Source organism: Pinus tabuliformis, chromosome 7, assembly GCF_031772625.1.
Source record: "Pinus tabuliformis cultivar Carrire ecotype Pingquan chromosome 7, CPIR1, whole genome shotgun sequence".
NCBI classification, from domain to species: domain Eukaryota; kingdom Viridiplantae; phylum Streptophyta; class Pinopsida; order Pinales; family Pinaceae; genus Pinus; species Pinus tabuliformis.
In genome coordinates this window covers 882,498,663-882,570,751 of record NC_142293.1, presented here as the reverse complement: position 1 = coordinate 882,570,751, position 72,089 = coordinate 882,498,663, and the positions used below count along the sequence as shown (strand labels likewise).

Genomic DNA, 72,089 nt, shown 5'->3' with positions numbered 1-72,089 from the left:
CATTGTTAAATTGAATGGAAAGAATGCTTATCATAGTAGTTGCATTCTAGGAATTGAAAATACATTAGGTGGTGAACCTTGGAAGGAAAATTCCTAATCAAGATCAACTTAAAATTAACCTCAATTTACCTAATGGAGCATTGTCATCTAACGCAAAACATTTAGAGGTTCTAGGCTAGAGACGTGTTCCAACATCATAAAACATAGCAGCTATCGTTAACTTGTCTGCAATACATCCCTAGTGTGATATCTCATTCCACATACGTGAGTATATCGTAGCTCGTCCACGTACCTTCGGGTATATAGGGCGGTGTTACAATACGTAAATTATATGGGAATGCTCTCACTGTGTGGTTTTGAATTAGACAACGCTAATACGGATTGGGCCTCCACGTGATTTCGGGTATATATGGGAGGACAACACTAGGTTGATATCCATCCTTAGGTAATCGAGTCGATTGCCTTGTACACTATGATACACCGAAAACAACATTCAGGGAGATTTCCTGTCGTAATTCTTGGTTCGCCAGGAGGTATTCTGCAGTTCAGAGTTTCTTGGTAAACCTTTTGCCTAGCTTACCCCTTTTTGTTTATCTCTTTTTGTAATAAAATCAATCAACAATCGTGGATGAAAATCAACCCTTACCCCGTAATTCGTGGAGAGTAGCGAGTAAACCACCTTTACCATCCAAAGCTACACCTATTCGATTAAAGCGGTCTTGTTTAACTGGATCTAGTACTTCACAAGCATCTGGTTCTTCATCTGAATTACCAGAAACACCTATATCGGTAAGTATTGTGACCCCAATTACTCCTACGGTTACTGGTACATCTGTTACTGAAGAGGAATCTCCACAATTACCTGAGGAAAATAGAACTGAATCTAGTGAAACAATAACCCAATTTGTTCAACAACAAGTTGATTCTCAATCCGAAGTTGTTCAATAAGAAATTACTTATGAACCTTAATTTGTACAACCAGAACTGGATCCTGAACCCATCATTATTCAATCAGAAGTTACTTCTGAACCAGAAGTTGTTCACAAAGCCCAATTTGAACTTGTTCTTTTACCAGAACATATGAATCTTGAGGTGGAACAATCAGAAGTTGTTACCTTAACAGAAGAATATCAACTGGTATATCCTCAGACATCCGTAACTTTCAAGACCTCCTCTTTACCTCAAAAACAACCAAAAATCTATTATGAACTAGATGATGAAATTCTTCCACCTGGTTTGATTTCAATAGAAGAGGAACCTGAGGTAGAATCACCTAGAACTCCATTCCATTTTGGAATTGGACTGCATCAGTATCCTTATACTCCTCATTTCACTTCTCCTTTTGATCTTGATTACTTTTAGACACCTGTGGATTTGTTAGAAAACTTATTTGGACATTTGACTATGGCAGAGTCAACATCCTAGACCATACCAACTGTTACGGCTATGAAAAAATATTCTGTCGCAACCTCTTCAATGTTTACTACCACACCTGAGTCACACTTGTATGGTGTTCCGTCCATCCAATCGGGTTACCAATATTTATGGAGAACCCACTCAGGTGTTGCTTCTAGCCCTTGGTCTTTACCAATGTCCTCTACTAGAATTTTATCTGGTTCCTCATTTACGGGTATCAAACAGTAGGACCCATCAAGTTCACATCAAGCTGGTTCATCTGTTTACCGTCCTATGTATCCGCTTAACACTAGACTACCCCCATACAGAGAATAATATGCATATTCTCCTTATCCTTCATATTTTGGGGGGCAACCATATGTCGGTATGACATCATCTTTAGGTCAGCCTGGAGTGACTGTATCTATGGATAAATACCTCGTTAAAAAATGAAACCAAGGATATAAGGATAGTTCCTAGTCTTGTGTCAACCTCGTTAAAAAATGAAACAAAGGGTATGAGGATAGTTCCTTGTCTTGTGTCAACCTCGTTAAAAAATGAAACAAGGAATATGAGGATAGTTCTTTTACTATGTCAACCTCATTAAAAAATGAAACAACTCCCATGAGGATAGTTCCTTGTCTTGTGTCAACCTCGTTAAAAAATGAAACAAGGAGTATGAGCATAGTTCCTTGTCTTGTGTCAAGCTCATTAAAAAATGAAACAAGGAATCTGAGTAGAGTTCCTTGTCTTGTGTCAAGCTCATTAAAAATTGAAACAAGGTCCCCTGGAGAAAAGTTTCAAGTCGAGACCTTGAGTAGATCTCATAAAATCCTAGTCGAGTCTTTCACTTGATCTCGTAAATGAACCTTCATTCCATCCATCTGATAGCCATGAGTAGTCTACTTAGGTTAATGTAATGAAGCTTGGGAGGCATTCACCTAGAATCAAGTCATCATGTTAGGGGCATGTAAATCAATCTCAAGCATAGTTTTTCATTTCAAGCTAGTTTCAAAATGAAACTGAATTCATAGTTCTTTGTTTCAAGCTTGTCTAAAAATTAAACTCAATCCAAGCATAGTTTTTTGTTTCAAGCTTGTGTAAAAAAGAACCCATTTCCATTTTAACCCTCATTATTTCAATTCTATCAGCCTCTTCCATCAGATGAGCCTTGGTTTTTCTCCTTCCATCATCACTATCAGCTTGGCCGATCATATGCTTTCACTTGGTTGTTTTACCCTTTTTGAGGAACAGTTGCAATGAGTAGCCTTATTTGCCAGCCTTTTCACATAAAACAACATGTTTTTAGAAGTTCCAACATCACCGGAACCAGTTGCTATCCTAGACACCACTTGTTCCTCTCAGTGGATTCCTCTTTAAGCTCTTTTTAGGCTCTCGAAATATGAAAATATTGTCGAGTGGTTGTCCTTTTTAGCTCATTAACGGATTGGAAATGGCATCTACTCAGTATAGTTTAACCATTTTCTGGATTGAGATAGATTATTTAAGAAAAAGGAATACGTTGATCGAACATGGTCAATAGGTTCTCTCTTATATTATTTTACACTTTTTTGGGCTTGAGAGACAAATCTACGAAAAAGAAATTGTGGAGTTTTCTTTTTGTCCCTTTTCAAACTCTCTAAACATGAAAAGGACCGAGTTATATTTGTCGTTAAACTAAATAAAACATCAAATAGCGACAAACTTGTCGATAATGACAAGACCGAGTTTCAATTTCACTAGATTCATTAAAACATCACAGAGAGATGGATTCACCCAAAGGGTGAAATTATACAACAATCATATGTTATCCTCCTCAAGCTTGATAAAAATAAAGAGGTACTGGTCAACAATGACTGTGGAAAATGGGAAAAGGGGTAAACCACTTTTGGTAGCAGGTCGCTCTTGAACATGACACTTTCACTTGATCACCGTGACTATTTGGGTTGGGTTATGAGCTTGATGGTTATCACACCATTGGTCTATCATACCATCTATCACTTTGTTTTGGGTCAATGCTACCAATTCATTTCAATATCACCAACATGTTCAAGAGAAGTCATTCAATTAAAATTTATCCTTTGCAATACTCATAAACCTTCATTTCCATGACCACCTTTCCTGAACCTTATGTGTCAGTCAAATTCCATCTCTAAAATCATTACAGTCGTTTCGTGTCGTTGATGTGGGATACATCAAGGCCCTCCTGCGACGAGTCGCTTCTTGTCGACATTAACTCGTTATCCAAGAAGTTGACTTAGAAACACCCTTTCAGTTCTTGAGGCTTTCATGCATCAATGGAAAGTTTCTCGCTTCCGGAGATAGGTTGACATTACTAGCCTTTGACCGAAAGAATTTTTATGGTGTTTGACATCAAAACATCCATTCACACCATGCATAATGTACTGCAGTACCTTTAGCATCATTATCATAATCAGTGATTTCTCTCGTGTCTGTTAACGACTTACATCATTGGTTGGTAATCAGATGATGTCTTCCCATGTTCGACTTTAGATCACATATTCACATGGTTAGACTCATACTTGAGCAAACGATTGAATGAGATAGAAGACCCCAAATCTAGTTTCATCCATCTGGCCTACGATTTCAGGAAATGTACCAAATCATCCATACAATGGATTTATATTGATGGTCATTCCGATCATGGGTCTATATCTGTAGACGACTGTCTATGTAATTGTAATGAAAGTTTATATGCTGAGCATGGGTATGCCTTCCCTTAGTAATTCATGAGAAAAAATCAAAATATCATGATATTATGTATTGTAATTAATGCAGGTCACCAACCACTTCGAAAGCTCCTCATCACATCGTAAAGCATATCACTCGACATTAAAGTTTTTTGACTTCATGCTTTAGGGGGAAACTATTACAGATCCATTTGGGCACATCACTCCCATCATCTAGATCAGTGTTTTAGGGCTCCTCAAACCCTAATTTCAGTTGCTACATTCCCTAAATAGGTAAACCTTTTGAATGCCTCCTTCCCAGACAATTTCATGGCCCAAAGACATCCCAAAATGTCCTCTAGAGGGACCAACGTAGGTAGGCCCATGCAAGGGTGCGCTGCAGAGAAGTTAAGTCCATGCCAGGCTACTATGCATAGCACTTAGGCCCTCTTTAACTTGCGTTGGAAGAGTTTGGGGGAAATTCACATAGGGTTTGGAGAATATTCTGATCTTCTAGAGCCTTCTATAAGATCCCACACTTATCATCTCCTATGAGGTCAAAAATGGATGAGGAATGAGTTAAGATACATCTTATCCTCTTATACCTTCCTCCATGGAACTATTTCTAAGTATGGAAGGCCATTCAATGCCCTTATTGATAAAAAAACCTCCTCCATCTTCCTATAAATTGACCACTCATCTAAGTGATGAAGGGGCTGGACTTTGATGAATTGTAAGGAGATAATGTTAGTTTGAGAATCGAGATTATTGTAAGTGTCATTATGCTGCTGGATTGTCATGCTTATGATGTGATGTGGATGGAACCAAAGCTGGAGGAGTGACTTCGAATCAGGCTTCATGGTTGTAATCCTTCCTTCTATTCAATAAAGTATTTACACCCTTTTCCATATGCTTATCTTGATATGTAAGGCTCATATGTGTGAATGTGTCTTATTCCATTCACTTGTAATCAATAAATCTTTTTCTTTGATTGGTTCTTTTTCTTCTATTGATGTTTACAGGTACTTCTCAAGTGTGTTAAGTATGGAAGGAGAGATAGGACCGATACAAAGGAGGTAAGAAGAAAGAAAAAGTACAAGTAGGTCCTCTCATTCTCTTTGTCTTATCTATTGTTTATTGAAAAAGGTTAAAGTGCTTAAAATTTTTGTTCTAGATATGGCTACTTATCTAGGGAATTAGTATTTATCTATAGATAACAAATTATTCATAACAAATTAGCGACCATACTGGGGAAGGATGTGTACCTGGCTGACAAAACTGTCAAATGTAATCCCTCACCGATTCACCTCGATGGGCAAATCCTAAAAGTGAGATGGGGGCACCTCACCTCGAAAGCTCAGTAAGAAATTAAACATAATTGATCATAATAGGGACCACTTTGTCCCCTATGTGAAAAGCATGATTTGTCGGATCCCATGCATGAATTAGAAACTGCAATAGTTCTATTTGTTGCCTCCTTCGAGACAACCTGAAGTATTTGAGCAACCCACAGTTTTTGAGGACCTCAACTATACCCATATTATTTAGGGAAATCATGTCTTATTCTTCATGCTCTCTTTCTCACCAAGTGATAGTCATTCTGATTCGATGAAAGCCTGAAATCAAACCATAAGCTTAATTAGGATCGTTTCCATGCCAAAAACAGGACAAATTTTGGAGCAAACAGGTGAAACAAGTTTGGGAAACTCATCCAACGTAGCCTAGGCAAGGAGACAGTGTGCTATAGAGTATGAAACCTTCTATCTGGGTGCTATTTAGTGCAATTTTCAACATGCAAACCAACGCTGATCTTAGGGCGAAAAAATCTAACCTAGAGGCCCCAAGAAACCCTAAAACATGCATGAAATAGTAAAAGAATGACATGAAAAGAAAGAGGAGGGGTAGATCTCCTACCTGGTCTAGACGACATGAGAAATGGTCTACAGAATCTCTCGCAATAAGCTCCTAAAGTTCGAGGTAAAAAACTAGCCCAGAGCACAAAACTAAATGGTAAATATCAAATGGTAAAAATGACATGGTAAATACTTGTTTTGTGTTTATTTCATGTTAATTAATCGAATAAACCTTAGTATTTACCTATTTTTACTCATGAAACAGGTATATTTAATCCATTTGGTGGTGTTTTGAGTAGGTTTTACAACTGAATTATAGAATTTGATGTGCTCGATTGTAAATTTCATCTTTGACCATAGAGCATACTTTTATCTCTTTTTCGAGCTCAGTTAAACATCAAAAAATGAACCCCCTTGGAGTCCTCTTTAAGCTCTTTTAAAACTCTCTAAATATGAAAATATTGTGGAGCACTTGTCCTTTTCAGCTCGTTAACGAATTGGAAATGACATCTACTCAGTATAAGTTTAACCCTTTTTTGGGCTGAGATATGTTGACCAAACATGGTCAATAGGTTCTATCTCATATTGTTTTACGCTTTTTCAGGTTTGAGAGACAAATCTATGAAAAATAACTTGTGAAATTTTCTTTTTGTCCCTTTTCAAACTCTCTAAACATGAAAAGGATCGAGTTTTTTATATTTGTTGTTAAACGTGTTAAAACACCAAATAGCAAAAATCTTGTCAATCACGACAAGACCGAGTTTCACCTTCACTAGTTTCATTAAAAAATCACATAGTGATGGATTCACTCGAAGGGTGGAATTATACAACAAGCATATGTTATCCTCCTCAAGCTTGATAAAAATAAATAGGTACTGGTCAGCAATGACTAGGGAAAATGGAAAAAGGGGTAAACCACTTTTGGTAGCAGGTCGCTTTTGAACATGACAAATTCTCTTCTTCACCGTGACTATTTGGGTTGGGTTATCAACTTGATGGTTATCATACTGTTGGTCTACCATACCATCGATCACCTTGTTTTGGGTCAATGCTAACAATTCATTTCAGTGTCACCAACATGTTCAAGAGAAGTCTTTCAGCTAAAATTCATCCCTTGCAATACCATAAACCTTCATTTTCATGACCGCCATTCCTGAACCTTGTGTCATCAGTTAAATTTCGTGTCCAAAATAATTACACTCATTTCGTGTTGTTGATGTGGGATACATCAAGGCCCTCTTGTCATAAGTCTCTTCTTGTCGACATCAACTCATTATCCAAGAAGGTGACTTTGAAACACATTTCCAGTACCTTGAGGCTTGCATACATCAATGGCACGTTTCTCGCCTTTGGTGATAGTTTGACATCACTGGCCTTCGACCAAAGGACTTTGTATGGTGTTCCACATCAAAACATCTATTCACACCATGCAGAATGTATTGCAGTACCTTGAGGATCATTATCATTATTAGTGATTTCTCTTGCATCTATTAACAACTTACATCATTGGCTGGTAATCAGATGGTGTCTTCCCATGTTCAACTTTAGATCACAAATTCACATGGTTAGACTTTTACTTGAGCGAACGATTGAATGAGATAGAAGATCCCGGATCTAGTTTCATCCAGGGAAAATTTTAAGAACCCCTCCTAAATTTATATGTATAATAAATGGGCGAATCTCCATGGTATATAGGAAAAATGGAAGGCGATTTTATCAATAATATAATATGTATATATAATTTTTTGGCGAATCTCTCACCAGGCATGGCGAATATTTTACTCAATTATAAAATCTTGTAAGATCTTGGTGAGTCTTTCACTAAATAATAAAACTTTGTAAGGTCCTAGTGAATCTTAGCATTGTGAACTCTTAGAGAATTTTTTGAAAAAGTATAAAACCATATATGACAAGAGCCACATGGTGGCAATATCACTATTTTTTTTCACATTTCCATGAAATGGAACTTGTTTATAAAATTATAAAAATTCCAACCAAGTCCCTTATAATATGCAGGTAAGCTTATGACAGAGTCTGATACATCTACTATGCTTGTCTTCATTCAAGTGTCATAGCTGCTATACTTAACACTGTGAATCACAACTCTCTCAGAACTCAACTCTATAGTGTAATTAAAACCTTTGGAAATTGAATCTGACAATTCTATAAAAAGGATTAGTGAAATAGAAGCTTTTGTGAATGAGCCCACTAATTATCACTACTAAACAATCAATCTAGACTATGAAGTCTTCCATCTTGATCACAATCGTGCTCACGATCAAGGGAGTGTGACCACCTAGCCTGACATAATGGCCATCATAGCTTCCAATAATCAACAACCACCTTGCAAGGACATCCTAGCTCATGTCTCATGAATTTTATTCATCAATCTTAACTAATATAAATCTTATAAAGATACTATTAGAATCCTCTCCGAATTCACTGTTAATACAAGGGTAAAGAAAATTTTCTAGCTCGAGGCACTAGCCAATACAAACTTTGGTATTTGTGACCCCTTTGTGGGGATGCACCTACCCTGCCCCGTTGGGTTTCTGACTTGTAACATAATTCAAGGATCACAAGAATTTCCAATCTTCCTTCTCCATTAGACACACTTTATATGCTATACATAGTGAATGGAAAAGAAGCATTATAGAACACACAATTTCACAGAAGGAAGAAAAATCCTAGTTAGTTCAATATCAAAATCTTAACCATTGATTAATAAAGAATAACAAGTAGTGTAATGAATTGTTCTGAGTTATTTATTTACAAGCTGTAAAGAATGTGGTGGAATGGAAAATATTACTTAGGCAACCCTTCAATATTTTCTACTAATATGTCTGTGCATGTACATATGAAATTAAGAGCACTGTTGAATACAAAGTTTCCTTTTCTCTTGCCTCCATTTTGACAAATCAGTGTGAAATCAATGTCACTTTGAATCTCCTTTCCTGTGTGGATGTTTTGAAAAATAAATGTGAAATCAAAGTCACTTTGAATTTCCTTTCCTGCGAGGGATCACATCCACAGTTGATTAGTAAAATATAATCTACTATATATTATGTTCAAGAAACTGATTGCAATCTACAGTGGAAACGAGACCTCAATCCTTATTCTGAATTTGAATATCTCAGGACAACATAAGAGATAAAAATGCATATGGCCTTAGTAGCTAGAAAACAATCACTCCATCATTACAAGACCACCTAGATTTTGGCACTTAATCTAAATAATGGCACTAGTTGTAGTGCTTATTTGCATTAACACCATGGAAAAGCAACAAAAATGTTTCAAAGCACACTTACTAGAAAAGTTGTAACATTCTGAGAATATTTAATGATAGCATCTGAACCTCATAGCTATGGTGGGGAAACTAGGGAACCCAAATATTGGAAGATATCTCATACCAAATCTGAGAAAAAAATAAAAAAGGGAAAAAATCAAAATCTATAAATCAAGCAATGAATTGTTTACAAATCAAATACAATTCCTTTAACTAACAGTTAAATTGTGGTGATATATTTAAATATTTAGTAAGAGGGTAACTTCAAACCATGGAATATTACCTTTGTCATTATTGTCATCCCTCAGTGACTGAGATTACAAATCAATACTTACGGAAAGATTGTAAGAAATTCTATGAAATAGTAAAGCGTAACCTCTATTTTCAAGCAACAAAATCAAGACATTGTTACATCAAGAGCCATAATTGATACATAATCAATGAATGAAGTCCTTGTATGGAACAATCTTGTTTCACAACCTCTATTTTCTCAATAACAAAATCAAGACATTGTATGTGGTTAATGCCAAAAGGAAACTACGTTCTAATTTGGAAGAGGATCTTATCGAAAGAAATGGATTTATTCAAAGCTACAAAGCCTAATGGGTTACTGAAAAATAAGTTGGAATATGGGATCATGATACTTAAATTGAAAAAATATGCTTTCCTTATAGAAACATTACAGTTATACAATGTTTTTTGAAAGCATTAGACTTTGAAATTGGGCCTTTCTATCAAGACAAATTTTTATTAACAGAATGTACTTTCCTACCTGAAACATTGTAGATATCCAAGAAAAACCTGAAAAGCATAAGAGAACTTAGCATAATGTACTTTCTTTCCTTCCTTAACATTCTTAAAGAGTTGAGGTTCCCCAAGTCATCAGGTAACTTTCAAAGGAAATGACAGTTAGTAATAGTCCAATTCACAACTGAAGATGTGTCACAAATACGAGGGGGCATCTCCTCCAAATCACAAAAGTGCTCCAGGTTAAAATCTAGCATTATTGGAGGCTTAATGCTCGACTGGTTGTTATTGAACCTAGACATTTTTCCATTCTTCACTAAAAGCTTAAAGATAGTTTCTCTAAGTTCTACATGACTTTACTATGCTCTTGAAGTGGGGGCACATGCAGGCTCTCCAAGTGAATAGTCTTAAACTAAGTGAAGATAAGGCCGATAGATCATTCAGTGTGGATCTCTTTAACCCATAATTGAATACTATTAGGACTTCCAAATTTTTCATGGAACTCAAAAATGTTGGAAGAAAGTATTTTCTTCCAAAAAGAGTACAACTAAAGCCTCTGCTTGAGGACAATTGATGTCACACCACTAACACTTCTCCATGGAATCTATATAGGTAAACCACAAATGCAAAATTCCATTAGAATATTGTGTTTATTGAATACACAAATGAAATCATTGAATTTCTTTAAAATATCTTTTGAAATCAAAATTACTGAAATTACATATCGATAACCTAGTGGGTGTAGGATAAAATTCACCCGTGTCATTCACAGAAAGCATGAGAAAAAACCTAATACTATATATAAAACCAAGAAAAATTCAAATTCATCACTTCTAGGGACCTCGTAACCACCTTGCCAATACACAAGTATGTTCCTGTTTGTAGTTAGAAAAATTACCCAAATTACAATCTATTTACTCCAGCATATGTTGGAAATTTTTAGAAGGATGACTAGTGCAATCAATCAATTCCTTTTAGCCCTGGATTTGTTTCAGTTTAAAACAGAAGTATACAAATATACTTGTCCAATGTCTATGCTTTAACCATTCACCTTAAGATGCTTTTACAATATAATTTCCTAAGTCTATTTAATATCTTCATTATCATAAAAACCAACCTATATCCATCTTAACTCCACATCTACCACTCTTAGGGGGATGAAATCTATTTATCCCTCTGAGCACTTGGTAGACCCAGAATTAAGATGGATCTAAGATGATAGAATTTCCAGTTTAAATAGTCTATGCTCACATGAATGCCATGGTATTACCATGGGTCAATACCATGGGTTATCATAAACCTGGAGCTTAAAAATTACTATTAGTAATTTATAAAAATTAATAAAATTAATAGTTGAATTTTATTTTATTTTTTATTTTAACCAAGCTAAAATGTTTAACATACATTAAATTACAACATCCAATTTTCCCCTTGATCCACCAAGCCCTGAGAGGGATCAAATATTTTTTCACTCTATGCTAGTTTGCATATCACGATATTTGATACCTCTCGGGTTAGTAGATCCAGAGTAAAGATGGATCTATGCTAGTTTAATTCCCCCATTTAAATAGGCTACATTCCAGGTGAATACCATGGGTCAATACCATGTGCCATTTTGAATACCATGGGTCAATTGTGCCATTTTTATTTTTATTAATAAATATTAGGGTTAATATTTTTTTTTGCATGGTATTAATAACAATCTAGTCCATGGTATTTGTCCCATAGTATTTTGCCCATAGGTTTCACTTAAATATGACGCATTTTTTGAGTGTTCGTAAATATAAGGTGACTTATGTAGTAAATATAAAAAAATGTTTTATTTGTTTACAATACCTCTCGTTTATTTATATTTTTACTAATTTACCATACCTCTTTTACAAATATGGTATTTGGCCCATAGGATTCACTTAAATAAAACCTCTTTCTTAAGCCTTCATAAATAGAATGAGGGTTATGGACTAAATATAAAAAGAGATTTTATTTATTTACCATACATCTAGTTTATTTATATTTTTATTTATTTACCATACCTTTTGAGTAAGTATAAAAAGACGTTTTATTTATTTACCATACCTCCACTTTACTTATATTTTTATTTGTTTACACCCTTGCATGTATATAAGGTGACTTATGGAGTAAATATAAAAAATGTTTTATTTATTTACCATACCTCTCATTTATTTATATTTTTATTAATTTACCATACCTCTTTTATAAATATGGTATTTGACCCATAGGATTCACTTAAATAAAACCTATTCTTGAAAATGGGAGAATGGATTCACTTAAATAAAACCTATTCTTGAAAATGGGCGAATGGAAGGTTGTAACTCCTAGTTTCAAGGGCTAAATTTACCTTTTTTACCCTCTCCCTTAAAATAAGGTGGGCTATTTGAGGTGATTTGTAAAAATGTGCTATGATACAAAATATTCACCCACTAAAAATTTAAAACCCCTTAATTTCGCCAAAGGGCGAACATTCGCCCCTAAAAGTTTCTATGGTTTCATCCATCCAGGCCGTGATTTCAAGAAATGTACCAAATCATCCATACAATGGCTTTACATTGATTGTCATTCCGATCATGGGTCTATATCTGTAGACGACTATCTATGTACTTGTAATGAAATTTTATATGATGAGCATGGGTATGCCTTCCATCAACAATTCATGAGAGAATATCAAAATATCATAATATTATGTATTGTAATCAATGGGAGTCACCAACCACTTCAGAACCTCCTGATCACATCGTAAAGCATTTCACTCGACATTACATTTTCAACTTCATGCTTTAGGGGCCAGCTATTACAGATCCATTTGGGCACATCACTCCCTTCATCCAGATCAGTGTTTTAGGGCTCATCAAACCATAATTTCAGTTGCTACATGCCCTAAACAAGTCAACCTTTTGAATGCCTCCTTCCTAGACAGTTTCATGGCCTGAAGACATCCTGAAATGACCTCTAGAGGGACCAACTGTTAGGTCCGTATACTACTAGTGTAACCCCTTATTGTTATTAGTACAAACCCCTTATTATATTTTTGTGCCCATGTAGTCCCCATATTGTTATTATTGTGCCCCATAGAAGCCCATTATTATTATTATTGTGCCCTTACATTATTATTGTTATGTCGGCTCTAATTATATTATGACCCCTTAGACTCCTATATATAGAAAGGAGGTCTTGTCATTTGTATCATCCAAGAATTATTCATTTGTGTAATGTAAAATAGTGTCCCCTCGAAGAGGCTTATTTTTAAGTTGTTGATCTCTCTTTTTTATCTTTTTGTGAGTTGGTTTCATAACATTTGGTATCAGAGCTTTGGATTCTAGGGTTTCACTGCTCCAAACAGGTCATCATGGAATTTTCACTATAACTATTTTTCTAGGATGTTTCAGAAGCTAAAAAAACCATTTGAGAAGAAATCTTGTTGAACCTCGGGTTCAAATTTAAGATCTTATATCATTATATTTTTGGATATATGATCTGAGGAATTTACGGTTTTTGCAGACTCCCAAATTACATCCTACACAGGTGACCTTGGGAAAATCATCATACCGTTCTCTATGAGCATCAAATTGAAATTGCATAAGAAGTAACAAAAAGAGGATAGACTGTATTTGTTTGGGTATAAGTTTCAGAACCTAAGGTTGAAACAGTGACACGTGGCCTATCGTACAAGTTCACTCTACTGAACTAGTCTATAATTAGGTCATCGTGGGAGATTGGGAATAGATATTTCTTTAGGAATCCAATTGCGATAAGAATTGTGGAGTTAGAAATAGGACTCAAACGTCTATTACAGACTGAAATTTTAGAACTTAAAGATCTGAAAGTATAGATTTACAGTTGTTTCAAGATTGAGCTCCTAAAATCAAGAAAAAGCGAGATGAGAAAGTTTGATGGCAAGGATATGGTAAATTGGATACTATAGATGGAGAAATATTTTGATCTACATGGTGTACCACTGTTACAAAAGGTACGTATTGCATCTAATTACTTAGAACCAAATCAATTTTTATGGTATAAAGGGATTTGTTCTCGTAAACCACTTGTCACGTGGTCAATTTTCACAGAGTAAATGATAGCACATTATGAGGATACAAAGAGAAACACATTCTTTAGCCAATTGATAAATCTCAAACAAAAGGGTTCACTGGCAGAGCACATTAAGGACTTCCAAAAATTGAATATAAGGGTAAATGATATTCCAGAGAAGAAAATGGTTGATGTCTTCATAGGGACTTTAAAGGATAACATTCAACATGAGGTTCGTCTTTGGGAACCTGATTCATTAGAGAAGGCATTCAGGTTGGCAATAAAAATTGAAAACAAAATTATGGAAACAAGTAATCCCACCACTCATGACTATAATTATGGAAGTGTTTTTTCTCCTAGCCTTCCACAACCTACAAGGTTTACACCACAACAAGTGGAAGAAAAAAGAGAAAAAGGGCTTTGTTACAATTGTGATAGAAAATACACTAAAGGTCATAAGTGTGCTGAGAAGAAATTATTTTGCATAGATTATGAAGAGGAGGAAGAAAAGGATCAAGAAACATCAAAAGAAGAGGATATACACCAGGAACCCACCCCATAGAAAGAAGAATTGAATTTGACCATATCTTGTAAAGCATTCAGAAGAATTACCACTCCTCAAACTCTTGAGATAGAAGGACATATCAAGAAGAAAAAGGTTCAAGAAGTGAAAGATCACATCAAGAAAGAAGAAATGAATCTGACTATATCTTGTAATGCATTGGCCGAAATTACCACTCCTCAAACTATCAATATAAAAGGACATATCAAGAAGAAAAATGTTCAAGAATTGAAAGGTCACATCGAACATCAAGAAATGAATTCGACCATATCTTGTAATGCATTGGAAGAAATTACCACTCCTCAAACTATCAAGATAGAAGGAAATATTAAGAAGAAAAAGGTAATAGTGTTCATTGATTCAAGAAGTACCCATAATTTTATTCATTATAAGATAGCCAAGGAATTGAATTGCTTCCTATATCCAACACCAGAGTGTCAAGTGATGGTTGCAAGTGGAGGAACCATAAATTGCTTTGGAAAGTGCCATAATATCAAGCTATCCATGGGAGAATATGTATTGAATAGCCCAATGCTTTCCATTCCAATGGGTGGTGTTGACGTTTTACTAGGAGTCCAATGGCTACAATCTTTGGGTACGATAGCTTTTAATTTTCAAGAAATTTTCTTGAAATTTTTTTGGGAAGGAAAGAAAGTTGAATTGAGGGGTATCGAAGGGAAACCTCGAAAGATAATCAACTCTAACAGCATGACAAAGCTTCTAAATAAAGAACAATGGGGCGTAATTGCACAATTATATTCACTAGAGGATCCCACATCGAAATCATGTATTTCTCCAGATCTCCAAATCGTTTTGGACAGTCATTCCAAGGTATTTGAGACTCCCAAAGGCCTCCCACCTATTCGTGATCATGATCATGCTATTCATTTGATTTTAGGAAGTGTTCCTCCAAACATCAGGTCTTACAGATATCCATATGCCCAAAGGAGTGGGAACTCATTCAAAACTTGCAGAAGATCCCTGTTCAAACAGTATTGCGAGAACTTGACAAGGAAGGAAAAATCATATTGGAACCTGAAGCAGTCACAGAACTAAGAAATTGACAGCTACAAAATAGATCAATTTTAAAGCATCTCATCAAGTGGAAGAACTTACCCGCTAAAGATTCCACATGGGAGGACAATAATTTATACAGAAGCATCAAGAACTACTCAAGCATTGATGACAATGCTTTTTGAAGGAGAGGGGCATGTTAGGTCCCTATACTACTAGTGTAACCCCTTATTATATTGTTGTGCCCATGTAGTTCCCGTATTGTTATTATTGTGCCCCATAGAAGCCCACTATTGGTATTATTGTGCCCTTACATTATTATTGTTATGTCAGCTTTGATTATATTATGACTTGTTAGACTCCTATATATAGAAAGGAGGTCTTGTCATTTGTACCATCCAAGAATTATTCATTTGTGTAATGTAAAGGAGGTTTCCCCCTCTAAGAGGCTTATTTTTAAGCATTGATATCTCTTTTCTATATTTTTGTGAGTTGGTTTCATAACACCAATGTAGGTAGGCCCATGCAAGGGTGTGCTGCAGAGCAGTTAAGTCCATGCCAGAGTGCTCTACAGAGCACATAGGCCCTCTTTGACTTGCGATGGGCGAGTTTGAGCGAAATTTACATAGGGTTTGGGGAATATTCTTATCTTTTGGAGCCTTCTAGAAGATTCCCATGCTTATCATCTCCTATGAGCTCGAAAATGGATGAGGAATGAGTTAAGATACCTCCTATCCTCTCATCCCTTCCTCCATGGAACTAATTCTAAGTATGGAAGTCCATTCAATGCTCTCATTGATGATAAAACCTCCTCCATCTTCCTATAAATTGAGCACTCATCTAAGTGATCAAGGGCTGGAATTTGATGAATTGTAAGGATATAATGTTAGTTTGAGAATTGAGATTATTGTAAGTGTCGTTATGCTACTGGATTGTCATGCTTATGATGTGACATGGATGGAACCAAAGCTGGAGGAGTGACTTCAAATCAAGCTTCATGGTTGTAATCCTTCCTTCTATTCAATAAAGTATTTACACCTTTTTCCATATGCTTATCTTGATATGTAAGGTTCATATGTGTGAATGTATCTGATTCCATTTACTTGTAATCAATAGATCTTTTCCTTTGATTGGTTCTTTTTCTTCTGTTGATGTTTATAGGTACTTCTCAAGCATGTTAAGTACAAGAAGGAGCGATAGGACCGATACAAAGGAGACAAGAGGAAAGCGAAAGTACAAGTAGGTCCTCTCATTCTCTTTGTATTATATATTGTTTATAGAAAAAGGTTAAAATTCTTTAAACTATTGTTCTAGATATGGCTACTCATCTAGGGAATTAGTGTTTATCCATAGATACCAAATTCTTCATAAAAAATTAAATACTAATTAATTAATATGCCCAACGGATATGAGGATAGTTCCTAGTCTTGTGTCAACCTCTTTAAAAAATGAAACAAAGGGTATGAGGATAGTTCCTTGTCTTGTTTCAACCTCGTTAAAAATTGAAACAAGGAATATGAGGATAGTTCTTTTACTGTGTCAACCTCATTAAAAAATGAAACAACTCCCATGAGGACAGTTCCTTTTCTTGTGTCAACCTCGTTAAAAAATGAAACAAGGAGTATGAGCATAGTTCCTTGTCTTGTGTCAAGCTCGTTGAAAAATGAAACAAGGAATGTGAGCAGAGTTCCTTGTCTTGTAACGAGGTCTGTTATAGATCCATCTAGGCACATCACTCCCATAATCTAGATTAGTGTTTTAGGGCTCATCAAACCCTAGTTTCAATTTCTACATGCCCTAAACAAGTCAACTTTTGAAGGCCTCCTTCCCAGATAGTTTCATGGCATGAAGACATCCTGAAATGTACTCTAGAGGGACCAACGTAGGTAGGACCATGCAAGGGTGTGCTGCAAAGCAGTTAAGTCTATGCCAGGGTGCTCTACAGAGCACTTAGGCCCTCTTTGACCTACGTTGGGCGAGTTTGAGCGAAATTCACATAGGGTTTGGGGAATATTCTTATCCTCTCGAGCCTTCTAGAATATTCCCACACTTATCATCTCCTATGAGCTTGAAAATGGATGAGGAATGAGTTAAGATACATGTTATCCTCTCATCCCTTCCTCCATGGAACTATTTCTAAGTATGGAAGGCCGTTCAATACCCTTATTGATGACAAAACCTCCTCCATCTTCCTATAAATTGACCACTCATCTAAGTGATGAAGGGCTAGACTTTGATGAATTGCAAGGAGATAATGTTAGTTTGAGAATTGATATTATTGTAAGTGTCGTTATGCTACCGGATTGTCATGCTTATGATGTGATGTGGATGGAACCAAAGCTATAGGAGTGACTTCGAATCAGGCTTCATGGTTGTAATCCTTCCTTCTATTCAATAAAGTATTTACACCTTTTTCCATATGCTTATCTTGATATGTAAGGCTCATATGTGTGAATGTATCTGATTCCATTTACTCGTAATCAATAGATATTTTTCTTTGATTGGTTCTTTGTCTTCTGTTGATGTTTACAGGTACTTCTCATGCGTGTGAAGTATGGGAAGGAGCGACAAGACCGATACAAAGGAAGCAAGAGGAAAGGTAAAGTACAAGTAGGTCCTCTCATTCTCTTTGTCTTATCTATTATTTATAGAAAAAGGTTAAAATGATTTAAACTATTGTTCTAGATATGGTTACTAATCTAGGGAATTAGTATTTATCCATAGATACCAAATTCTTCATGACAAATTAGCGACCATACTGGGGAAGGCTGTGTACCTAGCTGACAAAACTGTCAAATGTAATCCCTCACTGATTCACCTCCATGGGAAAATCATGAAAGTGAGATGGGGGCGCCTCGCCTCGAAAGCCCGGTAAGAAATTAAACATCATCGATCATAATAGGGACCACTTTTTCCCCTATGTGAAAAGCCTGATCTGTTGGATCCCATGCATGAACTAGAAACTGCAATAGTTCTATTTGTTGCCTCATTCGAAACAACCTAAATTATTTGAGCAACGCATAGTTTTTGAGGGCCTCAACTGTACCCATATTATTTAGGGCAATCATGTCTTAATTTTCATGCTCTCTTTCTTGCCAAGTGATAGTCATTCTGATCTGATGAAAGATTGAAATCAAACCATAAGCTTAATTAGGATCCTTTCCATGCTATAAACAAGACAAATTTTGGAGCAAACAGGTGAAACAAGTTTGGGAAACTCGCCCAATTTAGCCTAGGAAAGGAGACAGTTCACTGCAGAGCAAGCAACTTTCTATCTGGGTGCTCTTTAACACAATTTTGACATGCAAACCTGCGTTGATACCAGGGCGAAAAATTCTAACCCGGAGATCCAAAAAAACCCTAAAACATGCATGAAACAGTAAAAAGAATGACATGAAAATAAATAGGAGTGGTAGATCTCCTACTTGGTCTGGACGACATGAGAAATGGTCCACAGAATCTCTCGCAATTAGCTATTGAAGTTTGAGGTAAAAAAATAGCCCAGAGCACAAAACTGAATGGTAAATATCAAATGGTAAAAATTATATGGTAAATACTTGTTTTATGTTTATTTCATTTTAATTAATCAAATAAACCTTAGTATTTACATATTTTTACTCATGAAACAAGTATGTTTAATCCATTTGGTGGTGTTTTGAGTAGGTTTTACAACCAACTTATAGAATTTGACGTGATCGATTGTTAATTGCATCTTTGACCACAGATCATACTTTTATCTCTTTTTCGAGCTCTGTTAAACATCGAAAAAGGAACCCCCTTGGAGTCCTCTTTAATCTCTTTTCAGACTCTCTAAATATGAAAAGATTGCTAAGCGCTTGTCCTTTTCAGCTCGTTAACAGATTGGAAACTAAATCTACTTAGTATAAGTTTAGCCCTTTTTCGCGCTGAGATAGATTATTTATGAAAAAGGAATACGTGGATCGAACATGGTTAATAGTTTCTCTCTTGTATTATTTTACGCTTTTTCGGGCTTGAGAGAAAAATATAAGAAAAATAACTTGTGGAGTTTTCTTTTCGTCCCTTTTCAAACTCTCTAAACATGAAAAGGACCGAGTTATCTTTGTTATTAAACTCGTTAAAATATCAAATAGCGACAAACTTGTCAATCATGACAAGACCGAGTTTCACCTTTGCTAGACTCGTTAATACATCACATAGTGATGGATTCACCCAAATGGTGGAATTATACAACAAGCATATGTTATCCTCCTCAAGCTTGATAAAAATAAAGAGGTATTGGTTAGAAATGACTGGGGAAAATGGAAAAAGGGTTAAACCACTTTTGGTAGTAGGTCGCTTTTGAACATGACACTTTCAATTCATCACCGTGACTATTTGGGTTGGGTTACCAGCTTGATGGTTATCATACCATCCATCACTTTGTTTTGGGTCAATGCTACCAATTCATTTCAGTGTTACCGACATGTTCAAGAGAAGTCATTCCGTTAAAATTCATCCTTTGCAATACCATAAACCTTCATTTTCATGACCGCCATTCTTGAACCTTGTGTCGTCAGTCAAATTTCGTCTCCAAAAACATTACACCCATTTTGTGTCATTGATGTGGGATACATCAAGGCCCTCCTGCAATGAGTCGCTTCTTGTCGACATCAACTCACTATCCAAGAAGTTGACTTAGAAACACCTTTCCAGTACCTTAAGGCTTCCATACATCAATGGTAGGTTTCTTGCTTCTGGCGATAGGTTGACATCACTGGCCTTTGACCAAGAGACTTTGTATGGTGTTCGACATCAAAACATCTATTCAAACCATGCATAATGTACTGCAGTTCCTTGAGGATCATTATCATTATCGGTGATTTCTCTCACGTCCGTTAACAACTTACATCATTCGATGGTAATCAGACGGTCTCTTCCCATGTTCGACTTCATATCACATATTCACATGGTTAGAATCATTGAATGAGATAGAAGGCCGCATATCTAGTTTCATCCATTCGGGTTCGATTTGAGGAAATGTACCAAATCATTCGTACAATGGCTTTACATTGATGGTCACTCCGATCATGGGTATATATATGTAGACGAATGTCTATGTACTTGTAATGAAAGTTTATATTCTGAGCATGGGTATGCCTTCCCTCAACAATTCATGAGAAAAAATCAAAATATCATGATATTATGTGTTGTAATCGATGTAGGTCACCAATCACTTTGGAACCTCCTCATCACATCGTAAAGCATTTCACTCGACATTACATTTTCAACTACATGCTTAAGGGGGTAGCTGTTACAGATCCATTTGGGCACATCACTCCCATCATCCAATTCAATGTTTTAGGGCTCATCAAACCCTAATTTCGGTTGCTACATGCCCTAAACAAGTCAATCTTTTGAATGCCTCCTTCCTAGACAATTTCATGGCCTAAAGACATCCTGAAATGACCTCTAGGGGGACCAGCGTAGGTAGGCCCATGTAAGGGTGCACTGCAGAGCAGTTAAGTCCATGACAGGGTGCTCTGCAGAGCAGTTAAGTCCATGACAGGGTGCTCTGCAGAGCACTTATGCCCTCTTTGACCTGCGCTGGGAAAGTTTGAGCGAAATTCACATAGGGTTTGGGGAATATTCTTATATTTTGGAGCCTTCTAGAAGATTCCCATACTTATCATCTCCTATGAGCTTGAAAATGGATGAGGAATGAGATAAGATACCTCCTATCCTCTCATCCATTCCTCCATTTAACTAATTCTAAGTATGGAAGGCCATTCAATACCCTCATTGATGACAAAACCTCCTCCATCTTCCTATAAATTGACCACTCATCTAAGTGATCAAGGGCTAGACTTTGATGAATTGTAAGGAGATAATGTTAGTTTGAGAATTGTAAGTGTAGTTATGCTACCGAATTGTCATGCTTATGATGTGATGTGGATGGAACCAAGGCTGCAGGAGTGACTTCGAATCACGCTTCATGGTTTTAATCCTTCCTTCTATTCAATAAAGTATTTACACCTTTTTCCATATGCTTATCTTGATATGTAATGCTCATATGTGCAAATGTATCTGATTCCATTTACTTGTAATCAATAGATATTTTTCTTTGATTGGTTCTTTGGCTTTCTTTTTATGTTTACAGTACTTCTCAATCGTGTTAAGTACAGGAAGGAGTGATAGGACCGATACAAAGGAGGCAAGAGGAAAGCGAAAGTACAAGTAGGTCCTCTCATTCTCTTTGTCTTATCTATTAATTATAGAAAAAGGTTAAAGTGATTTAAACTATTGTTCTAGATATGGCTACTTATCTAGGGAGCTAGTATTTATCCGTAGATACCAAATTCTTCATAACAATACCACAGGTTATATGACATGATCAGGAACAACAAATCGTCTGAAATAGAATCACCAAACATTATTTCCATTCTAATAGTGGGAAGGTCAGAAATTAGCTCAAAACAGACTAAGGATTTCTTCGACTTGGATTTGATGAACTCCAAATCGAACTCCTGGAGGATGAAAATCCACTTAGAGTACTTTTCCCTCAACAATTATCATGACAAGATGTATGTCATGGGGTTGCAATCGGAAACAACCATATTTTTACGGAGCAAGATATAATGGCAGAACCTTCGGACAACTTGGATAGTCGCTAAAGCTAACTTCTCGACATGAGTATATTTGATTTCGGTATGATTCAAGTTCTGAATTAGATAATAAATAGGTCTTCAGTCCCTACATCATCCTCTTGGACCAATACCATAGCGATGGTAGTAACTGCAGCGAAGAGGTACATGAAGTAATCACGTTGATAATTTGGGGGATATAACAAGGATTCTTGAATTACAACCATGGTAACTTTTAGGGGTGAATTTTAGCCCACGGGCGAAATTTAAGGGGTTTTTCATTTTAGAGGGGCGAAATTTTTATAAAACACCCATTTCATATATTTAGCCCAACTTTTATTTAAAAATTTTTTTTTTTTTCATTTTAGCCCAAAAAATAAGGGGCGGGTAAACTATGAAAAGACTCATTTGACCCAATTCGCCTGGTTTGGGAGGTTATATTCCATTACAATCGCTTGATTTTCTGCTTTGTAATGTTAAATTTTTTTGCAATGACCCATTTTCTAGTTTGGGAGATGGTTTTGGAGGTTATATTTGGTCCCAATTGCCATGATTTCTTCTTTGAACAACTCCCTATTTTCAAATCTGGTTTTCATTGATGGCAAAGGTATAAATAAATAAAAATATAAATAAAGTAGAGGTATGGTAAATAAATAAAACCTCTTTTTAAACTTACTCCAAAGATATGGTAAATAAATAAAATATAAATAAACTCAAGGTATGGTAAATAAATAAAACCTCTTTTTATATTTAGTCCATAACCCTCTTTCTATTTAAGAAGGATAAAGAAAGAAATTTTATTTAAGTGAATCCTATGGGCAAAATACCATATTTATAAAAGAGGTATGGTAAATTAATAAAAATATAAATAAACGAGAGTTATTGTAAATAAATAAAACATTTTTTTTAATATTTACTCCATAAGTCACCTTATATTTACGAACACACAAGGGTGTAAATAAATAAAAATATAAATAAAGTGGAGGTATGGTAAATAAATAAAACCTCTTTTTATACTTAGTCCAAAGGTATGATAAATAAATAAAAATATAAATAAAGTGGAGGTATGGTAAATAAATAAAACCTCTTTTTATATTTGGTCCATAACCCTCTTTCTATTTAAGAAGGCTCAAAAAGAGGTTTTATTTAAGTGAATCCTATGGTCCAAATACCATATTTATAAAAGAGGTATGGTAAATTAATAAAAATATAAATAAACGAGAGGTATGGTAAAAAAATAAAACATTTTTTTATATTTACTCCATAAGTCACCTTATATTTAAGGACACTCAAAAAATGCGTTATATTTAGGTGAAACCTATGGGCCAAATACTATGGGCAAAATACCATGGGCCAAATTATTATTAATAACATGCAAAAAAATTATTAACCCTAATTTTAGTATTAATAAAAATAAATATGGCACATGGTATTGACCCATGGTATTCACATGGAATGTAACCTATTTAAAGGGGGGAATTAAACAAGCATAGATCCATTTTTATCTACTAAACGCCAAGAGGGATCAAATATCGTGATATGCAAACTAGCATAAAGTGAAAAAAATATTTGATCCCTCTCGGGGGGCTTGGTAGATCAAGAGTAAAAATGGATCTTGTAATTTAATGTCACTTAAACATTTTAACTCGGTTAAAATAAAAAAATAAAATAAAAATCAATTATTAATTTGATTAATTTTTATAAATTACTAATAGTAGTTTTTAAGCTCCAGGTTTATGATAACCCATGGTATTGACCCATGGTAATACCATGGTATTCATGTGAGCATAGACTATTTAAAGGGGAAATTATATTAGCTTAGATCCATCTTAATTCCGGATCCACCAAACGTTGAGAGGGATAAATAGATTGCATCCCTCTAAGAGTGGTAGATGTGGAGTTAAGATGGATATAGGTTAGTTTTTATGATAATGAAGATATTAAATAGACTTAGGGAATTATATTGTAAAAAACATCTTAAGGTGAATGGTTAAAGCTACATTCAGTCACTTCACAAAATTTAGTAAAAAATACCAATATCTCCATTAATATTGGTTTTTCTAATTTAACAAAAAAAAAAATTCAAAACAGTGAAATCTTATCACTCTTTCCACATCACCCTTGCAGAAGAGAGATAGTCGCTACCCAAATTTCCCACCATTTTTCAAATGTTTTCAATATGATATCTTCATGAAAAATTTAAGGTACTGATGTTGGATTAGTTGTTTAAAAAATATGCTGGTTTGTACAACCTTTCATCTTCTCTGTTATTCTTAGTTTGTCGTAATGATATGTAGGGTTTGGGCCACTGCACCATATTTTCCTAAAAGGCAGAGATTGTGCACCAAAAAGGAAATTAATCCACATATTACAACGCTATTAAAAAATGGAAGACTTATGAAGGTAGTGAATTATGCTAATAAGCAATTTAGATTGGGAGAGACGTAATTAAATTTTATTATTTAATTGAAATTTCCAATTAAAATAATAATAAATCTACATTTATATATTTATACTGATTGGAAGGCTTCTAACAACGGTCACTTATTTCCATTAGATCCCCTTTAGGCATTTGGGATACCTACTACTTTCTTATATTATATAGTTGGGGCTTGCAACTTGTTGGAATGTTGGGGTAAACAAAATTGATGTGTGTGTGTGTGTGTGTTTTTTTTTTTTTAATTTTAATTTTTTAATCTTGCAATTGGAGTCTATGGAATAAGAAATAAATTTGATCACTTATTTCCATTAGATCCCCTTTAGGCCTTTGGGATATCTACTACTTTCTTATATTATATAGTTGGGGCTTTCTACTTGTTGGCATGTTGGGGTAAACAAACTTGATGTGTTTTTTTTTTTTTTTTAATCTCGCAGTTGGAGTCTATGGAGTAAGAAAGAAATTTGATTTGCATTTTCTCATCTTGATAGGTAAATGTTTATAGATGAAGATTCCATCTTAGCAACTCTCTCATAAGGAAATTCTATATATTTTGTTGTTTCTTAGTAAAAAATCAATATTTTTTTTTTTAAAACTCAACATTGGTTGCATTTAGGAGAAAAGAGTTGTCTCCATGTTTTCTTCATGCAAGAAAGTTGTATGGTCCAACGATCCTGCCATATGACTGTTGACAACTAGCTTGTGGTACAAGGCTATCTTTGATGATGAAGTAGTAGTAGTAGCTTGGTGGTGGGGAAGATTTGGAAAGTTAAATCTTCAATTAAATCCATGATTTTTATGTGGTTGGCCCTAACAAATAATTTTTTGATGTGAGAGGTTCTACAAAATAGGGCAAGGTAGGGTCTTAGAATTTGTACTCTGTGAAAATGTGAAGGGGAAACAATAGACCATGTTCTGGTGTTCATTTGTATTTTTCTCAGGAGGTATGGGGTGTTATTATCCCCTTATTTGAGGATAGGGTACTCGGCAGGAGGCTTCCTTATTGCACTGTTTGATGATAGAGAACTCAAATAACATAGATCATTGCCCTTGATTGCCTCTAGATCCATTTGGACATGAAAGAAGGAATAACAATTTTGTATACAAGGATATCCCTCCTTTTCAAGTGCATCATCAAATAAAATACCTATATGAAGGCATAAAAATGACTCCAAAGGTTAAAGTTCCAAGGTGGGTTGCAATCTGGAGGTTGATAAAACTTATCCATGGCCTTTCTTTGTTGGTGCTTGCCAAGGTAATATTCTTGTTATATATATTATCTGCGAATATGTGTGATATTCTTGTTCTATATATTATCTGCGATTCGAACCCAAGTCAGCTTCTCCTACATGTATGATATTCTTGTTCTGTATATTATCTGTGATTCGAACCCAATTCAGCAATGCGCATGAGGAAAATTCGAATTGGTGCTGCTTTTGGTGTCTGTCATGTCTACCTCTGCGAGAGAATTATCCACAATATATCAAGTTCTGGATTTACATGTCTCCCGATATTTGATTATTTTTCACATTTTGAAGTGGGCATAGAGGATAACTATTGTTTTAGGTGAAAAAATATTCATTGTAGGTCATAAGGGGTAGTGGAGTAGTAGGGATGGGCTTGTTGGGTCAATATAATTTGAACCCAACTGCAAATTTGATGCCTAAAAGTTCACAACTAGTTTTGGGGTTTCCTTGGCAACAGAAAAGCAGAAAATTAGGAGGTTTGAAACTTTGAGGCCGTGCCCATCATATAAACCTTTTTGTATCACAACAAGCTTGACAATGGGAAATCCTTTGGCGTTCATGCTAGCGCAACCATGCAACTTCCCAGGTGTGCATGTTGTTCATAATTCAAGCTATGATTTCTTTATTTATGTATTTGATTTTGGTTGAAATTGCTACATGTATATATAGCCTATGTGAAATCCTTGATAATATTTCCATTTGAAGACCAAGTGAAGAAATCACAGATCATAGTTGAATATAGTTTAACTTGGAGGTGTTTAGAAGATTCATTTGTGAATTGAATTGCTGCAAATAAGCTTCTTATCTTCATTTAATGAACTATGTCAAATACCTCGGTTTTATTTACAGTTTTGTTGAGTTAATGGTTAGTGAATGGCTTGATAAAGACTTTTTTCTTGATCTGGATTCCCCTCGGATGCTAGCAAATAGAAATTATAGACCTCAATAATACAATTATGCTCCTGTAAAACTATGCCTCAGTTACCGAGGGTACTAAATTTATTGTGTTTTCTTTATCTAGTTTGTAAATTAATCACTACAAAGGGAAAGCATAGCTTTATAGATCCCCCTCTGAGTGAGCTTGATCTTGAAATGAATGTGATAATTGAGAAAGAAAAGCAGTTGCAATTCAATGGCTTGGAACTTATTTCTTTTGAAAATTTTACATCTTGGGCAGTTATGGAAGCTGTTGGATCATGTCTAACAAATAAGTATGCAAAAGGACTCCCCGGTAAGAGGTAAGTGCCTGAACATATAACTTGGAATGTGAATAATGGCACCATCATGATTGTGATTGTGTCTCAGCTGCTTGGCAATTTATTCTTTCCACTTGGTATTTTTTTTCTTGTTAAACTCAATTTCTCTTAGCTTTTGGACCTATACTTTTTAGTTTGAATATTTGACACGTGTGTAATGGTTTCTAAGTTCATAGTTATAGTGTAGAGACCTGTAGTTGTTGCATGAGTATTTGTTACCACAATGATGGATACAATTGTTGGACACTTTTCTATATTTATTCACTACTGTGTTGGGTTGGGATTTATGCCATGCATATAATATGCTGGCAATGAATTCATTGACCAAAGTGAGACACTTTGCTAGCAGAGGGCCCTAGAAGCATTTCATCTTGACAACAATACATAGGGTGTTAATTTTCAACCATTATCTCGATCCCCAAATAATTTTGTTGTTTATACAACCCTCCTCCAACCACATCATCACATTATGGTGTGTATGGTTCTGAACTAAAAACCTCCTTTGATAAGATTATCATTCCTATTTAGGCATGTAACATGTGAAAATTTTCTTTGCAACATTTAGGCTTTGGACTTACCACATGGAGGGAATCTGTCTCATGGATTCATGATAGCAAAAAAGAGAGTATCTGCTACATCAATTTACTTTGAATCAATTCCATATCGTCTAGATGAGTCCACATGTGAGCTCACATTTCCAATCTAATAATAATTAGGAGGGAAATAGTTCCATCATTGACAAATATTGAACCAATCTTTTGGGGAGGTGTTCAAAGTGTTAATGGTCAGTTTTGCTTTCTTGGGTTATAGGATTAATTGACTATGAGATGCTTGAAAAGAATGCCACCATTTTTAGGATCAAGCTGATCATTGCTGGTGCTAATGCATATACCCAAGATATTGATTACCCTCGCATGAGGCAGGTATTGAAGCTGGGTATTTCTAGATCTTATAATGGTAGTCCTTTCAAAAATTTCTCTTTCCAACAATGTTTATTCTAGCATATTTTATTAATATGTTCTTATAGTATGTAATGTTGGATTTTTTTTTTTTTTTAATATGATTTTTAGTACTAAAAAGTTTGTGGTTTGGGAAGATTGCCAATACAGTTGGGGCATACTTAATGATGGACATGGAACACATAAATGGTCTCATCATTGCTTCTATAATGGTCAATACATTTGTTTTTTGTGATGTAGTAACAACTACAACGCACAAGGTGAGTTGATGCCATTAATTTTCTCTGCACTTCACCCTTTTGATTAAAAATATGAGTATACTAGATGGACCATTTCCCCCTTGTAGAAGAAAAAGAATCCCATTAATGTTCAAGAAATGACGAAGAACTAAAACAAATATGCCATTCCCATCATAGGAGGAGTGATTATAGAGTTAAGAGGTGTAGATTGTCCTTTTGATTCTCTTACATGTTCTTTGATTCAGTTTCCTGTTTTCATTTTTTATATTCTTTCTATTTCTTATCACTACTAGATAAAAGCTTTGATGAAACTCATTATGTTCCTTGAATTGTTTGTCAATTGTTTCACTTTTTTCCTTTCATTTTTATCTTTCTGATATTTTTCATTCTGAAATATTTTTGGATTGGAGGGTTGTGATTTTTAGTCTTTACGAGGTCCTTGGGGAGGCATGATATTCTTCAGGAAGGAACCAGTATTGGGGGTCTACCTAGAGACAACCATAAAAAATATAGTTTTTCCAGGATTATAGGTCAATCTGAGTTCTCCTTCCTTTCCTCCATCATCCATATTGTTCTCTTGCTCACTAATATCATAATATTGGATATATTGATTTTTTTTATCATTTTGTTTCTAAAAGATACATGAAATAATTTGTGGCTTTCTAGGGAGGACCACATAACCATACCATAGGAGGGTTGGTTGTTTGTTTAAAACATGATGTAACTATAGAGTTCAAGGCTTATCAAGTACAAGTGTATCACTCTCACATGTATAAGATTTTGTAAAATTCATGCATGTGAATTATTTTTTGAATGGATTTTGTTTATTATCAAATGTAAAATAGTTTTATTAAGTTGTAGCAAATTGCCGAGCCCTTGCAAAGAGCCTAATGGATTTGGGTTACAATTTGGTGTTTGGTGGTAGTGAAAATCACCTAGTTCTATTTGATTTGAGGCCCTTGGTAAGGATCCTCTGTTCATATGCTAGAGTACACAACCTACTTGTATATTAATTTATATTGGATTTAGTTGGTTGAGTGTAACATGGTATATATTAATGGGCTTGGAAAGGGCATTTATGGTGCAAGAGTAGAGAATGCTTTGGATTTTGCTTCTATCACACTAAGAAAGAATTTTATACTAAGTTACATGAATTTTTTCTTTGTATATTTAGATGTAAGGGATTCATTGGTTTTCCTTTCTCCATGGGATGATATAGCTTACTTTAATACCTTACATTTTCAGGTTATAAAAGTGTTATGGTTCTTGGTGGTATATGCATAGGGACTCCTGCATTAACCATCCATGGGCTTCTTGAGGATGACTTTATTAAGGTTGCATATTTTATCCACAAGGGGGTGCAGATAGCCATTAAGGCTAAGAGCTTTGTGAAAAGTACAAAATTAAAATATTTTATAGAATTTATTAAGTCAGACAATTTCCAACTACAAAATAGCATTATTAATCTTAAAAAGTGGGTTGAATCATTTGCTAGCCAATTTCCATTGTTTGGTGTTGGCACTAAAAATCTTACTTAGATATATGACGTGCTCACAACTTCTCCTTACAATGAGGCTACAAATTTGTAGAAGCAATCAAGTCCTTTGTCACAATTAGGCTTGCATTTGAGAAATTGGTTTGATATGGAATCAACAAGGTAGTGATGGAAACACTCAAGGAAACAAAAGTTGGGAGAAAAGTAAAACAAATTTTTTACAAACATTAATCTCTCATAGCTTGACAAAAGTGGTAGAGAAAAGATTAATCTCTCCTACCTTGACATACCTAGTGGTCAAGATCAACACATACAAGAAATTTGTTGTCGAATATTATGAAAACTAATAGAAGGATATGAAAGAGTGTATAGTAAGAACTTTGACAAACACAACCACTAAAACATGCAACATTGTTTGTAGGAAGAGAAAATTATGTTTCTTTTTTTCCAAAAATGTATGTTAGTATATTACAATTTAATGAATATTTTTTCCTATTATCATATATGGTTTCATACTTTAAGAAAACATTCACCAAGACTTCACAATGTTTTATTATTCAGTGAAAGATTTGCCAAGATCTTACAAGATTTTATAATTCAGTGAAAGATTCGACATGAATTTACAAGATAATATAATCTAGTGTGAGATTTGCCAAAAAAATTATATATACATATTATATTATTGATAAAATCGCCTCCCATTTTTCCTATGTATCATGGGGATTCTCCCATTTATTATACATATAAATTTAGGGTGGTTCTTAAAATCTTCCCTGATTACAACATATTTCAAAGAATTGAATTCCTTTTAATAAACATAGCCCAAATGGAAGGGAACCCCTTTTTCTAACAAGGAGTAAATCCCTTGGTCAATTTGGCATACTTGGGAACAAACCTACAAAGAAAGATAGCCTTCCCTTGAATTCGTTGACGCTGAAGGAGGGAAGAAGGAGTAGGTAGATCTATGATTTCCTAGACTTTTAATGAGTCAATATGAATTACATGTTTCGATAAAATAAAACCAATAAGTTCACTGGAGCTAGCACAAAACACACACTTGTATGGATTGAGCCTAATTTTACATGTGTCGACAACTCAAATATATAGCCCAAAGGTGCATCAGATGATGAGCAGAAGTTTCGAGTGATTAGGGAGGTCGTCCAAATATGGTTGTATGATGTGTTTTATGTCATGTAAGGCATAATTCATTTCCCTCTGAAACGTAGCCCCAACATTTTTTAATCCAAAAGGGAGTTTTTGTTATGAAACCGGCTCACAAAAAGATAGAAGAGAGAGATCAACACCTTAGAATTCAGCCTCTTCGAGGGGGCAACCTCCTTTACATTACACAAATGAACAATTCTTGGATGATACAAATGAAAAGACCTCCTTTCTATATATAGGAGTCTAAGGGGTCATAACATAATCATAGCTGACATAACAATAATAATAATGTAAGGGCACAATAATAACAATAATGGGCTTCTATGGGGCACAATAGTAACAATATGGGCACTACATGGGTACATAAATATAATAAGTGGGTTGTACTAATAACAATAAGGGGTTACACTAGTAGTATAGGGGCCTAACATGCCCCTCTCCTTCAAAAAGTGTTGTCCTCAACGCTTGAGTAGTTCTTGATGCTTCTGTATAAAATTCTTGTCCTCCCATGTGGAATCTTCAGTGGGTAAGTTCTTCCACTTGATGAGATACTCTGAAATTGATCGATTTCGTAGCTGTCGGGTTCTTGTTTCTGTGACTACTCTAGGTTCCAATATGATTTTTCCTTCCTCTTCAATTTTTGGCAATATTGTTTGAATTGGGATCTTTGCAACTTTTGAATAAGTGGCCATACTTCTTCGTCCTTCTTCCATTCATCCCTTGCTTCATTTATCCAATCTGGTTGGATAATAGAAATAGCACAAAACAATGCTTCCACATCCTCATCCTTTCTTGAGAGTGCATCTGCAACAAAATTTTGCTTCCATTTTCTATAGATGATGTCAAAGTCATAACCCAACATATTTGTGACACATTTTTTTCTGTTCTTCGAAAGATAATAGTTGTTCTAAAAAGTATTTAAGACTATCATGATCCATTTTTACCTTGAAGAGTCTTCCCATTCAGTAAGGTTGCCATTTCTTAAGTGCATGTAATTATGCCAACATTTCCTTGTCATAAATAGCTTGCTTGAGATGTAGCAATAAAAATACCCAATCACCTACATCAAAACATTTTTCACTACGATGTTGATCTACCCGTTGTTTTGTTTGATTTTGCACCGAAGTGGCATTATCCTTTAAAAGTTGGAGAACTTGTTGTTGATGTTCGATGTGATCTTTCACTGCTTGAACCTTTTTCTTCTTAATATGTCCTTCTATCTCTAGAGTTTGAGGAGTGGTAATTTCTTCCAATCCTTTACAAGATATGATTGGATTCATTTCTTGATGCTTGATGTGATCTTTCACTTCTTGAACATTTTTCTTCTTGATATGTCCTTCTATCTTGATAGTTTGAGGAGTGGTAATTTCAACCAATGAATTACAAGATATGGTTGGATTCATTTCTTCTTTCTCGATGTGATCTTTCACTTCTTGCACCTTTTTCTTCTTGATATGTCCTTCTATCTTGAGAGTTTGAGTGGTAATTCTTGCCAATGCTTTACAAGATATGGTCTGATTCATTTCTTCTTCCTTTGGGGTGGGGTCTTGGTGTAAATCCTCTTCTTTTGATGTTTCTTGATCCTTTTCTTCCTCCTCTTCATATTCTATGTAAAATAATTTCTTCTTAGCACACTTATGACCTTTAGTGCATTTGCTATCACAATTGTAACAAAGCCCTTTTTCTCTTTTTTCTTCCAATTGTTGTGGTGTAACCCTTGTAGGTTGTGGAAGGCTAGGAGAAACAACACTTCCATCTTTATAGTTGTGAGGGGTATGCTTCCTGGTTTCCATAATTTTTCTTTCCACTATGTCACAAAACCATTTTACTCTTTCCAATTGTTGTGGTGTTGCTCTAAAGAAGGTGTTGCTCTTTGTATCCTCATAATGTGCTATCATTTCCTCCGTGAAAATTGACCATTTAACAAGTTGTTTATGAGAACAAAGCCCTTCATACCATAAAAAATGATCCGATTCTAAATATGAATATGTAGTACATACCTTTGGTAATAGTGGTACACCATGTAGATCAAAATATTTCTCCATCTGAAGTATCCAATTTACCGGATCCTTGCCATCAAACTTCCTCATCTTGCTTTTTCTTGATTTTAGGAGCTCGATCTTGAAACCACTGTAACTCTGTACTTTCGGATCTTTAAGTTCTGAAATTGTGATCTATAGTAGCCCTCTATTTCCTCTTTCCAATCCTTCTATTCTGATCCAAATTGGATTCTCCAAGAAAGAGTTATGCACAATCTCCCAAGATGACCTGATTATAGACCTTTCCAAAAGAGCTAACTTGTATGAAGTTCCACGTGTCATTGTTTCAACCTTTGGCACTAAAAAATATATACAAGAAACTACAGTCTGTCCTCTTTTTGTACCTTCTTATAAAATTTCAATCTGATGCTCAGAGAGAAAGTTATGATGATTTTCCCCAGGTCACCTATTTGGAATGTAATTCAGGAGTCTGAAAAAAGACCAACTTCCTCAGATCATATCTCCGCAAATAGAGTGCAAAAAGCTCTGAAATTTAGACCCGAGAGTAAGTGCGATTTCTTCTCAAATGGGTTTTTTTGTTAGCTTCTGAAACGTTGCAGAACAAAAGTTATAGTGAAAATGCCACGATGATCTGTTTGGAGCAGCAAAACCCTAGAATCCAAAAATTTGATACCAAATGTTATGAAACCAACTCACAAAAAGATAGAAGAGAGAGATCAACGCCTTAGAATTCAGCCTCTTCGAGGGGGCAACCTTCTTTAAATTACACAGATGAAAAATTCTTGGATGATACAATTGAAAAGACCTCCTTTCTATATATAGGAGTCTAAGGGGTCATAACATAATCAGAGCTGACATAACAATAATAATGTAAGGGCACAATAATAACAATAGTGGGCTTCTATGGGGCACAATAATAAAAATATGGGCACTACATGGGTACATCAATATAATAAGTTGGTTGTACTAATAACAATAAGGGGTTACACTAGTAGTATAGGGGCCTAACAGTTTTATATATGCAAATATGCCCCAGGGACAAATAAATGCAGTTTTATGTTGGTTCGCTGGAAGAATGTTGATCTGATTGTATCTAGAAAAACCATCCATAAATGAAAATATTTCACAACCAACACAATCATCAATAATCTAGTTGATGAGCGGGGTAGGATAATTATCCTTAGGACAAGCATGATTATTGTCCCGATAATTGACACACACATGAACTGTTCCCTATTTCTTCATGACAGAAACAATGTTTGACACCCAATCAGTTAAAGGTACTGGGTAGATGAAAAAAGTGTGTAGGATTTTTTAAACTTTAGCCTTAATAGTGGCAGCCTTCTTGGGATGGATCAGATGGAGGTGCTGCCAAACTGACTTAACATAGGATACCTCTTAATTTCATGTACAATTATTTTTGGTTCAATACCTAGAATCTCTTCATAAGAATAGGCAAAAACGTCTTGAAACTCTTGGAAAATGGTTTTATAGGTCTTGATCTCATCAGGAGAGAAAAATGCACCGATATGTACGTTCTCAACAATGTCGGTTTTGATCTAAATGTCGAGAGGGATAATCTCTTCAATGTTTGACAAATTATTCTCAGAATCAACATCATGAATGGATATGGAATTTTAAGAAAAATTAATGATATTGAGCCAATATAGTTCACTAAGACTATCCTCGAAAGAATCTGACAAAGAGGAATGGTGATGATGATCGTTCCATGGTGTATCATCTGACATCATGATCTCCATGATGCTCTCATCAGTAGAAAATGTATGAGAGAAGGAATCAGAGGATGTGCCATAATCTAAGGAACGATCAACCCAATTGATCGAAGAGGGAAGAGTAGAGTGCACCGCACAAGCCAAATCAATGGCTTCGTAGTCGAGATCAATGGGACTGAACGATATGAGGTCACCAAAAGTGTCAATATTGGATTCATGTAGCGTTACCCATGGATCACCTAGAGTAGTACAAGAAGATATCATGTTGACATGGGAAACCAAATTAGAGTTGTCGGGAGAAAGAGGGGGAAGAGAAAAGGTTCCCAGGAGAGATGGATCCTTAAGTAGTCCTACCCCAACATGTTGATATCCATGTGGGGTTTCTCCCACAATAGGGACACTTCCATTAACTTGAGAATTGGTGGTAAAGAAAGTGAGCTAATGAATGGCTACTATTTCTCCCTTATGAGGGAAAGCAATCATCCTAAAATATGTTGAAACAACAACAACCATATCATAAACCTACGTACAACCTAGTAGAAGATTATAGCCTAGTGGTCCGTTGATAACTTCGAATTCTACTGATATGGTCTTGCTACGTAATTCTACTTATAACGAATTAAAAATTCCACAAGGCTTGAAGCCTCTTATGTCAAAATCATTTAGAGTAGTAGGCGATTGATTCAATTGGGGAGAACCAATGGCCTTCTAGTAAGAAAGCGACATGATACAGGTTGAGGCTCCTTCATCCATAATGGAATGATGGATATTATTACCATGAATAACAACTCGAATCATGAAAGCTAATTGGGCTGGAATTCAAGGCGTATAATTCTCATGGTTAAAAATACTAGGTTGGAATCCGAAGGATCAATACATCCAATTGCAGAAAGAAAATCCTTCTTTTGGGAAGGGAAATTTTACAACACCTCAAGAGTCGACATAGCTGAAGGAGCTTGAGCGAGATCCTCAAATATGTTATAATTATAAGCAACTCTTGCACGAGGGTTGAAATTATATTTATGGACAACACCTTTGGGAGGCTTAATTGTTAATTTAGCAGGAAACACATTCAGAGTAGGATCCAATGGAGATGTAGTCAAACTAGCAGGTTGATCAGCAACTTGAACATTTTAGGGATTCACATTACTGTAGTATTTACTTCGAGTGGCCTCCATAACGTCATTTTTCGACTTAGCGGAGGAAATAATCAAAATCGAGTTAGAGGAAGTAGGATCCCAGGCAACCATATTGGTGTCTTGATTCGGAAATGGATTTGTCAACACAACAATTGTAGCGGATGATTTAAGGTATTGATTCACTTCCACCCGGTGTGGAAAGTCGTGAGAAAAATTCTCCTTGTTACAAATCAAACATGGATAATGAGGTTTCCACTTTTCTTCAAAAGACTGATTGTTTTGTTTATCCTGTGGGGGAGTATCTTTCTTATTTTTACCTTTGCATTTCTTCTTACTTCCTGGTTGCTGAGATTTTCCTTTGGAAGATTGAACGACATTGATCTCGGATGCAGAAGCCGCAAGAGTGGTTGAAGGAGGGCTTTGGGAAGCCACAAAAAGATTTGAACTAGATGGTTTACTATTAAATAAAACCAATAGCTATGCATGCTTACTTTTTTTATCTGGTTCAATATTCTTGTTTCATTAATACATTCTTACATTATTCCATAGTACGTAGTTCCTACAATAATTCTTCCTTTAGTACTCAGTTATAGATTAAGCTTACAATTATTCCAAGAAAGTTTGTATGAGAAGGATAATTCTAAGAATCTTGTACAATAACCTTTATAACTATTGTTGGTTATGTATCTTAGATAGGTGTCCTAGCCCCAGGTGGTGTCATGTAGTCTAGGAACACAAGAGAAAAAAATATATCCAAGCCCAAGTTATTCTTTTGAATGTAAATGTATTAATTAAATTAATTAATAAGTTTTAATTATTTTCCTAAGTTTTAATTTAGGGAAAGATATTAATTAATTAATGATAATTGAGACATGGTCGATTTTCCTCTAGAGAATTCTCGTAAAGTTTCTAGGTGATTTTAGCCATCAATTAGATCATTTCGCATATAGATCTTGGACATTGATTTATTAATGAGAAATTATAAAGGAAATTGATCAGAAATAGATCACTGAATATAGTAAAGAGGGAATAATGATAGTGTGAGGATTGACACTAGTGAGGGTTCCAATAACAATTGTTGCAGTAAATATTTATGGAGATTCCTTTCATCATAATTCTTCCAGTTTCTCAGATCCACAGGAGGAATTATCTCAGAGATATTTTATAGACAAAGAGGCCAAAGGAATTATCCCATAGATATTTTATAGATAAATAAGTCAATATTTCCAAGAGAGGTTGTACGATTTTCCAATTTAGCGAATCAAGCTTTTTTGAACGAATTGCAGGAGACCAATTTGATTGAAGACAAGGAGGATTGCCAGAATTCATAGTAGATTGTTGCAATAGCAGTGTGAATTGCAAGAAATGCCATGCCAGGTTGTAGATGGAGTTTATAATCCTTTTGGTTGTCAAATTAACCTGTGGAGCTGAAGAAATATTTTTCCAGAGCATTTTCATGGTTTGGCAAGAAGTTGTAATATCTATCAATAACAAAATTTATTGCAAATTAGTAATAAAACCCCTAGATATAAAGGACCAATTTTCTTTTTGGGGGTTTTCTAGCGATATTTTGTCCAAAATTGTTGTGTACATTTTGTGATTACTTTTCTCAGCTTTTATATCAGACTTTCAACATTTTATTTAATTAGTGAAAGTTTTAGTTATGTTTTATTCTTTATTTGCAATATATAATTTGTTGAGACAAACAACCTATTTAAATATAGGAGAATAATAATTGGATTAACTACATTATATTTTTCACAAGTAATTCCTATGAATGATTTGTTTAACCAATTAGTATTGAATAGCTTAGAAAATATTATGGGAATCTCTTCATTTGGACTAAAAGTAAAATAACAACACTTTTCGAAGAAAATACTACCATATTTAAAAATTTTCTTTTCTTACATGCCAAATCATATACATTGGTAATATTTAATGTATGCATTGTTATTTATTTATTCTGGGTATAAAACACAATATGTTAAATATCTCTTAGTAATAACATGTTTCAAAATAAACATCTTAATAATAATGAGCTACAGTATCTGTTTCACTTATCTAATCTCTTGGAAATGTAGTAGGAACAAGTTTGTCCTCCCAACTGGTGAGTTGAAACTTAAAAATCCCACAAACCTAAGACTTCTTTAATGTCAACAACCTATCTTCATTCAATGTTATATTATCTCCTTTCCTCTACAGACTCTAACAACATCCTGATTTAATGAAAGAACTCTTTTTTTCTTTTCTTCTGTAGCTGTGATATTTTACAAAAAAACTCTTTCATTTTCCTAACATTCATTTCTCTCAAGATATCCTTTCTCCTTTCCTCCACCCAACATAACAATTCTCTCAACTTACATTATTTTTTTTTGTTGTATTTATTCCTCCTAGAATCTGGGTAGCCATGGGAGGTTAGAAATGTGACAATTATCACCTTTTTAATGTCCACTACTTGGGAATCTACCACTTTAATAATTTTGTAACAAGAAAGAAGCTCAACTAATCTCATATTGTTTTTCATAATATTTCCAATAAAACTGTTTATTTATTATTGCACAAAAATATTTACACTTGTCATTTAATTGTTCAAACTCAGTCTTAGCGACACAACCTGTATTTATAACTTAATAACTACAAATAAAACATAAACAATGAATTGTTGCAAAAAGTGATTGTGATAAGAATATACATTATAGTGTGAACTAAGAGTTATACTTTTATTTAAAATATAAATGATATTTATATTTGACACATATATAAATGATATTTATATTTGACACATATATGTAAGAGTTATATTTGAACAAAATTTAGAATATTAAAATAAATATAATACAATAATACATATATATTTCATAAACATTACTAATAAGTAAAAAGTAATATTAAAATATCAATGAGCGTTATATTTGAAAAAATGTTATAATATTAAAATATATATTTGTGGGGAGGGACATATAGGTTTTTGTAATCTCTAGCTAGGATGGATGGATTTATATAATATGATTTATAATATAATAAAATATAATACCATTATATTATATTATAAATCATATTTCAAAAACACTTATTTAAATAATTTAAATTAGTAATTAATTATTATTTAGACTTTAATATAATTAAATAATAATTAATTACTAATTTAAATTATTTAAATAGGTGTCTTTGGAATCTGATTTAAAATATAATATAATGGTATTATATTTTATTATATTATAAATCATATTATATAAATCCATCCATCTTAGCTAGAGATTACAAAACCCTATATATCCCTCTCCATACATAGTTGATATAAAAATTATATAAATATTTTCATAAGGTAGAGCGAAAATAGAAACCATAGTTATATGTGAAATATAAAATTATGTTATTTAATATGAATAGTAAAATATTTTATTGATGGTTAATTAAAATATTTTTACGTTATTAATATATTTTTCTTCTATATTTCATGTCAACTAAAGATATAATGAATTAGACATCATGTAAGATCAATAATATTAATTTTACAAGTAATCTATAAATTTCATATTAAGTAGTGAAGGAATTACATATTAAAGTAATTTTTTGTTTTCCTTTAAATTACTTTGTCTCTTTGTATAAAGTTGATTTGAAATTAAACTTGAAATTGAAGATTTTATTTATGGATGAATTTGACTTTTTTTGTAATTATGATTTTTTAATTTGTTAACATAAGTATGATTGTATTACTTTTATATATAATATTATGTGACAACATCCATTTTAACTCCAAAACCTGGAGATATTTGATTCATCTTAACTCTGAGCAGATCTATAGTTAAGATGAATCTCTATTGGTTTTAACCAATACACTAATATAATGTTTTAACTATAATAAAAAATTTATTTCACTTTTTTTATATACTCTATGCATGGTTGATATTAAAAAATTTATTTTCACTTTTTTTATATACTCTATGCGTGGTTGACATTAATTTGTGTGTATATATATATATATATATATATATATATATATATATGAGAATTCCATATTAAGCATGGAAGGAATTACAAATCTTTTTGTTATTTTAAATTAGAAAAAACCTATTAATGGAATAATATTTCTCATACATTTTCTCTCTTTATATCTATTTGATTTTAAAATATTTGACTCACATGCACACTGAAATACTTAATTTATAAACCACATTGGTTTTATTATTCTTATTTGTTATTGATACTTTTTAAATTTTACATCTCAACTCAATATTAAAAGTAAAAATAAAAAGTGTAATAAATTTTTTAATTTATGATACTTGATCTTTCCCTATATAAAGTCGATATAAAATCATGTTCTAGCAAATATATTATATCATGTTTAACTTTATATATATACATTATTTTTAAAAATAATTTATAATGTTAAATTTGATTCATATTTTGAATATCTTATTTCCACCGTCTTAACACATGCATGGGATAAATAATATTCTATACCACCATCAAGGTTTGTGGTTCTAGTGCGCGAAGACCACTGGCCTCAACATTATGTAAGTTCAGACAGAGGAGTCTCCTCGAGACAATGACGCGGAGGTTAATTCACAATTTGACTTGCGCAACTAAGATAAATTTAAAAGCTACAAAAACCGAACAAAGTGAAAAGGAAAAAATAAATTAAAAAAAATAAAAATACTTTTGATTATATTATTAAATACATGGAAATACATTAAAATTATAATAGGGAGACTTTCACCAATTAGAATAAGGAATTTTATATAGATTTACTCGTCTTTGTTTCTTGCGTGGTAACTCAATGTAAAACACAATAACTGGTTGTTAAAATACTTTTGATTATATTATCAAATACATGGAAATACATTAACATTATAATATGGAGATCTTCACCAATTAAAACAAGGAACTCTTTAGAGATTTACTTGTCTTTGTTTCTGCGTGGTAACTCACCGTAAAACACAATAACTAGTTGTTTTATGGTTCGCTCCAGAATTTTCTCAATAGACTTCTCACACTTACAATCATTACTAAACAAAAGACTTTCTACTTATTTATATATTCAAACCTGCATTTTTAATATATTAATTCACGACAAAGTTGAAGTATTAAGACAAGATGGGCGATTATACAAAAGGTATTTTTCTGAACTTGCAGATGTTGCGGAGTACATATGTTAGTTGTGGAATAAAAGTTTGGACCATACGTTTTGCCAACCTTGCATTAAATGCTCATTTGTTATTAATTATATGATGTTTTGTTGAATGTATTTGTCTAACTTGCAGATGTTGCGGAGTACATATGTTAGTTGTGGAATGAAAGTTTGGACCATTCGTTTTACCAAACTTGCATTAAATTCTCATTTTTTATTAACTAGCATTTGCATCAAATGTTGCAAAGGAAACACCTTAAGGCATAAATTGAGGAACAATCGCAACATGGGAATGAGAAAATCTAAATACGTAGCAGAAATGAAATTCTAAAGATGTATAAAGAGAATTTGATTTAGGGTGCCTTAGAATATATTTTATTAATTATTGAATTAATATTGCATAAAATCTAATAAAATTCAACCAACTTGGTTCTCATCTCTAAGTTTTACTTTGGGTCATTAACATGGTGATGCCCAGTCTCAACCACTAAGCCACACACTAACAAAAAAAGACTGCAAAATGTTACGATCATTACCATAGTAAACCCAATGACTCAAGGCTACAAAATGTTACGATCATTACCATAGTAAACCCAATGAATCTACACACAAGAATTTATTCTTTATTGGAAGAGCATATTGCTTACCCATATCCACAAAAAGAATGCAAGGTGGAAAGCATTCTATAGAACATAATCTCTATTATTATAACTTGTAACATTATTCCAACCAATAAAACTATTTGCACATTTTGGAAGATCAAATGGAAATAAGTTTTGAAGAATTCAATCAGAAAACATCCAAGATCATTGGCTCACATGATTAATGGTACCCTGTCCTATGAATCTAATATTTTTATGCACTTACAATTAAGGGAGAAAACAAGATCCAAAGAATGTATACCATAGGGACCAATAAATAGTCTATTTGATAATCCTTGCTAGGCTCAACAAAAACAACATTACTGCTCCTTAAATCCTTCATAGTCAATACAAATGTTGTACAACACAAGGTTCATGATGTTGTCAATCAAACAATAGTTCTGATCGAGAATGCCACCAGATTCCTTCAATGTAATCTGTGATTAATGCACCAAACATAGGTGTACCAGCTGCAATGACTTATATAGTTTTACTGATGTTGTCATGTCAAAATCAATGTGATACAATTAATTCACCTTTAACCAGAATCTCATTGCAATATACAAGGGTGTATGTCCTATCATTACAAATTTTGACTAAAATAACTCATGATGTTTTCAATCAAGCAATAGTTCTGATTGAGAATGCCACCAGATTCCTTCGAATGCCACCAGATTCCTTCAATGTCATACAATGATTAATGCACCAAACATAGGTGTACCAACTGCAATGACTTATATCATTTTACTGATGTTGTCATGTCAAAATCAATGTGATACAATTAAGTCACCTTTAAGCAGAATCTCATTGCAATTTCTATACAAGGTTGTATGTCCTATCATTACTCATCTTGACTAAAATAACTTTAGTGCTCACTATTAACACTTGGACCACAATCTGTAAGTATGATGTAGTTTTGTAGAACAAATCTTCCACAGTAGCCTCAAGAAAGGATGCAGATTAGTGTTGGATTGTTTTTCTTGTATAAGCTTAAACTGTGCATACAAAATTCACTCATACCAAGGGATAGTTGAAAGCTTAGACATTGCCAACTCATAGAAGCTGCCTTAGATTTGTAAGTTCAGATCTTTGTATTTGTTTGCAACAATTCTCCATACTTACCCTCAGAATTATGCCAAGGAGTTAACCTTAAAAATGTGCCAAGCATTCTCACTATAAGAGTTGATTAGAACGAAATGGTTTTACTTAAATTTACTAGCATAAAGCCTCCTACACATAGGTATTGCATGGATACTTACAGTGTGGGGTGGAAGATAATTTTACTAATATGAGAAAAAAATTAGCTTGAATATGGTGTTTTTTTAATTACTGATAGATCAAAGGCTAAGGTAGATAGCAATTTTTAATATTCATGAAACCTAGGTGGAAGACATATTTGTCTCTTTATGTAACACTAATCAAATGTAATGGAAAACAATAATGAAAAATAAACAGTTGTTTTGCCCTATCAAAAGCAATATGGAGAAAGAAAAGAAACACACATAGAGAAAACCTAACTTGTATGAATGGCATGCTTTCCATATTTGTTGCGTCAAATGAACTCACAATTTTCATTTGAAAATCTGATCAGATGTAAGAAATCTGGTGTGTTTTCTAGTAGACTGTGAAAAATGTAAGACATGTACAATCAAGAGTACAACCACTCTTCTTCTTTGCCATTTAATATCAAGTAATGTTGGGAAAAAAATTTCTTCAAACACAACTTCAATCATATTATTCAAAATGATAAGCCATTGCACTCTCAACAAATGTCTTGTAGTTATATTATTGTACAAATACATATTGAATTTATGTTTTGTGAATAGAATGCTTGGAGTTATATTATTGTACAAATAGATAACTTTTTGCTTTTTTGGAATTGTATTATTGGATTTACACAAAGGGTAAAATAGGTTTCGAAATATGTGATAGACCCAACACGCACAAAGAGGTTTGAGTCGACTCCTGCATGTGAGACTTGAACTTTATGTGTAGTAATTGTGCTTTTAGATTTATGTTTGTTTTTTCCAATTTTTTCGTGTAAGGAATTAGAAATTGTGCTCTTTGATTTATGTTGGTTTTTTCCAATGTTTTCAAGAAAGGAATTATGAAACTCATTGAATTCAAGCACAACTGATAGTGCATCGACTTTCTGAATAATTTTGTATTCATCATTGCTATGAGTTATGGATACATGTGTGTGATTTAGTTATAGTATAGATCTATTTCAGTCATATTATTCAAAATGATGAGCCATTGCACTCTCAGAAAATGTCCCTTGACTTATCATCTTGTGGGATTTTCATACTCGTGAGTCAATTTGTGGTGTGAAATAATACTAAGATTATATATTTTATGTCCAGTAAACAAATGCCAACCTGAAAAACATTTGTGTAGGGCTGTCCAGATTATTGTGTGGCCCACAAGACCATGGAGAAATATTAATCATTCCTAAGAGGAAAATGTATTTTTTTATTCCTAGTAAATAAAAATAAAATTAATTATTTGAGGCAAAAAAAACAAAATAGAATTGAAGCGTCATTGGAACATGTTGACTTGAGTTTAGTAGAGCCAAAACATAGGGACAATTTCAATAAAGTTACTGAAAACATTTCCCTTGCTTTCCTTTATCCGTGCAGCTAGACACCACCACACCCTCGTCCAAAGTTCACTTGTCATCTCCAACAGGGTTTCTCTATGAGAGTCGCTATTGTAATAAAGAGAGAATTTACTTTGCTTCACTGGATTGTACCGTCCTTCAAAGCCTATGAACTTACCACTCCAATATGGTATATATTTCAATTTTTATTAACTTACTACTCCAATAGGGTATATATTGCAAATTTTATTAACTTACTACTCCAATAGGGTATATATTTCAATTTTTATGAACTTATTACTCCAATAGGGTATTTGTTTTCAACTTATGGATGGGGCTTGAGGAATTTTTATTAGTGTAGTCCAAGTAAATAATTTAGGTATTTTTCTGAGTAACAGACAATCCATATTATCATGTTATAATGTTAGTTACGATCGAAATAACTAAGAGAACGCAAACAAGAAATTCTGAGACATTTTTAACGAATCATCGAGCATTCACAATCTTAAATTTGGATAGGGTAACCCAGATTATCACGCGACCTATATTAATAAATCAGGTTAGTAATATTTGCACAAAAACAACCTGAATTTTCTATGTGCACAATTGTTGTCCTAGTTGCAACACTTGCATCAAAAAAACATGAAACTAATATTATAATATGATGGCCTGATATACTGTAGTAAGGAAAAACAAAATATTTATGGTACTTGAGGTTATATAATTGTCATCATTAATTTTACAGTCAGAATGTTTGCAACGTACTTTACTCATAAAACTAGTTATCAATTTTTGATCAAGAATGTGGGAGTCTGACTGGAACTATCCAAATTCATGGTTGTTGAGTAACATGATTCCAGAGTGAGACTTGTTGAAGAATGGATATGACAGGAAATATTTCTTTAAAACTTGTGTAACTTGTTGAAGAATGGATACGACAGGTAGGATTCCTTTAAAAGTTGTGTAAAAAATTCACCAATTGTGAGAGTGACTATGGTTTAGAAAAATTCACTACCCATGTACATAACAATATGCATAAGGTTATGGATGAAGAAAACGAATGTGAAAATTCACTTTAATCATAGAAATACATTGATTTTTAATTTACAATTATTAAAATATAAAAAATTATTGGCTTGGTATATTGAAACCAAACTATATTGAATTTATGTTTTGTGAATAGAATTCTTGGAGTTATATTATTGTACAAATAGATAATTTTTTGCTTTTTTGGAATTGTATTATTGGATTTACACACAAATTTGAAAAGGGTAAATAGGTTTCACAATATGTGATAGACCCAACACGCACAAAGAGTAGTTGATGGTTTGAGTTGACTCCTACATGTGAGACTCGAATTTATGTGTAGTAATTGTGCTCTTAAACTTATGTTGGTTTTTTCCAATATTTTCAGGTAATGAATTAGCAATTGTGCTCTTTGATTTATGTTGATTTTTTCCAATGTTTTCAAGAAAGCAATTATGAAACTTATTGAATTCAAGCACAACTGATAGTGCATCGACTTTCCTAATAATTTTGTATTCATTATTCACCCATGATCTTGACCATGGAGTGGTAACCAGTCTGGTGAGGCCAGCCTGAACCTGCTTCCCTAACCATCCGTGGGACAACCCAGCCTATGAAGGTCTGGGACCAGTTAGCCCCCTCAGGCCCACTCATTGTATCACCAGGGCGAGTGGTAACCATCATGGTGAGGCAAGACTATCTTGGTTCCCTAACCTAAAATGATGGACACCCCAACAATGGGCTGCAAGTCATGTCTGTCCCCTCAGGTCCACGAGTTATGGATACATGTGTGTGATTTAGTTTTTGTATAGATCTATTTCCATCAAGCTATTTCAAGTCTGTAACAAATCTATGTTAACCATGCACTTTTAGTTGAATTTAGTTAAAATGTGCAAAAAACCAATTCATTAGGCAACACCACACATGTTTATTTTTTTATTGTTTTTTCTTGGCATCCATAAAGTTCGTATCATTCCAACAATGTCTTCATTTTAATAATTCAATATTATTCAAATGTTTTATTTGAACTTAGTCAAAATGGTTTCATATTTTTTGAATAACGATCACGATTTTAGTGATAAACTTGTTTCATCACGAAAGCTTATTGTTTTGTTACATTTTCCTGGGATGTATATCATTTTTCTCATTTTCGTTCATTTGCATTCTAATCCTTCAATACATTTCAACGCTTACCTGGACTTAATCAAAGTGGTTTCATATTTTTGTGTGTTTATAATTGAGTTATCATAGTGTTTTGACACTCTACTAAATTTTGGTTTTTAATGCATAAATGAACTAACTGGGTGTTTGGCAGATTAAAATAATTTAACAAAAAGCTTACTTTTAAAAAGCTTATTCCATAGCTATCCAACCAAAAACATAAAAGGCCTAAAAACATAAAAAAATGCAGCTACCTTGGTGGAATAGAAGATGGGCATGGGTATATGGCCTCCAAATTCTTGACTTCTCGTTCACACTGTACTTTAACTTCTAAATAGGGTTGAGTTTTTTACTCTTGCAGGAGTCCTGTGTTTTCTATTTTACCCTGTTCTTGGAGTAGGCCGAACCCATTAAAAGGCTTGCTTGTAAGCCTTATTAGATCAAACTTCCAAATTCCTGACTTCTTGTTCACACTGTACTTTAACTTCTAAATAGGGTTGAGCTTTTAACTCTTGCAGGAGTCCTGTGTTTTCTGTTTTACCCTGTTCTTGGAATAGGCCGAACCCATTAAAAGGCTTGCTTGTAAGCCTTATTAGATCAAACTTCTTGTGATCAAAATTGTGGTAATTCTGTGGTATAAATAGGCAGCAGCCCTTATTGAAAAGAAGCAAATAGAGGAAATTTTATAGTGATTGTCTCAGTACAGACTTGTTGATGTGAGTAACTTAGGTCGCAGGCCTGTAAGGCGTTTTAGAAGAGCAACAGAGAGCAGATCTTCAAGGTTGTGGAGGCCTGTACATAGGCCTTTCAATAACTCTGAAGTTGATGCGGTGGGATTTATTGTGAGTAGGCTTAAGAAATGTTTGTAATTAGTTAAAATTTATTGTGGGGCCATGCTTAATATGGAAAGAGAAATATCGAGGATGGATGGGATCATCTGTAAGGAGTCCCCCTGTCCTTAAAACATAGGAAACACAATGGACATGTTCTCTTTGAAGCACTGGTTTGTAATGACTTATGGAATTGAAAACTGGGATTTTGTGCCTGTGTGTTTGGGCATACCTTAGTGATTTTTATTTTATTTTTGGGTGGTTCTTTTTTCAAACTAATTAGATTCACACTATGTTTATAATATTATATCAGGTTCTCTGAAAGAATGCTGGACTTTTCTCTCTCTATATTTTCTATTTTATATTGTTCATGCATTAGGAGTTGAAAATAAAGATGGTTAATTTTCTCTCTATATATTTTCTATTTTATATTGTTCATGCATTAGGAGTTGAAACTATGCTTAGTTGTAGGTTGCATATATATCACATTCCCTCTTCTGTACCTTCAGATTGTCTGCATTGCTTGAATTTCAAGAGGCATCCCTAGGTTGAGAGCTCATGTTAGTATCATGGTTTTTTTCCTATGTTTCCTCCTTTGATCGATTAACTAGTACATGCTTGAACCTTTTTTATAGGCAAGAAGCCAAAACATTGTTCCCATAAAGATTCCTGTAGTTCCCAATGACAAGGAAACTCCTTTAGCATCTTCCCCCAAGGGGCCGGATACTGGTGTGACATTCAAAAGCATGATCATCAAAGTCAAGAGAAATGTGGAACCCAAGCCAGGATTCAATATGCAAGGGAGGGACTTTCCAAGAATTTTCAATAAAGCGAGTGAAGAATTTGATGACAAAAGGAGACTGGGGGTAGAAGCACAAACACCATCATTAAAGTGTGAAAAATCCCTGAAACTTTATATTGCTAAGAAACAAGATTCAGGATGGTGTAAACCTTTAGTTGGTGGAAATGCACACAGAAATTATTTACCTCTGTATAAGGAAAATGATCTCCTTCCTTTCGATAATGATGGTTCGTGATGGGGTTCATGATCAATCATGTTTCCCTTTTCATTTGATTTTTCTATTGCAACAAAAGCATCAACATCTGCTGTAGCTGCAGTTATGTGAGGTCTTGTTGCAAGTTTATATATGGATAAGGACTCTTGTTTTGGCTGATCAACACTAGGAGTGACCATAGAGACAAAGTCACCACCTTGGGATGATATTCCTGTAGAATTTGGTTGCATTGCTCTCATATTATGCATAATCCCAATAGAATCATATAAATCTATTCTTGTTATGGTTGCCAATCAATTCTTCGTTAGCTACCTTGTGATTTTATAAGTAAAATAAAGAATTTTAATCAGAAAAAGGCAAAATTTTCATAACATTTTAATAATCTCGGGCAAGAATTAGATCTACGAAAACTATAATCCCTAAAGAAATAATCAAATAGCAGTGAGATGACTAGCATCACCTACCCAACACTTGAAAATCTTGCAAAGGAGGCACTTCATTCAACTTTCCAGTTTCATTTTCTTCTATGGGATTCAATGGAATTGTAGGTGTATTAGAATTGCACTAGTCCTCCTGTGGCTCCAGTGGCTCTATGGGGCTGCAAGCAATTCATTGCAAGTCTCATAGAACATTTCGTTCGTAGCTATCCAAGACAAAAACATAAAAGGCCTAAAACCATAAAAAAGGTAGCTACCTTGGTGGAATAAAATATGGGCGTGGGTATATGGCCTCCAAATTCCTGACTTCTCGTTCACACTGTACTTTAACTTCTAAAAATTCATCCTCAAAAACTACTCGCCATGAAGGACTAATGACAAACTACACAAACATTTACAAAAAGGCTAGTGATAAGATCTCTAATGGAAAGAAAATATTTGAGAAGACCAATCCTAATCGAATGACCTTATTAAGAACAAACATTCACATGACTGTATAAAATATACTTGATATACATTCAAAAATCTTGATAATTGGCATTGTTTTAATCTACTTTATGCATTTTGAATGTTTTAAAATCTATCCCACACATGATTAACCATTTATTGCTGCATAACAGAACATATGAGTGATAGTTCCAGATCCCATATAAGAGCAAGAAATTATGTTTGCATACCCTAGGGGGGCAACACAAGGTGGTCACATGTACAATGGAATCTTCTTGTATATTATGCTTTGTATAATTGTTTCCAATGCCCTGAAACTGATTACCTTCAAATCCAGAGGCATATGCATGCCACACCCGATATTTTTTGCCTGTATATGGTCTTGGTCAGCAAGGCCAGATTACATTGGGGCATCTTCAGCAAGAAACAGTCTCACTTGAAAATGAAAACTTGACATCAATATCTATCTTATTGGTCTGTAAGAAAAATAGAGAGATGATGCCATAAAGTAACCTGAATCATTTTGCAGAGATCAAAGTAGCATTCCCTTCTTGATACAAGTGTACAGTAAAAGTACATATGATGATCAACAATAAATAGAATTGCTTTGGATTTGATTATCCTTAGAGCATTTACCACATCTTAATTTAATTCAATTTAAATATTAATGTCCACCATTCGGGGAATGATAATGTATAAAGTGAACATTGGGAGTTCCAAAGCATCTCCAGGAGATTTGAAGTAGAACAAAGAAAAATGGAAAAATTAGTAGTTCCAGAAATAGCTCTAGGTCCTAAACAAAATCCTGAAGAGAGAAAGAGAAGAAAAGAAGGCTTTTTTTAAGATGATATGATCAAGAACTACATAACTGAAGAAAAAAATAGGTGAGGATTTAAAGAGTACTAGGAAGAAATCCTTAACCGAAAATGTCACCAATTAGTAGATCTCCAACACCCAAAAGAAAGAAGAAGTTCGTAATAATATTCCTATTGACAATAAATTAAGTGCTGTAGCATCTGCACTGCCTGACTGACCTTGTAATAGAGATTTGGTCATGACGCCTATTGTAGTTAGAACTACCTCAAGAATGGAAGTTAGAGGTAATGATTCTGAATCTAGTATGGCTGCAAATAAGAGGTATTGAACCCAGAAATGGAGCTAGAGGGATTTTCAATCTACTAGGTAACTATAATTCTGACATGCATATTCCTATCGTAGAAAGGCATCGAAAGAAAAAACAAATGACCGAGTTTGAGACAGTCACAAAATTACCAACCATTCTTTATGGCCTTGATAACCTTTCAGGTTGAGTTTTTTCATAGCAATAACAATGCCCATACTAGGCCTCGAAGCCCCCAATCCATGCTCATTAATCCAACCCTTGAACACCGACCCAAATCCACCCTCATCCAAAAGGCTGTAGGGACAGAAATTTCTTGTTGCACTTCTTAGCTCATTGAAAGTGAAAAACTTCAAATTTGATGAAGAGAGGATCGCCCCTTTAGACTTGGGAGTAGATGGGAAACTCTCATAATTCAAGAATCTCAGAGCTTCATTATTAAGTCTGCAATAGCGAATTGAATGGGTTTAGAAACAACTACCTATGAATCGACCTTGACCTTTCTCTGAAAGTGTTGTTTGGGTTGTGTTCCAGATTGCCTTTCTCTGACAGTGCTATTTGGGTTGTGCTCCAGATTTAGGTGTGTTTCCGTGAAGAGGAAAATCGATGAAATGAGTAAATTTGCAGAGTTTCTCTGATGGCATGTCAAACATATGAACCCTTTTGATTCTGGAGATCAGTTATCAGATAATAACTTCCAATTAACATCATCTAAAGGTTGAAAACATTTTAATTATTTAACATATAGAATGAATGGTTTACTAATGGACACAGAGACAGTTTGGGGAGTTGTTTTCATAGAGAAACGCCTTACGGCGTAATTATATGATGTGTTTCTGAATGAGAAATTTGTACTCCCACTTAGAATTTCATTTAATTCATGTCCTTCGAACCTCCTTCCGAGGAAAATTAGTTTTCAGTTTGTTGTTGTACTTCAAAGGATGATTGATGTTAGTTTAATAAATTTAGTGGTTGAGATCAATTTTTCCAACATCCCCCCTTAATCACAACCACCTCCACTAACAAGTCCCAAGAAATCTCTCAGATGGACAAAAATTTCATGTGCCAATGACTTTGTGAAGATGTAAGTAAATTTATCTTGCAACCTGCAGTGCTGTAACACAATTTCACTATTGTTAATTAATTTTCTAATAAAATGATATTTAGTGTTAATGTGGTTTCTCGTCTTGTGAAAAATATAATTCTTTGAAAGTGCATAATTCTTTGCAGAATTCAACAAGTTGTAGCTAAAGAACATCAATGACCTCAAATGTCAAACCGGAATAGTGACAAGTTTATGAAAAATATAAGCTCACCTTTTCCATGTCATACACCTCCTCAAAGTATCTGAAATATGACCACATCCACTTAAGTTTTTTAGTTACACAACAAGAAAAGTTAGAAAATATTAGGTACTAATTGCACCTATTTTTACTCTGCTCAATAGATCAAAGTGTATTCTTCTAGACCTGACTTGGGCAAAATTTTAATTTATAACACACCACTCCAAGACATTTTCAGTTTCAATTTTGAACTATGCAACCTATGATTGAGAGATGCACAACATAGTGCAGGTTGTTATGCATTGGTTAAACACAAATTGCTTCGTAAAGAGATGACACTGCACAATAACCATAAAAATATCTGATTTCTCCACACACAAGAAAGATCAAGAACACATGTCATATGAAATATATTATAGATTTGCAACAATACAACATTGCAATTATCCACAAGACTTTGTACTTCTTATCAAGACCACCCACAATCATATTGGCAATTTTTGCAAAATTCCAACACTTGGGAATCAAAAAATTCAAGTAAGATTCTCAACAGTGTATTAACATTGTCTAGATATACATTATCTCGTAGAACTGTATGATGGTATCAAATGAGTTCTACAAAGATAGTAAATGAAGAGATCTACAACAATACTAGATGAGGAGAACCACAACTAACTACTAATAACAAAATTTTGAAGAACTTCAACATTGGTTGGTGTCATTATAGAGGTCACAAGATATATTTGTTGCATAAAGAACACAATCATAAGATAGTGAGACACTCTAAAAAAGTCATTGTATTGGAGGTGCATAATAACATAGAAAAATTTATGCACATCGTAGTGATCAACACTATTCACATATTAGAGGGGAAAACAACGTTGTGTCACTCTAATATAAAATTCTTATTACATAGTCCAACATTGCAACTCAGTTGTACTTACTTAAATTTGATCACACTATTATTTAGTTCCACAACCTTGTATGTTGAACTTGTCACCAATATCCGCTACAAGAAACAATGCACTAACACACTGAGACAACATACCATTTTGCACACACAATGCCAATAGTCACGATGGATCATTTTCTACAACTACATCTCTTCCTAAATTTTTATGTTATTGTATTATACAAAACATCAAAAAACAAGAGACTTGGTGATATTTCTTCACTTAGATGAAAATATTTATACTTCATGACATTTTCAAGGGGTTGATTGGTGGATTAGTTATTTAATTGGATTTTCTAAGCTTCATGTTGTTCATATTCTTGTTGTACATTTTATTATGTTGACTACAATGATGAGTTATTTCTCAATCTATGATACAAATGGCTATGGAGTTTTTATTGTATTCATGTTAACATTATGAGTCATGACATATTCATAAGACTCTTTATGATTAAGTAATTGCTATAATTTTTTATGTAGCTATTTTGATTCCACAAGTGTGCTCCCCTTACGGATCACAAATGTTATATAAGTCAAGGTAGACATGGTTCTTCCAAGCTAAGATTGGTTTGACTCAAGGAGGAAGTGGTGAAAGTAAGCTAATGGGAGTAAAGAAGGTTAGAGTAGAAGAAACCTTTCTCCTAGACTGTTATTCAAGAGGAAGTTCATGCTAGAAAGAATAAAGGAAGTACACAACCAAGGGAGAGATCAAGGCCAAGGAAGGATCAAAGCAATGACAACACCAAGTGACTATCAAATTTTGAGGATATCTGACAACAAGGAATTACAGGCATCAGTTGTTGATTTTAAGGAAAAATGATGGTGTAAGATGTGAGGAAAATAAAGGAACAAAGCTCTAGGTCCATGTTCATTTTGCACTAGGACTAAATATTTTTTCCTTGTAGCTGAGTGAAAGTAAGAAATCAATAAACTTTTGGCATAATTAGGGTGCATATAGAAGAGAACAAACAAAATCATTAGAATGGATTGAAGTATCTACTAGAACTTGAAATCTCAACACATCATAAGAATGAATTGGAGAAACTGGTCAGGAAGGTCAAACGGGAAGATAAGATGACTCTAAGACCTACTAGGCATCTTTTCAAATTCTCCTAGTGTTGCAACAAATAACATAGAAGAAAAGTATCCTTTACCTTCTAAGGAGAGGCTACATTTTTTTAGGTCGCGCCTTGTATCTATTGAAGAAAGTGGTCTAGCATTATTTTTAATCCCCATAATGGTGTCATATCCTAAATTTGTGAGCTCCAAGAAATTTATATAAATTTTCCTTACTAACCCAAACCCCCTCTCTGGCATGCAAACTAGACCCTCAATTTGGTTGAATCACACATTATTTAGACCATGGAGTAGCTCAAAATAATAGCAACTAGACATAATGCACACATTGAATGTGTGTAGAGGTGATTGCCTCACATCATAGGAGAAGGAGCATATTAAAAAAGGTGTGCAAACATAAATTAGATACATTAAGGAGGTACTCATGCACAACTAAAGATAATGGGAAATGAGACAAAACTAGGTTTCAAAACAAAAAGAAAACAAAATTGACCCTCTAACTCCCTCTCCCTCTCTCACCCCAATTTTCCTCCCTCTCTCTCTCTTGTGAATACACATACAATCATGAAATAACATACACATTGTACAACTATATTAAAAATAACAACAATATTTTCAAGAAAGAAAATGAAAATTACCATTTACAGTGAGTTTCATTGATATCATCTACAAGTTCTCAAGGTATGCATCGCCAATTTTGACATTCATCACATAGTTCCCATCCCAATTTTGGTTGTTCACACTGACCCTCTATGTTCTCATCACAATTCCTAACTACACTCATAATCATGTTTTCTCCTTCCTCATTGACACCACTTGAATTGTCCTCTTTGACTACGTCATTGTTGCAACCTACCACTCTATGTCTCTCTAAAGATTTGATTTCTAAAAAAATATTCTGTATGACATCCTCACTGGAATTTGAAATCTTATTTTTTGGCTCACGATTTATTTACACACTTGAGGATTTGTGCACCATCTTCATAGGTGAGGCACCATCACTAGAAGAATCAGATTAAGCTTTTATTCCATTCAAGTCCCCTATGTTTGCTTTCTTCTATTCTATTGTTCTAAAGGAGTTGGTATCATTGTTACTTGACAAGCTACATAACGCTTCACCTGGTTTTATATTCATTCCTCAAATAATTCTCAAAACCCTTTTGGACACACCCTTTTAACATATGATAATTTTTTATCACCAATATTGTCCTTTTGTCAAACAATTTTCCTCTTCCTCTCACGTATACTACTCATCAATTCAATTTTTTGGTTTCCTCTACTGATATTTTTGACTTTTTTCCTTTCTTTGTTTTTACCATGTAGTAGCATACTTTCCAATCCCTTAGTTTAAAATGATACATGTTGAGAAATCTTCTCTTCAAAAAATATTGTTGTATCTTTTCCCTCAAAGTCGTTTTGCTCAAGACTACCCTTTCTCTCTATTTGACTTGAGAGAAAACCCTTGCTAACAAATAACTGACAACTATCATCTACATATAAAATATTTTTTTGGCTTTGTAAATTTTATTTCCTTTGTTGCATATAAGTGCTTTTATCCACTTTCTTCCATTTACTTTTCCTCATTTTTTCATAGCAATTTCATCTTGAAGCATATTTTCACTTCCTACTATAACTTTTGCAACATATAGAGCATTTGGAAACTCAGATTTCCCTTTGAATTTAGACTCTTTTCCCTTTGCTTTCCTTTTCCCTATTTCTTGCAGTCCATATATTCCTGTAGGATCAACATATGAGGTTGTTAAAATCATATCATGCAATTCATTGTCCCTGTATTTAGTTCTGCTGGTATCTAAAGTCTCCACGCTCATCCGTGATTTTAAAAATTGATCTAAATGCATCTCTTGTTTCCTTTTTTCTAGATGAAGCATTCTTGTTTTAGATTGTTCTTCAAAATTCAAAATCTCCATATTCAATTTATTAGATCCTTATTTAATATCAATTAACATCCTTCCATATTGAAGAACTTTCTAAATTTGGAGCTTCCTACATGAAACATAACTACTTTGGGTTTATAACAACCCAATTTCCAAGTTAATTTTCACACTTCTCAATCTTGGGCACATTAATACACTCATTGCTTCTACTTTCTTCAAGTGGCCTTTTCTCCGCGTCAATAAAATTTCCATTTATGTCCTGCATGGTGATTTCAGCGTGATCATTGTGACTAGCATCATTCTCATTTTCATGAACCCTGTAATCGAAACTATTTTTATCGCTGAATCCTTTAGGAAATGTCTATATTTATATTTCTTTACAACTATGGAATTTAATTTCATCCATGCAAATTGTTGAATCACTTGAATTTTGATCAACTGCATTTTCCTTTTCTAGATTTCCAAGTGTTTTTTGAACATCAAAGGGATAGTAAAATGTCATTTGATGAACAGGAGATCAATCTCTCTAGATTTCCAGTCACTCATGCTCCTCTTTAATGATATTTTGATTTGTGGTTCCTCCTCTAGAACCCAAATCTCTTAGGATTCAAACAAAAGGTAAAAGACAATCCCTCTAGGGAGTACTTTGTTGATAGTTTTCTTTTTAGTAATTTGACTACATATAATTTTGGGGTTTAACTATTCTTTGAGAAGCCCTTTCTCAACACCCATGACAAAATTTTTATTGTTGTAGGTTTTTCAGGAACATAATGGATCCTTTCGAGAATTCTTTTCTGATGATATTTTCTTGATAAGGTGTTATCAAATCTCTACAAGAAAGACAACTGGTTCATGATTTCATTGTTCGAGAATTTGGGAGCACAACCAATCACAGGTTTTAACCCCATTTCACTTCTGTTAAGAACAATTTAATGGTTCCATTTGATTTATTTTAATTCAAGTAGGGTTTTCCCACTTATAGTCTACTCAGGGTCTCAATTAGAATTAACCTAAGGGTTCCCTTGTTTTGTAAGAAATATAAGGATCTCAACATTATAAATCATCCCAAGTTTGAATGGAGAATACCTTGATGAATGAAAACCTTTCTCTATTTTTAGCATACCCTACCATGGATGCATATAATTTCTATTAGGTAAAGCAATCCGCACACTCCTCTATCCATTCGAACTTCTTACCTTTCCTTTGGAATGATGTGATAGGATAAGAAATCTGTGAGAAGTTCTTGAGGAACCTAAGAAACTTGATGAAAGGAGGCATACTTATTATGGAGATTTATAACACAACCCATTGCAGTATTTATAATGAAAGATTTGCTCAAAACAAAAAATCATGACAACATGCCAACATACCACATAGTGGAGCTTTATAGCATAACTCATTATGGTATTTACAATGATCATCTTGCTGAGTTCTAACTTATATAACATCATAACATCATGATAAATTAACCACATGATAGCAATGTAATAACATGACAACAAAACCATAATGACATGATGCCCATACCGCATAGTGGAGCATTATAACATAGCTCATTACGGTATTTACATCCATAGATATTTGTACATATAACAAAATCACCATAAATATAGATACCAAAGCATATCCCACATTATATAACAAAAGATACACTAAATACCATATCTAAGAATATATCAAAACATCATAAAGCATATACCAACCACCATAAAGCATATACTGAACCACCATAAAGCAAATAGAAAACCATCATAAAGAAAATACCAAACGACAACCAAGCATATACCAAACCACCACAAAGCAAATACCAAACCACCATAAAGCATATATGGCACCACCATATCAAAGATTCTTTGTCTCAATTGGAAAACAAGGAAGGATACATAGCCCGCATTTGATCCTCCATCTCCCATGTAGCTTCATCGGGTCCAAAGTGCTTCCAATGCACTTTAACTTGCTCTATTGCTCGGTTCCACAACACAAGCACCATTTTTTGCAATATACATTGAGGCTCTAGCTGGAATTATCTATTTGGTTCCACTTGAAATACAAACCATTCAATCACATGATCAACATTGTTAACATACTTCTTAAGCAAGTATACATGGAAACCATCATGGACTTTCACTGTCGGAGGCAGTTCAAGTTGATAGGCTACTAGCCCAATCCTCTCAATGATACTGAAGGGTCCATAAAACCATGGTGCCAACTTGGCACATGAGCAAATCCACAAGGAGATATTATTTGGTTTGATGTGAAAGTACACCTATTCCCCAACTTGGAACTCCTTGAACAACCCGTCCCTATTTGCATAACTTTTCTGCCTATCCTGTGTTGCCTTTAAATACTTCTTGATCACCTGCGGCTCCTGTTCCATGTCTTCCAACGTATCTGGTGCAATCAATACCCTGCTAACGTGATCACTCCAACTAATGGGAGTGTTACAACTCTGCCCATACAATGCCTCAAAAGGGCTCATCCTCAGTGACTCTTGATAACCTTTGTTATACGTGAACTCTACTAAAAGGAGATATTCTTCCCAATTGCTCTGTTGATATATCACATACATCCTCAACATATCCTATAATATCTTGTTGACCCTCTTTGTCTGTCCATCTGTCTGCAGATGATAAGTTGTGCTGAATTCCAACTCTGTGCCCAAACCTGCAAATAACTCCTTTTAAAACTTGTAAGTGAACTTCACATCCCTGTCTGGGACAATTTTCTTTGGAACATTGTGCAGTCTAACCACATCTTTTATGAATACCTATTACACATCACTAGATGAGAACATAGAATTCATTGGAATGAAGTGTGCAACCTTTGTTAACCTGTCCACAATGACCATGATGGAATCATGCTGCTTCACTATCTTAGGAAACCCAGTGATGAAATCCAAGGAAATAACCTCCCATTTCCACTCTAGAATCACGATTGGCTATAGTATTCTACCTATATGTTTACACTCTGTTTTCACTCGATGACAGTTGAAACACCTCACCACAAACGTTGCTACATCCCTCTTCAAATTTGGCCAATAATAATATGTCTTCACTGTTTTTAGTGTTTTCTAATAACCTAGGTGATCTAAATATGGTTTTGCGTGAAACTCTCTCAATATCACCTTCTTAAGCTCACTACTATCTGACACATATATCCTGTCTTGGAACTTGACCAACCCATCTGTTGTAAGACAAGAATCCATACCTTGTGCACCTACCCCTATACCTGTACCTATACTTGTGCTTGTACATGTACTTCCACCTGTACCTGTACCTGTACCTGTACCACTACATGTACATGTACATGTACCTTCACCTATAACATCACCTGTACCAACATCTTGCTGCAACCTACACACAATCTCCATATACTTGACATCCCGCTGACATGCTTGTAAGAGCCTATCTTGTAATTTTGTCCCATAAGAGCTCACAGCTTCCAATAGATGTACCTATACCTATCTACTGAGAGAATCTGCAACTCTATTCTCTTTACCTTTGATGTACCTGATCTCGAAATCAAACTGGCTGATCGTGGCGAACCACCTAGCCCGCTTGGCATTCAAATGCAACTGGTCAAACAAATATCTCAACCCAATATGATCACTCATAAGTAAAAATCTCCTACCAAGAAGATAGTGGCTCCACATCTTCAATGCATGTATAATCGCTTCCAACTCAAGATCATGTGTCAACTAGTTCTTCTCATGCTCGTTTAGTTTCCGAGACTCATAACATAGCACCTACTCATCCTGCATAAGGACTCCACCAAGCCCTATTTTGAAAGCATTTGTGCATACCACAAATTATTTGTCCGAATCCACAATCTGTAACACTAGTGCATGTGTCAACAACTGTTTAAGCTGCTCAAAGATAGCCTCACACTCCTCTGTCCATTCAAAATTCTTACCTTTCCTTTACAATGATGTGATAGGATAAGAAATCTGTGAGAATTTCCTAATGAACCTCCTATAATAACCTTCCAAACCCATGAAAGATCTCACCTCATCCACACTCTTAGGAGCTACCCACTCCATGATGGCTGTTATCGTTTATGGGTCTAATGTAATTCCCTCCTTAGAGACAACATGTCCCAAGTAGTGTACCTCACCCTGAAAGAAGCTACACTTGCTAAACTTAGCATACAACTTATGCTCTCTCAATAATATCAACATTGCTACTAAATTCTCGACATCTTTTTCCTCATTTTTAGAATATACCAGTATATCATCAATGAACACAATGCCAAACGTATCTAAATATGGATGTAACAAACTATTCATCAAACACATAAATGTAATTAGAGCATTAGTTAAGCCAAATGGAATAACAACAAACTCATAATGCCCATACCTGGCCCTAAACGCAGCCTAGTAAATGTCCTCCTCTTTGATGCATACTTGATGATATCCGGATCTCAAGTCAATATTCAAGAATGTTGCTACTTCCTTCAGCTGATCAAACAAGTCATCAATCCTTAGCAAAGGGTACCTGTTCTTGATAATCACTTTGTTCAACTGCCTATAGTCAATGCATAATCTAAGAGTACACCATTTTTCTTCATCACAAACAAGACCAGTGTGGCCCAAGGTGATACAGTTGGCCTAATGTATCCCTTGTCCAATATTTCCTTCAACTGCAACTTTAACTCAACCAACTCAGGTGTGCTTATCATGTAAGGTGATTTTGATGCTAGATCTGCCCTTAGCATTAACTCAATAGAAAAGTCTACCTCCTTATGAAGTGGCAACTCTGTAATATATTAAGGAAATACATCCTGAAACTGCTGCAAAACTGGGTACTTGTTCAACATATCTGCATCCTCAACCTCCTTACCCTTATCACTAGAAATGTGTACTGAAAATAGCTTGCACTCTTTCCTATGGCTATGCTTTTCTTGCATAGATATCACCATCTTAATCAATGTGGCTTTCTTCTTACCTTGTATGATTCTTGGTTCTCCATTTTCTTCAACACACTCAATAGATTTGTCATAGTAGTCTACCTTGGTTCTATGTAAATACAACCAATCCATGCCCAACAACATATTGTATGAACGCAACGGTAAAACATTGAAATGTGCTATGGTAAGCATACCATTTAATTCAAATGCGCAATATCTTACCCAATGATGAACTCACATCCTTTTACTCATAGCCAACTATACTAATCAAGAATCTACATGTAATTCCTTATTCAAACGACACTCATCCACCAAGTCAGGACTAACATAGCTATAATTAGATCTAGTGTCAATCAAAATATAAATAACTTGATCATAAATTTTACCATCCATCTCAATGATAGATGCTTGGTGTTCTGCCTACCTGTTTTCCACTGCTGCATAGATACGTGGAATACTCTAACCAACAACACCAATAGTCTGCACCTCCTATGCACTGTATATCTTAGGCCTTCCACCCTGATGCTACAGACAATATCTCCTAAGGTGCTCCTCACCACATGTCTAATTCTCCAATCAACCAGTGACCTCACCTTTATGCTGCTGCTATTGTTGTTGTGACCCATGTCCTTGTCTAGCTGCATTGAATCTATTTTGTGGTGCCACATTTTATTTCCCATCTTCATGCTGAGGCCTTTTTCTCTTATGCTTCTATTTTCCTCTACGTTTGACTTTCCCCTTCCATCCATGCTAAGATTCATTATTATGCTTTGATTGTTCATAGCAATGCTTCAATTTCCTAATGAATTCCTCAAGTGACCGAGGCTCATCATACTCAATCTGATCTCTAAATGCTAATGGAAAACCACTGACAAATCTCTAAACTTTATCCTTCTCATCAATAAGATACAGTACATATATCAATAGCTCTAGAAACTTGGTCGTGTACTCTTCATCTATCATTGATCCCATCTTTAGCTCATAAAATTCTTTTGCCTTACTACTGTAGTACCTATTTGACAAGTAATTCTTCCTAAAAAGCCTCTTGAACTCCTACCAACCTAAGTCATCTATTCTAATATCTCTAACCCGCTTAACATATTCCTTCCATATATATTCTTTACCTTTCCAGCTAAAGATAACTATTATAGCCTTCATGTTATCTATGTACTTATGCAACTCAAATAATTTGTTCACCCCATGTATCCAATCTAACCACTCTGTAACACCCTCCTCCCACATCCACCCAAGTAACCATGCCAACTGAAGTAAACATGAGACAAGAGGCTACTATAATCAAACTCGACCTCCTATGTGACCTTAAAGAAGTGGAATTGATGGAAAATCACACATAGTCATCCAACATCATCAACAGAACCCTCAGGAGACAAGTCAGCCACTTAGACAACCTGTCCCTGGGTTCCACTATTGTTCTAGACCTCTTAGGCCATAGTCACTCTCATGCTATGGGTAAGGTAGCGACCAAAAACCTAAAGTCGCTCTTATAGGGTTTCCTGCCAGTGACTGTGGACCAAAATTTCTAGTTTTGTGCCAGTGAACTTGGGATTTAAGCCACTTTTTCAGGCCTAAAGCCTAGGCCACTACCCATAATGTAATGATAACTTGAAATCAATAGAAATACAGGGAAAAAATGATGAAAAAGAAATAAGTGAATCAAGACCTTAACCAAACCCATACTAGCCATGATAGACATTTCGTCAAACATGTCATCGATATGTAACCGTTGTTTCCTAATCACTATGAACCACTGTTTCCTCATGTCATTTTGCTACATATTCATCTATTAGGTCATATCACATTATCCATTCATATACAAGTAAAAACACGATGAGAGACATAGATAGCTGCTGTCATAAAATGTACATGTAACCAACATAATAGGAACATAAATACAATAAACATATAAGCCATCAAAATCCATATATACACCAGTATATTTACACCTGAAAATCAAGGAAATGAATTTCTCATTAATGAAGACAATGAACCAACTGGAGATGGGACTACCACGTTCCAACCTACCATAGATTAGCTGAGCTAAGTCTCTCTTTAGACAAACACCCTCATGCCATATTCCAAGCATGAATGTGGGACTCAAAGAACAAGTAAAAAAAACACCAATTAATGTGGATGCCACTGGAGTTCTCTACCTACACCATGAGGAATTTTTGTGCCTCCTAGTCTCTCAAGATTTACCGTGCATCCATAGTCCAATCCAGAGATCACTACACCCTACACTAACACATACACTCCAAGATTTATTGTGCATCCCATCCTGAGACCACTAGGCCCAACAAAGAGAAAATCAACCTCTTGAATTTACCGTATATCCTTTCATTCACCGGCAAGGATTCCTAGGCCCACTGAGGCACACAATCTGGCTTTACCACAACCCATAGTCTAGTTCAAGGACCACTACACCATGTGTTTGTCAATTCAAATATCCACCCCACTCAGCTTTGAAACCAATGTGGCCATCCCACATAAACCACATGAGAGAACCCATCTCATCAAAGCTATCAAGAAATGGTAAGGTTAGGTTGAAAACACTGTCACACCTGGAAAAACCCATGCCATGGTAGAAAAGAAACACATGTAATCCCATGCATACATAATATGGTAAGGAAAATACACGTGCAAGTTGATACCTGCAATAAAGCCTATAGTATTGGCGCATTGGAATCACAAACCTTGGTGGTGGTATAGAATATTATTTATCCAATGCATGTGATAGGAAGTTGGAAATAAGGTGGAAATAAAATCTTCAAAATATGAACCAAACCTAAAATTGTGAATTATTTTTTAGAATACTATATATATATATATATATATATATATATATATATATATATATATATATATATATATATATATATATATATATATATATATATATATATATATCTATATCTATATCTATATATCTATATATATATATATATATATATATATATATATATATATATATATATATATATATATAGACACACACACACACATCAATTTAAACCAGGTATATAGTATATAAAAAATGTGAAAATAATTTTTTGATTTTTGTTAAAACATTTTATTAGCGTATTGGTTAAAACCATTAGAGATTCATCTTAAATATAGATCTACCAAGAGTTAATATGAATCAAATATCGTGAGGCCTAGACTTAAGAAGAGGTTTTCACTTTCAGATATTTGATGTCTCTTTGTCCATTTTGGAGTTAAAATGGATGTTGTCACATAATATTATATATAAAAGTAAAATGGATGTTGTCACATAATATTATATATAAAAGTAATAAAATCAAACTTATGTTAACAAATTAAAAAATCGCAATTAGAAAAGAAATAAATTCATCCATAAATAACATCTTCAATTTCAAGCTTAATTTTAAATCAACTTTATATAGAGATAAAGTAATTGAAAGTAAAAAATGAATTACTTCAATATATAATTATTTCAATACTTAATATCAAATTTACAGATTACTTGTAAAATTAATACTATTGATCTTACATGATGTCTAATGCATTCTATCTTTAGTTGACATGTAATACACAAAGAAAATGTACTAATAAAATAAAAATATTTTAACTAACCATCAATAAAATATTTCACTATTCATATTAAATAACATAATTTATATTTCACATATAACATTCATTTATATTTTCATTCTACATTATCAAAATATTTATATAATTTTTATATCAACTAAGCGTGGAAAGGGATGAATAGGGTTATTTAATCTCTAGCTAAGATAGATGGATTTATATAATACAATTTATAATATAATAAAAATATAATACCACTATATTATATTTTAAATCAGATTAGGAAAACACCTATTTAAATAATTTACCTGCTTCAATATAATTAAATAATAATTAGTTACTAATATATATATATTTAATATTATAACTTTTTTTTCAAATATAAATCTCATTCATATTTTATTCTTTCTTTTTATTAGTAATGTTTATGACTTTTGATTAGTAATGTTTATGAAATATATATGTATTATTGTATTATATTTATTTTAATATAATAAATTTTGTTCAAATATAGCTCTTACATATATGTGTAAAATATAACTATCATTTATACTTCGGTAAAAAAAATATAACTCTTATTTCACACTATAATGTAATACCGTTATCACAATCACTTTTTGCAACACTTTATTGTTTATGTCTTATTTGTAGCTATTAAGTTAGAAATATAGGTTGTGTCACTAAGACTAACTTTGAACAATTAAATGACAAATGTAAATATTTGCGTGCAATAATAAATAAATGTTTTTTATTAGAAATATTGTGGTAAAAAATACGTGAGTAGTTTGGATTCATTGTTGTAAAAAAATTGTTAAAGTACACGAAAAAGGTGATAATTGTCATACTTCTAACCTCCCATAGCTCCCCCAAATTCTAGGAGGAATAAATACAACAAAAAAAAATGTAACTTAGAGAATTGTTATGTTGAGTGGCGAAAAGGAGAAAGTATATCTCAAGAGAAATGAATGCTAGGATTACAAACTCCCTTTGCAACCTGACATGGCATTTCCTATAATTCACACTGTTATTGCAACAATCTATTGTGAATTCTTACAATCCTACTTTTCTGCAATCAAACTGATTTCCTGTAATTTTATCCAAAAATATTGATTCGCTAAATTAGAAAATTGTACAACCTCTCTTGGAAATATTGGCCTCTCTGTCTACAAAATATCTCTGGGATAATTCCTCCTCTGGATCGATCTTAGAAACTGGAAGAATTATGATGAAAGGAATCTCCGTAAATATTTACGGCACCAATTGTTATTAGAAACCTCAATAGTGTCAATCCTCATGTTATCACTGCGCCCTCTTTACTGTAACTAATGATCTATTTCTCATCATTTTCCTTTATAATCTCTCATCAAGATTATCCAATTGATCTAATTGATGGCTAAAATAACTTAGAAACTTTACGAGAATTATTTAGAAGAAAATCAACCATGTCTCAATTATCATTAATTAATTAATATCTTTCCCTAAATTAAAACTTAGGAAAATGATTAAAATTAATTAAATAATTAATTAAGAAATTTACATTCAAAGGATAACTTGGGTTTGAATATATTTTTTTCTCTTGTGTTCCTAGACTACCTGACATGACCTGAGTCTATGACACCTATCTAGGATACATAACCAACAATATTTACAAAGGTTATTGTAAAATACACTTAGAATTATCCTTCTCATACAAACTTGCTTACAATAATTGTAAGCTTAATCTCTAGCTGAGTACTAATGGAGGAATTATTGTAGGAGCTATGTACTCTGGAATAATGTAAAAATATATTAATTAAACAAGAAATATTGAACCAACTAAAAAAAGTAAGCATGCATATATATTGGTTTTATATTTTTTTGGTAAGCTGTACAATGAAAGAAATTCCAAAGATTAGATTTACCCATACAAAATTGTATATTCTAAGTACTTGTTTAAACTATATACAAGAACTATTGCAAAAATGGTGGTTTTAGGAACACTAGTTGTACAAATGAGTACAATGTGTATAAACCATAAATGAATCCAACATTAGTTTCTCATGCGTACTCTAGAGTTAAGATGAAAATTTTATTTATAAAAAAAAAATATTAAGCTATGATAACTAAAATCCATGTTGCCAATACCATACATGGGGTCAAGCATACAAAAAAATGTATTCAATAAAGATGAGAAGCAACAAATTTGGACATAATCAGATAGTTTTAATGTCAATATCATTAAAGACCTATGAAAAAAGGATGGTGCTAAAGGAGGCTCACACCGGATAAAGAAGAATTTAAAATTATTGTGTTGAGAAATTTTGAGATGGAGTCTGTAAGTAAACATGTATCAATGAAGTGTTTCAATTAGAACCACCCACATAATATTTGTACTGATAAATAATTTTGGAAATAAAAAGACTCGATCGAAAAATCCCACCTACAAGTTTTTTTTAGTAGCTGACGTCCTCAATGTCTTGCTGACAACATATGTAAAGTCAAGAGTCTGTAATACAATTCATGGTTATAATATTCAAGCGAAATATAAAATAATGGAATTTTAGAGAGAAAAACCCCTTTCCTTGAACTATATAAATTAGAATTAAAATATTAAGTATCGAGAAGCATACATAAATAATGAAGAAGAAAAGAAAGAAAAATATATAAATGTAAAACCATGCCTCTATAATTTTCATTCATGAGATACCTTTCCATTAAAAAAACTATATTGCATTGAGATACCTTTCCATTAAAAAAACTATATTGCATTTTTATACCCAAGTACCAACATGATAACATTTAATTAAAAGGAGCTAAATACCATTAATATCTAAAATAAAGACTCTATACTAAAAAATTAATATGCCAAAACACCAAGAAATAATCCAACTACCTATAGGCTCTAGAATTGAGAAATAAGAAGTCTATCATGGAAAATATGATTCATTACCTAAATATGAATTTCATGTGTCCTCAATGAGCATTGACACCGAGACAAAAATGGTTTCTATTAGTTTGTGAAATCTCTAGTCAAGGACCCTAGAGGAGGTTTACATTAGAAATCCTCGCAAAGAAATTTTATAGAATTTAAGATAACAAGAACCAATATAAGAAACAATGTTCAAGGAATAAAGGACAATGAATAAAAAGATGAAGTAATGTTTTACCTAATAGAAAGCATATGCATCCACGGTAGGGTATGCTAAAAATAGAGAGGTTTTCATCCATCAAGGCAGTGTCCATTCAAACCTGGGATGATTTCGAATTTTGAAATCCTTATATTGCTTGCAAAACAAAGGAATCCTTAGGTTAGTTCTAATTGAGACCCTAAGAACACTATAAGTGGGAAAAACCTCCTTCCATTAAAAGAAATCAAATGGAACCATTAAATTATTCTTAATAGAAGTGTGATAGGGTTAAAACCCGGGATTGGTTGTGCTCCCAAATTCTCGAGCAATGAAACCGTGAACTAGTTATCTTTCTTGTAGAGAATTGATAACACATTATCAAGAAAATATCATCAACAAAACATTCTCGAAAGGCTCCGTTATGTTCGTGTAAAACCAACAACAAGAAATATTTAGTCGTGGGTGTTGAGAAGGGTTTCTCAAAGGATCAGTAAACCCCAATAGATTATGTAGTCAAATTACTGAAAAGAAAATCATCAACAAAGTACTCACTAGAGGGATTGTGTTTTACTTTTGTTTGATTTCTAAGAGATTTGGGCTCTAGAGGAGGAACCAAAAATCAAAAGAACATTAAAGGGGAGCATGAGTGTCTAGAAATCTAGAGAGACCAGTCTCATGTTGATCAATTAACATTTTACTTTCCCTTTGATGTTCAAAAAACACTTGAATAACTAGAAAAGGAAAATGCAGTTGATCAAAATTCAAGTGATTCGACAATGTGTATGGATGAAATTAAATTCCATAGCTATAAATAAATATGAACATAGATATTTCCTAAAGGATTTAGTGATAAAAATAGTTTTGATTATAGGGTTCATGAAAATGATAATGATGCCAGTCACGAAGATCATGTTGAAATCATCATGCAGGACATTTACGGAAATTTTATTGACACGAGGAAAAATCCACTTGAATAAAGTAGAAGCATTGAATGTGCTAATGTGCCCAAGATTTAGAAGTGTAAATTTAACTTGGAAATGGGGTTGTTAGAAACCCAAAGTAGTTATGTTTCAAGTAGGAAGTTCCAAATCCAGAAAGGTTTTCAATATGGAAGGGGGCTTATTGATATTAAATAAGGATCCAATAAATTGGATATGGGGATTTTGAAATTTGAAGAACAATCTAAAACAATAATGCTTCATCCATAAAAAGGACACCAGAGATGCATTTAGATCAATTTTCAAAATCACGGATGAGCATGGAGACTTTAGATACCAGCATAACATAATACAAGGATAATGAATTGCATGATATGATTTCAACAACCTCAAATGTTGATCCTACAAGAATATATGGACCAAAAGAATTAGGGAAAAGGAAAGAAAAGAGAAAAGAGAAATTCAAAGGGGAATCTGAGTTTCCAGATGCTCTATATGTTGTTATACGAGGAAGTGAAAATATGCTTCAAGATGAAACTGCTGTGAAGAAATGAGGAAACGTAAATGGAAGAAAGTGGATAAAAGCACCTATATGAAACAAAGGAAAACAAATTTACAAAGCCAAAGAAACATTTTAGATGCAGATGATAGTTTTCAGTTATTTGTTAGCAAGTGTTTTCTCTCAAGTCAAATAGAGAGAAAGGATAGTCCTGAGCCAAAAGAATTTGAGGGAAAAGATACAACAATATTTGTTGAAGAGAAGATTGCTCAACACGTATCATTTGAAACTAAGGGATTGGAAAGTATGCTACTACATGGTAAAAACCAAGCAAGGAAAAACGTCAAAAATATCAGTAGAGGAAACCAAAAAATTGAATTAATGAGTAATATACGTGAGAGGAAGAGGATAACTGTTTGATAGAAGAAAAATATTGGTGATAAAAAAATATCATATGTTAAAAGTGTGTGTGCAAAAAGGCTCCGAGAATTATTTAAGGAATGCATATAAAACCAGATGAAGGATTATATAGCTTGTCAAGTAACAATGATACGAACTCTTTTAGAACAACATAATATAATAAAGAAGATATAGGGGACTTGGATGGAATAAAAGGTCAATTTGATTCTTTTAGTGATACTTCCTCACCTATGAAGATGGTGCACAAATCCTCAAGTATGTAAATGAATCGTGCGCCAAAAAATAGGATTTCAAATTCCAGGCAGGATGTCATAGAGAATATTTTTTGAGAAAGAAAAGCTTTAGAGAGACATAGAGTGCTAGGTTACAACAATGGTGTAGTCAGAGAGGGCATTTCAAGTGCTGTCAATGAGGAAGGAGCAAACATGATTACAAGTATAGTTAGGAATTGTGATGAGAACATAGAGGGGCAGTGTGAACAAAAAATTGGGATGGGAACTTGTTGTAGTGGCTACAACCACCCTCCAAAATTTTGCCTTAGCTTCGTTTTGGAGCCTCACTACCAAAATTTCATAGCAACATGTCTTGTCTTGTCAGGTACACAAGCTTCAGTGATTTTCTTGCAGAATGACAACCTGTCCATCAAAGTTTGTTACATCCCCCTCACAAGCTGTTTCACTGGACTTGGTCTAGTTGCAAGCTGAGAAGCTCCCTCAAGAAATTGTGCAATTCTAGAGGGAAACCAACCTTCCCTCCAAAAATTGTGTAATTCTATCTAGCAGCCTGCTGGGCTCCAGAATTGCCAAATCTGCCTGTCATTGTTCATTGAGAAAATTGCACAATTCCTCCCAGTAGGGTTGCTCAACCCAGAAATTGTGCAATTTGGGTATAAGTCGGTTGCTTTGCCTAGAAATTGTGCAATCCCTTTGGGAAGCCAGCCTAGATCCCTGCCAGAAATGCACATTTTTTTCCTCCCAGTTGAGCAGAATATTGCATGTGCAGTTGAGTTGACTGGTTCCCTCCGGACCAAGCAAAATTGATTTTCATGCATGGCCTGCTCCTGCCAAGGAAGCTTGCAAAGGCATCCCTTGTTTAAGGGATCTATTTTTAGTAGTTGGAGGTTACATGCAAGGATCATTTCAGAAACCTCCCACCAAGTGTCTCTTTCCCTAGATTTGTAGCATACATGTCGCAACCTTGATTTGATCAAAACTCATCAACCAGACGCTGCAGAGTTCATTCCTCACATCGATCTTGCAACTCTGATATCTCACACTACATCTAGGAGTCGTCGGCACATTCAGCTAAGCTGTTTTTGGGTAAGCCCACATTTCATGTCTCGTGCTGCGTTTTTGGAACTTTTTTTTTTCTTCGTATGAATTTTGTCTGCTTGATTTCAGTGAGCGCTTGCTGTCATTTTGATACATACTAGCTTGTACTATCACAGTTTCAGTTTTCGTTAACATCTCACTGCTGTTGCATGCATGACAATGTTTTTGCACGGACGGTCGTCGTTGGTGCAACTCTCATCACACACTTGCATGCTTTCCTGTTTCTTGAATCCTACACTTGTTGTTTGCATGAATGATCATTCATTATTGTTTGCACTCATATCATCATGCATTCACACTTCGCATGTTTTTAGTCGCCCGTTGGCTGGACTAGGCTGCCTTGGCCTGGACTGTGCCTTTGCCTGGATAGCACTGCACATTTCCAGAAGCGAAGGCTCTGACTTCCCTCTAGAAATTGTGTAATTCTAGCTAGGCATTGACCTCTAGGATTGCATTGCGCAATTCTTGGAGGCAATGTCCTGCAGGCCCGAGAAAGTGTGCAATGAAGTTTGTTGGTTGCATGTCACTGCTGACTGAAATTGCGCATTGTGTAGTTTCATTCCTCAGCAGGCTAGGATGGACTATGCATTGTGCAACTCTAACGATCATTCAGCCTCCTGATAGCCCAGACTATGCCTTGCAGAGTTTTGGTAGTTAGTCTCCTGACCTCCGTACGGAATTGCACAACCTTCATGATCAATCACACAGGTACGTTGCAAGTCAACTCTCAATTTTTTTTTGGTTTTTGATTGACAGATTTCTTGCCATGAGTGTTTCCATGTCCACAAGTATCACAGGTGTTCTTTTGCCTCTCATCAACAGAAGTAAAATGGCCTTCAGGAGAGCAAATTCAAAGGACATCGTTGAGAGCACAACGTGGGTTGCAGCCAAGCAAGTGTTTATGAGCCTGCCTACCTATGAATACATCAAGTTGCTCGTAGAAAAGGACATCAAGATAAGATGGTAGTAGCATCACAATGGTCAACATCATAATGAGAAGCACCATCAGCAACAACTGAAGGTAGCACATCGGATGAAATGAATGCAAGAGGAAGGTTGTTGACAACACAAAGGCAGAAAAAAGTTACAAGCCCAAGCAGATCCACTTGTGATGAAAGACACTTTGGAGACTTAGGCTATGAGCCGACGACTAACATGAAGATCATGCGAAGATAGAGAATAGAATAGAGAAGGAGTTGCATATGCTGAAACAACAACTCAAGGAAGAACAAGAGCTGCATAGATGAGAATGAGTTGCAGCAGGAGCAGGTAAAACAACGGGCACAACATGTACTCATGGATGAAACTGCACTTGTACAAGTTATAGATCCATCCCAATAGCTGGCACGGAGTAGACATGGTGAGTAGTGTTGTTGATCACATGCAAGGGAATTCAGTAGCATGCATGTGTCATTGTGCGCACGCATGAGATCCCACCCATTCAACACACTCACCGAGGCAAAGACAAGAAGCAAGTCCAACTGGAGCTGAACATGCAGTTGATAGTTGATGCGCATGACCACCAGCACACACTGGAAGATCAACATGGACACTATGCATCATTGTGTTTCCAGTTCGGTCGCACCAAGAAGACCATGTGCATGTTATTAGATGAGTTGGATGGAGGAGCCACAACAATGCATCGGGATGCAATGGAGGCAAGAGTTTGCTTCAACAAGATGTCACCATGGAGCACATGCACACCATCATAGATGACACGGCTTGGCATCAACTCACCACCTTCACCATCACAAGCATGTCAAAGAGTTGGTCTCATCACAACGAACCGAGTGCCAGTGATGTTTTGCATGGTTTTCTCAAGCCATTTTGTCTCACATGGGCACA

At 34.3% G+C, this 72,089-nt stretch overlaps 1 pseudogene; it reads left to right on the top strand.

Annotated features, from left to right (window-relative positions):
- Positions 1-26,244: 26,244 nt before the first annotated feature.
- On the top strand, positions 26,245-29,869 carry LOC149250432 (serine hydroxymethyltransferase 3, chloroplastic-like; annotated as a pseudogene).
- The last annotated feature ends 42,220 nt before the right edge of the window (positions 29,870-72,089 follow it).